At 54.4% G+C, this 69,835-nt stretch overlaps 2 protein-coding genes across 2 annotated transcripts; one reads left to right on the plus strand and one right to left on the minus strand.

The window, feature by feature from the left end:
• Positions 1-22,290: 22,290 nt before the first annotated feature.
• Positions 22,291-29,327, minus strand: LOC135888858 (C-signal-like). Its single transcript, XM_065416651.1, has 6 exons — positions 29,103-29,327; positions 28,575-28,626; positions 26,742-26,929; positions 23,611-23,769; positions 22,921-23,040; positions 22,291-22,404 (listed from the first exon to the last, which is right to left on the minus strand). Exons 1-6 carry the CDS (start codon positions 29,247-29,249, stop codon positions 22,291-22,293), a joined length of 780 nt encoding a protein of 259 aa, XP_065272723.1. The 5' UTR covers positions 29,250-29,327.
• A 9,053-nt stretch (positions 29,328-38,380) lies between these two features.
• On the plus strand, positions 38,381-57,957 carry LOC135888804 (C-signal-like). The gene is made up of 6 exons (XM_065416589.1): positions 38,381-38,527; positions 51,353-51,404; positions 53,047-53,234; positions 56,315-56,473; positions 56,822-56,932; positions 57,583-57,957. The coding sequence occupies exons 1-6, from the start codon at positions 38,381-38,383 to the stop codon at positions 57,694-57,696; spliced, it is 771 nt and encodes a 256-aa protein (XP_065272661.1). The 3' UTR covers positions 57,697-57,957.
• The last annotated feature ends 11,878 nt before the right edge of the window (positions 57,958-69,835 follow it).

Here is a 69,835-nt window from a genome sequence, read left to right on the forward strand (position 1 = left end):
GGAAAGGCTGAGGGAACTGGGATTGTTTAGTCTCCAGAAGAGAAGAATGAGGGGGGATTTGATAGCTGCTTTCAACTACCTGAAAGGGGATTCCAAAGAGGATGGATTTAGACTGTTCTCAGTGGTACCTGATGACAGAACAAGGAGTAATGGTCTCAAGTTGCAGTGGGGGAGGTCTAGGTTGGATATTAGGAAACACTATTTCACTAGGAGGGTGGTGAAGCACTGGAATGCGTTACCTAGGGAGGTGGTGGAGTCTCCTTCCTTGGAGGTTTTTAAGGCCCGGCTTGACAAAGCCCTGGCTGGGATGATTTAGTTGGGAATTGGTCCTGCTTTGAGCAGGGGGTGGGACTAGATGACCTTCTGAGGTCCCTTCCAACCCTGATATTCTATGATTCTATGACTCCCTTGGTACTGTCACTCAATGTGCTGAAACTACCTCTGAGCCTGTTTTCTTTGCCAGCTTGGGACTGGAACCCTGTCTTGTTGAGCCAGACACACTAACCTGCTGCAACACAGACCCAGGGTCTGAACCATGCCCCCAAAGCTGCAGACTAAACTGAAAACAACTCAGCAAGTAGTTCTGTCTCCAGCAGCCAGATACCCAGCTCCCAATGGGGTCCAAACCCCAAATAAATCTGATTTACTTTGTATAAAGCTTATACAGGGTAAACTCATAAATTGTCTGCCCTCTATAACACTGATAGAGAGATATGCACAGCTGTTTGCTCCCCCAGGTATTAATCATGTACTCTGGGTTTATCAATAAACAAAAGTGATTTTATTAAGTATAAAAAGTAGGATTTAAGTGGTTTCAGGTAATAACAGACAGAACAAAGTAAGTCACCAAGCAAAATAAAACAAAACACGCAAGTCTAAGCCTAATACATTAAGAAACTGTTTACAGGTAATATCTCACCCTCAGAGATGTTCCAGTAAGCTTCTTTCACAGACTAGACTCCTTCCTAGTCTAGGCCCAATCCTTTCCCGATACAGACCTTGTTTGTTCCAGCTCAGGTGGTAACTCGGGGATTTCTCGTGACTGCAGCCCCCTTTGTTCTGTTCCACCCCCTTTTATAGCTTTGGCACAAGGCGGGAATCTTTTGTCTTTCTGGGTCCCCACCCCTCCTTCTAAATGGAAAAGCACCAGATTTAAGATGGAGTCCAGTACCAGGTGTCCTGTGAGACCTCAAGCCGCACGTACCCCAGAAGGTTTGCAAGTAAACAGAGCCATTCACAGTTCATTGATTCGGAAGCACCCTTAATGCCTTCCACTTATCATGTTTACATCATTAATACAAGTTTATATCTTATTCTCCTAACTCCAAACATAGAAATAATATATACAAACAAATAGGATGAACACACTCAGTAGATCATAAGCTTTATAATGATACCTTATAAGAGACCGTTTGCATAAAGCATATTCCAGTTATATGCATCATATTCACACTTATAAACATATTTTTATAAAGCAAAGGAGTGCAACGTCACACTTGGATTGTCAGAAAACATCTCTTTGTACCTTGGCAACCCTAATAACACATTTGCCTTTTCAACTGGTGTTAGCTCACTGTAGATATCAATGCTTTCCAGTGTGGAGTTATCCTGGCATTTAGCCATCAAATCAATGAGGTGGCATGCCTCAGTTTCCCCTTCTACACAGCAGATCATGGTTACTATAGCTTCTCAGCTGTGATACTATCAAGTCTGTTTACATGTATTGTGAAACAGCATTACCCTGAGGTATCTCTACTACATCATCATTATCATCATCATCACTTGCATTGGTCGTTGGGGCACCATCAATGATGAGCAATCAACCAATTGTCTCCATCCCTAACAATTGTGTGTCAGTGCTTGAGTCTCCGCGAAGTCCATTCCTGTCCACTCTTTTATGTTGTCTCATAGACTCATAGACTTTAAGGTCAGAAGGGACCATTATGATCATCTAGTCTGACCTCCTACACAACGCAGGCCACAGAACCTCACCCACCCACTCCTGTAACAAACCCCTAATCTATGTCTGAGTTATTGCAGTCCTCAAATCATGGTTTAAAGACCTCAAGGTGCAGAGAATCCTCCAGCAAGTGACCCGTGCCCCACGCTGCAGAGGAAGGCAAAAAACGCCCAGGGCCTCTGCCAATCTGCCCTGGAGGAAAATTCCTTCCTGACCCCAAATATGGCGATCAGCTAAACCCTGAGCATGTGGGCAAGACTCACCAGCCATCACCCAGGAAAGAATTCTCTGTAGTAACTCAGATCCCACCCCATCTAACATCCCATCACAGACCATTGGGCATATTTACCTGCTAATAATCATAGATCAATTAATTGCCAAAATTAGGCTATCCCATCATACCATCCCCTCCATAAACTTATCAAGCTTAGTCTTGAATCCAGATATGTCTTTTGCCCCCACTGCTCCCCTTGGAAGGCTGTTCCAGAACTTCACTCCTCTAATGGTTAGAAACGTTCGTCTAATTTCAAGTCTAAACTTCCTGATAGCCAGTTTATATCCATTTGTTCTTGTGTCCACATTGGCACTAAGCTTAAATAATTCCTCTCCCTCCCTGGTATTTATTCCTCTGATATATTTGTAGAGAGCGATCATCTCTCCCCTCAGCCGCCTTTTGGTTAGGCTGAACAAGCCAAGCTCCTTGAGTCTCCTTTCATAAGACAGGTTTTCCATTCCTCGGATCATCCTAGTAGCCCTTCTCTGTACCCGTTCCAGTTTGAATTCATCCTTCTTAAACATGGGAGACCAGAACTGCACACAATATTCCAGATGAGGTCTCACCAGTGCCTTGTATAATGGTACTAACACCTCCTTATCTTTACTGGAAATACCTCGCCTGATGCATCCCAAGACCGCATTAGCTTTTTTAACTGCCATATCACATTGGCGGCTCATAGTCATCCTGTGATCAACCAATACTCCGAGGTCCTTCTCCTCCTCTGTTACTTCCAACTGATGTGTCCCCAATTTATAACCAAAATTCTTGTTATTAATCCCTAAATGCATGACCTAGACTCCTTCCTACTCTGGGCCCAATCCTTTCCCCTGGTACAGTCTTTTTTTAGTTCCAGCAGACATCTTAGGTGGAAACTAGGGGTGTTCTCATGACTGCAGCCCTCTTTGTTCTGTTCCACCCCCTTTTGTAGCTTTGGCACAAGGCGGGAATCCTTTGTCTCGCTGGGTCCCCACCCCTCCTTCTAAATGAAAAAGTACCAGATTTAAGATGGATTCCAGTATCATGTGACCTGGATTCTTCCTGGGCTGGCCTACACATACACAGGAAGGTTTGCAAGTAAACAGAGCCATTTACAGTCAGTTGTCCTAGTCAATGGGAGCCATCAAGATTCCAAACCACCATTAATGGCCCACACTTTGCATAATTACAAGAGGACCTCAGAGTTATATTTCATATTTCTAGTTTCAGATACACGAGTGATACATTTATACAAATAGGATGACAACACTCAGTAGATTATAAGCTTTGTAATGATACCTTACAAGAGACCTTTTGCATGAAGCATATTCCAGTTACATCATATTCACACTCAGACACATATTTCCATAAAACATTATGGAGTGCAACTGTCATTTTCCACAAGTACATCAAAACGGATGTCGTGGTGAATCCCACTGGGGATCAGTTGTGCTGAGCCCAGGAGGGTACAACAGGACCTATGCACTAGGGCCTGGAGTGGGAGCCCATCTGCCACCACTCCGTGTCCCCGAGGGGTTGGCTGTGTGATTGCTTTTGTCTGAAAGATCAGCTACACAGTTCACTCTCTGAGGCTGAGTTCCAGGCTGCTGGCCTGGGGGGCAGAGGGAGAGGCAGCCCCTCTGTTTGGAGCATCCACCCCCAAGTGACCAGCATGAGGACATTCCTGTGCTAACAACGTGACTTCCCCATTGTGCTGGCTGGGCACACCCACCTGCTGAGAGCTTTGGTTCTCTCCCACAGGAGCTTCCCTAGGCAATTTATCATCTTCTTGAAAAGGGCTTTCCCTGTTTTCCTTTCCTGGGCCCCCGCTAAGCACCTTTCCTGTGCTAACTCTGGCAGTGACCAATTGGAACAGCTTGTTCAGTGACAGGCACCACCTCGACCCCCTCTGGCTCTGAGGGCACTGGGCAGGCTGCCTTTTGCTGCGTGGCAGGAGTTCATCTCAGCACCTCCCTTTTCTGCTGGAGACACGCGGCTTCTCTCTGCTGCAGGGGTGTCAAACAGACTTTCTCTGTCTCCCAGTAGCTTCTGGGATTTCCCCCCTTCTCTCTGGGATCTGAGCACAAAGATGCCTTTTGCTGCGGGTGACCACATCCACAGCCTTAGCCACATAAACAAATAATTCCCAATAGGCATGTCAGTGGGGATGTCATCCACCACCCCCACTTGTAAATCACTTTGTAAACCATCATCTTCTCTATGCTTCATGGCTAAAGGTAAAAAACTCCTACATCGTCCTCTTAACACAAGCTCTGCCATTCAGCCAGGCAACAGGTCAGATTTTGGAATCTCACTCAATTTAAGCAGAGAATTTTGTGTCACTGTATTTTTCCATCCCATGCATACTCTGTCATTGATTTACCAGCCATAATAGGTGTAGCAAGATGAATTCCTGAAACATAAACCCTTATAAACCCTTAGGCCTGAACTAAAGTAATGGTCAAGACTTTGTTAACATAAAACAAAGTTAAACTGTGTGCCAGAGGCAGGCCCTGCTCACAGAAGCTGGCAAAAAAAGGGATGATGTTGCAAAAATACACAAACGTAAAGGACCAGAACACTCCGATACTTGCACATTCCACACAGATAACAAGGAACAGGCTGACCCATCCTAAAGATGGGCAAAAAGGTAATATGATGGATAGAGTTGTTTTGTTCGAACCAACATGTACAAGGTAAGAGGCGGCACCTTACTGCGTAGAGGGGTTGTACCTCGCTACGTTGAGGGGTTGCACCTCAATACGTCAGGAGTGATGTGTAACTTGTTTGTACCTGTGTATAAGAATGCACCCCTGGGGCAGTGCCTTTGTCCGGCCTAGCGGGCAGTGGAGAGTCTTGCCACTGACTGAGCCAGTCCATTGCCAGGGAGCACATATGTACTAGTAGAACTGTAGACATCTGATCCGGGGAGCTAGAGACTGTGTTTCGTTTGGCAATAAACCTGGCCAGATGCCTTCGTACCTTATCGGAGTCTGTGGTCATTGGGAGTTCTCTCGGGGTCTGCTGTGCCAGCGATCTGCAGAGCCGGGGCAGCACACAGGGGGAACACGCACGCAGCCGACTGTTATCAACATTGAATAGAGCAGAGCACCACACCAGTGACGTCTGACGACATTGGTGACCCCGACCACCGATCTGGTGAGTAAGCGAGCTGTCCGCTGTAGGAATCGTGATCTAACATGACAGAAAACCATGAGTTAGGGAACCCCCTTAACCCCTCCCTGCAAATCCCCACAGAGTTTAAAAAATATAATGGGGAAGAAACGTGTAATGTAATTTGTAAGGCTAGGGCAGAGACAGTAGCCTTGAAATGTAGACTATTGCAAACTATAACCATGGTTAAAACAGCACCTCACAAAATTGGCGGGGCAAGTAACAGTAACAAAGAAAGAGTTAAAAGAATCAAAAGAAGCTACACAGCCCAGGAATGCTCCCACCCCCCTTGCAGAGAGGCAAGCAGCCCAGAGACAACCAGCACAGGACCAGAATAAAACATTGAAAACAGCTGTAAGAAACCTACAAAAAAGAGATATGCCATCCCCTGTTATAGATAGTTGTGGTCAACAGAAGGCTTCAGGTAGCTCCCCTGTGCCTGAAGAATGGGGACAGAAATGGAAAAACGTGGCCAAATTAAAAGATGAAATGGGGTCCACTGCAGAGCAACCACCACCTTGTGATAAAAGCCAGGTTCTGGTAAAACCTAAACCGGGACCTAGACTGGTGCCTGTCAGAATGGGAGAAGTAAAACAGCGAGAACCAAAGTGAGGAGAGGTGAGGGAAAGGAAGGGTGAAGAGCAACCTAGGAAGGTAGGGAAACCTGAGCCAAGAGACATTAACTCTATCAAGGTATTTGAAAGTACGAGCAGTAGCAGCGAGTTTAGCAAACTGAGAAAGCATATAAAGGAAAAAACTTAACGGATATGTAAAAATATTTGAGAAAGAAGGTTATAGTTTCAGATATGAGCGGGATGTGGTTCCATTGGTAAAAGCAGTTGGGAAACAGCACACAATTCTCCCCCCACCTGCTTGCTATCCATTGTGACGCGTTGGATCACAGAAACCCTCTTGGGAACTGCCAACTGGTGTGCCAAGACTACTTCTGCCCCTGCTTTCCCTGCCAGCCTGGGAATCCAGCACCCTGTCTTGCTGAGCCAGACACGCCCGTCTGCTCCAACACAGACCCAGGGTCTGAATTACTTGCCCCAAAGCTGCAGACTTAACTGAAAGCAGCTTACAGAAGTGTTCTTGTCTTTAACACTCAGATGCCCAACTCCCAATGGGGTCTAAACCCAAATAAATCTGTTTTACCCTGTATAAAGCTTATACAGGGTAAACTCATGAACTGTTCGCCCTCTATAACATTGATAGAGAGATATGCACAGCTGTTTGTCCCTGCATGTATTAATACATACTCTGGGTTAATTACTAAGTAATAAGTGATTTTATTAAATACAAAAAGTAGGATTTAAGTTGTTCCAAGTAATAACAGACAGAACAAAGTAAGTCACTGTAGCGGGGTGATTACCCTGCTCCTGCCTGAGGGGTTTAAAACAGCCCTGGCAGAGGGCTGGGGAAAAGGGAAAAGCTACTGGGCTGATTGGGGAAGTAGCCACAGCTGGGCCACGCCCCAATCAGGCCCCAGCTGGCCCTATATAAGAGGCTTGGAGCCAGGAGCTCAGCAGTCTCCCTCTATGTGCAGAGAGAGAAGGGTCTGGCTGCAGGGAGCTTAACCAAGTACCCAGAGTGGAGCAGGGCTGGGGAAAGGCTGGGGAGCTCCAGCCTGGAAAGCCCCAGGCTGCGGCCTAGGAGAAGGCTAAGGGGTACTGGGGGTTGCAGAGGGCAGCCCAGGATTAGGCCGAGGCAGCAGGTCCAAACCCTCCTTGCCAGTGATGAGTGGCCTATACTGCAGTCTACCCCAGGGAATGGGGGCTAGTTGGAGACTGGCAGTGGCCTTATTCTGAGGGGAGGTAGGAATAGTGGGTGGGGGTTCCCCAGGGAGGGGAGACCCTAGTACTGAGGGTTGTACTGCCAGGGGGCAGCACCCCAGATACAAGGGCACTGGGGTCTGGGAGGGACATGGGGCCAGAGGACAGGCAGACCACTGGCCTGCAGAAGGTGCTCCAGGATGCTGGAAGAGCTAATTCCCAGAAGTGACCAGCAGGAGGTGCCGCAGGGGTGAGTCCGGACCTCTACAGTCACCAAGCAAAATAAAATAGAACACGCAAGTCTATGTCTAAGAAACTGAATACAGATTAAAAACTTTAAATTTAAATTAAATTAATGGAGATATCCCATCTCCTAGAACTGGAAGGGACCTTGAAAGGTCATTGAGTCCAGCCCCCTGCCTTCACTAGCAGGACCAAGTACTGATTTTGCCCCAGCTCCCTAAGTAGCCCCCCTCAAGGATTGAACTCACAACCCTGGGTTTAGCAGGCCAATGCTCAAACCACTGAGCTATCCCCCCCCCCGTAAGCTTCACCCAGTAAGCTTCCTTTTACAGACTAGTCTCCTTCTAGTCTGGGTCCAGCAATCACTCACACCCCCTGTAGGGACTGTCCTTTGTTCCAGTTCCTTTCAGGTATCCTTGGGGTGGAGAGGCTCTCTCTTTAGCCAGCTGAAGACCCAATGGAGGGGTCTCCCAGGGGGTTAAATAGACTTTCTCTTGTGGGTGGAGACCCCCTCCTCTTTCCTATGCAAAGTCTAGCTCCAAGATGGAGTTTTGGATCACATGAGCAAGCCACATGTCCATGCATGACTTAGAACTACAGGTAGCAGCCATGGTTCACATGCTACCTTGAACGTCCTCAAGTAGACTTCTTATGTGGATTGGAGCATTCCAAGATCCATTGTTCCTTCAGTTGCATCTGAAGAAGTGAGGTTCTTACCCACGAAAGCTTATGCTCCCAATACTTCTGTTAGACTTAAAGGTGCCACAGGACCCTCTGTTGCTTTTTACAGATTCAGACTAACACGGCTACCCCTCTGATAATTGTTCCTTAAGTGCTTCTTGATTGGGCACTTAACTTTGCAAATTCCTTTCTAAAGAAGCTGACCAAATGCTTTACTAAGGCCTTGGCTACACTTGCCGATGTACAGCGCTGTGAGTTAAACCTGACTTCGTGCAGCTGAGTAGGGAAAGCGCTGCACTCTGTCCACACTGACAGCTGCCCAGCGCACTGTCGTGGCCACATTTGCGGCAATTGCAGCGCTGTTGGGAGCGGTGCATTATGGGCAGCTATCCCACAGAGCACCGTTTCCCATTCTGGCGCCGTGGGTTGTGGGAAGGGGGCGTGGGTGCGGGGGATTCTGGGTCCTGTCCCAATGCCCCGTGATGCATCGCTTCGCATCCCAGAAATCCCTTTGTTTCCGTCCACCTTTGGCGCCATCTTTCAACGGTTTCAGAGTGCAGCGTGATCTGTCTGCGGGAAATGGAGTCCGAACTGCTGAGGCGTATGCTAACGAGTCTCGCCAGCACGTCACGTTTGGCTGTCGAACTATTCCTTAAGATCTAAAGTGAGAGTGAGGGTGAGGAGTCCGACGATGCTATCGAGCCGCGTAACGCGTACGATACGAAATTGCTTGTGGCATTCACGGACATGCTCAGCACCGTGGAACGCCGCTTTTGGGCTCGGGAAACAAGCACTGAGTGGTGGGATCACATCGTCATGGAAGTCTGGGATGACGAGCAGTGGCTGCAGAACTTTCGGATGAGAAAAGCCACTTTCATGGGACTGTGTGAGGAGCTCGCCCCCACCCTGCGGCGCAAGGACACGAGATTGAGAGCTGCCCTGCCAGTGGAGAAGCGGGTGGCTATTGCTATCTGGAAGCTGGCAACTCCAGACAGCTACCGGTCGGTCGCAAACCAGTTTGGAGTGGGAAAGTCGACCGTTGGAATCGTGTTGATGCAAGTTTGCAAGGCCATTAATCGCATCCTACTCAGAAGAACCGTGACTCTGGGTAACGTGCAGGAAATAGTGGATGGCTTTGCACAAATGGGGTTCCCTAACTGTGGAGGGGCGATAGATGGGACGCACATTCCTATTCTGGCACCACCCCACCTAGGATCCGAGTACGTTAATCGGAAGGGGTATTTCTCTATGGTTCTCCAGGCGCTTGTGGATCACCGTGGGCGTTTCATTGACATTAACACAGGCTGGCCCGGAAAGGTGCATGACGCTCGCATCTTTCGGAACACTTGGCTGTTCAGGAAGATGCAGGCCGGGACTTTTTTCCCAGAGCAGAAGATCATGTTAGGGGAAGTTGAAATGCCCATTGTGATCCTTGGAGATCCCGCTTACCCGTTAATGCCGTGGCTCATGAAACCCTACACAGGGAGACTTGACAGCAGCAAGGAACGGTTCAACTACAGGCTGAGCCGGTGCCGAATGACTGTGGAGTGTGCCTTTGGCCGTTTAAAGGGCCCCTGGCGATCTCTGTATGGGAAGCTGGACTTGGCTGAAAACAGCATTCCCGCGGTTATATCTGCGTGCTGTGCCCTCCATAATATTTGTGAAGAGAAGGGTGAAAGCTTCACTCAGGCATGGACCTCCGAGGTTCAACACCTGGAGGCTGAATTTGCACAGCCAGAGAGCAGGGCTATTACAGGGGGCCAGCGCGGGGCTGCAAGGATTAGGGATGCCTTGAGGGAGCAATTTGAGGCTGAAAACCAGCAGTGATATCTGGTGCCCTGCACAGGAGTGAAGTGCAGTAGTTCCAATCTTTAGGAATCAGTGTCTGCTTAGCAGACAAGCAGACTTGCAGTGCCTGTTTATTTCCTGGGCTAAGGAGTCTTTTACTTTATGCAATAATAAAGAATGTTTTCAAAGCCAAAGAATCCATTTATTGAAAAGAAAAAAAAATTATTTATTGAAAAGAAACAAGGGGGTGGAGTGGGGAACAGTACAATCACAGATTTGTATATGTCCTGTCTGGTGTGCTGTGCAGTGAGTGCTGCACTTCAGGATAGCTATACTGCATGGTGATGGGGGTTGAGTGCAGAGGGTAAGGGTCGTGGTTTTCAGGGCTGGGTGGTGAAGATACTGGTGTTGGAGGCAGCGGGTGGCGTGAAGAACACGGAAGTTGGGGAAAGTGGGTTGGAGGTGACAGTGGGGCACAACGGAAAGAGTTTTGGGACAAGGGCTGTAGGGGGGGGTGGCGTTTGCGGTACTGCTCCTCTTTCTGCATGGATACCAGCTCCTGGATAGCATCTGCTTGGCGCTCCAGGATGCTTATGAGCCTATCAGTGCTTTGCTGCCGGTGCGCGGTGCTTTGCCGCCGGTGCGCTGCATTTTCCTGGCGGATCCTGCTTTCTCTCTCCCTCCAGTCCTGTGCTTTCTCATTCTCTTTAATAGATTGCCGCATCACATAGACTCATAGACTTTAAGGTCAGAAGGGACCAATATGGTCATCTAGTCTGACCTCCCGCATGATGCAGGCCACAAAAGCTGACCCACCCACAACAGAATCTTCCAGCCTGCGACCCCTGCCCTATGCTGCGGAGGAAGGCGAAAAACCTCCAGGGCCTCTGCCAATCTACCCTGGAGGAAAATTCCTTCCCGACCCCAAATATGGCGATCAGCAGTACCCCGAGCATACAGGCAAGATTCTACAGCCGGACCCTCATTTTACCCGCGATGGCACGTTAATGCCTAATTGACTAAAATCACGTTATCCCTTCAAACCATTCCCTCCATAAACTTATCAAGCCTAATCTTGAAGCCAGAAAGGTCTTTCGCCCCCACCGTTTCCCTCGGAAGGCTGTTCCAAAATTTCACCCCTCTGACGGTTAGAAACCTTCTTCTAATTTCAAGCCTAAACTTCCCCACGGCCAGTTTATATCCATTCGTTCTCGTGTCCACATTACTACTGAGCTGAAATAATTCCTCTCCCTCCTTGGTATTAATCCCTTTGATATATTTAAAGAGAGCAATCATATCCCCCCTCAGCCTTCTTTTGGTTAGGCTAAACAAACCGAGCTCCTCGAGTCTCCTTTCATAGGAAAGGTTTTCCATTCCTCGGATCATCCTAGTGGCCCTTCTCTGTACCCGTTCCAGTTTGAGTTCATCCTTTTTAAACATAGGAGACCAGAACTGCACACAGTACTCCAAATGAGGTCTCACCAGCGCCTTGTATAACGGAAGCAGCACCTCCCTGTCCCTACTAGAAATACCTCGCCTAACGCATCCCAAAATCGCATTAGCTTTTTTCACAGCCACGTCACATTGCCGACTCATAGTCATCCTGAGATCAACCAGGACTCCGAGGTCCTTCTCCTCCTCCGTCACTTCCAACCTATGCGTCCCTAACTTATAACTAAAATTCTTATTAGTCATCCCTAAATGCATCACCTTACACTTCTCACTATTAAATCTCATCCTATTATTTTTACTCCAATTTACAAGGTCATCCAAGTCTCCCTGCAGAATATCCCGATCCTTCTCCGAATTGGCAATACCTCCCAACTTTGTGTCATCCGCAAACTTTATCAGCCCATTCCTACATTCGGTTCCGAGGTCAGTAACGAATAGATTGAATAAAATCGGACCCAACACCGAACCTTGAGGAACCCCACTGGTGACCTCCGTCCAACCCGACAGTTCACCTTTCAGTACTACCCGCTGCAGTCTCCCCTTTAACCAGTTCTTTATCCACCTCTGGAATTTCATATCGATCCCCATCTTTTCCAATTTAACCAATAATTCCTCGTGCGGCACAGTATCAAACGCTTTACTAAAATCGAGGTAAATTAGATCCACCGCATTTCCTTTATCTAGAAGGTCTGTTACTTTCTCAAAGAAGGAGATCAAGTTGGTTTGGCACGATCTGCCTTTCGTAAACCCATGTTGTAATTTGTCCCAATTGCCATTCACCTCAAGGTCCTTAACTACTTTTTCCTTCAAAATTTTTTCCAAGACCTTGCATACTACAGAAGTTAAACTAACAGGCCTGTAGTTACCCGGGTCACTTTTTTTCCCCTTCTTAAAAATAGGAACCACATTAGCTATTTTCCAGTCCATCACTTCTTGCAGCATGTCTTCTTTGCTTTTTCGCGGTCTCTTCCTGAGTCTTTGCAGTCTCTGAGCAGGCGATAAGAGGGACGGCTGAGGTCTCAAGGTTGATGCAGCTGTATAGGCAAAATGCAACATTTAACAGAGGCAGCATTGTTCATACCAGACAGAGTAATGATCCCCCCCACACTTAAGGAGTAGAAAACACACAGGGTCTACACAATAGCATAATTTTCCCGTCCGAAACAGAGCACACACATCCCACGGGAGCCTCACAATGGTGAGTAAGGGGGACTGATTGTTTCAGGGCTGCACTGTCCTCTGGGTTTCTGTGCCTTGGGGAGAGCCAACAGCTTCAGGGGGCACCTACACTGAACACTGTCCCAACATTTTCCACAGGAGTTCGTCCTGGATGATATCTCGCTGCTGAGGGTGACCTGGGAAGCAAGGGAGGGTATTCTACTGCAATGCGGCTTCCGCCCTGGCCCATATTCAGCTTGCCTGTGTGCAGCAATGGTCCCCCCTCCCCTCGCGGCACAGTGGCGCGGACATGTTAGCCTGGCTGGGACAAGGACCACGGCGGCTCTCCCGATAAACCTGCGCAAACGCATTGCACACGTTCTGGATGAGACATTCGAGGAGATTACCGAGGCTGATTACCGCGATGTGATAAACCACATCAATGCACTATTCCGCATCTAGGCATGCATGCCTAACCCTCCTCTCCCAAAGAGCCCGCACCGAAAAAATCCCTTCCCGAAAAAAAAAACTGCTTACCGGGATCCTGCTCTTCTGTTTGTCCTCCACCAAGTACCGGCCGCTGCGACTGGCTACCTTCCTCCTGGCTCGAGAAGAGCTCCTGGCTGCATGGCTGCAGGGATTCCGGGGTGTCTCCATCAGGCCCACCACCATCACTCCCGTTTTCCTCCTCCTCCTCCTCCTCTTCCTCCTCCCCCCCCCCCCCCCACCGGCTCTGAAGTGTCCATGGTGGTGCTCGGAGTGGAGGTGGGGTTAACCCCAAGTATCGCATCCAGCTCTTTGTAGAATCGGCAGGTCGCGGGGGGAGCACCCGAGCGGCCGTTTGCATCGTGGGCTTTGCGGTAGGCACTCCGCAGCTCCTTCACTTTAATCCTGCACTGCAGGGGGTCCCGGTCATGGCCCCTTTCCATCATGTCCTTTGATACCTTCCCGAAGGTATCGTAATTCCTACGGCTGGAGCACAGCTGGGACTGGACAGCTTCCTCCCCCCAAACACTGATGAGGTCCAGCAACTCGCCATTGCTCCATGCTGGGGCTCGCTTGGCGCGTGGAGGCATGGTCACCTGGAAAGATTCGCTGATAGTACTCCACACCACGCCGGGCTGAGCAAACAGGAAGGGGATTTTTAAAATTCCCGGGGAATGTAAAGGTTCGGTCACATGGTTGGTTACCTGAGGCCAGGGCAGTAGAGTTTGAACTGATGACCAGAGTGGCTAGAACAGGCATTGTGGGATACTGCCGAATAATTCTGGAGGCCATTCACAGCGCATTGGGCGGCCACACTGGCACCGCAGCGCTGCAGCGGCAGCACAATACTCGCTATTCCTCTTGGAGAGGTGGAGTACATGCAGCGCTGCAACCACGGAGATACAGCGCTGCAAATGCCTTGCCAGTGTGGACGGGGAGTGAGTTACAGCGCTGGGGGCGGCTTTACAGCGCTGCAACTCGCAAGTGTAGCCAAGGCCTTAGGCTGCTTAGAAATCAAGCAAGTACACAGCCAATATTCCTAACTCCAAGTACAAAAATGATACATGCATACAAATAGGAGGAATGTATTCAGTAGATCATAACCTTTACGTAGAGCTGTTACATGGCATATGTAGCTGTAACGATGCGGTTCTGGTGGGACCCAACTGAGAGTGCCAATTCAGGACAAATTGCTTAAACAGGGCAGTTACACCCCAAGTCTGGGGTTTTTCTACCTCTAAGGCAAACCAAACCAGCCAGACAGTGAAGACTTTGGTCTCACCCCACTGGCTAACCACAAGTCACACAAGCAATTCCCTTAGACACTCCAGTTTCCCAGTATCACCACCAGTGCCACTCGTTATGGGGACAAATGGTTATGAAAACCAATATCCCAGTAAAAGAAAAAAAAGGTTCTCTCGATCCCAAAGAATTAAGCCCCAGACCCAGGTCAATATACAAATCAGATCTTACCCACAAATCACGCTGTTGCCAATCCTTTAGAATCTAAAATCTAAAGGTTTATTCATAAAAGGAAAAAGATATAGATGATAGTTAGAATCGGTTAAATGGGATCAATTACATACAGTAATGGCAAAGTTCTTGGTTCAGGCTTGTAGCAGTGATAGAATAAACTGCAGGTTTAAATCAAGTCTCTGAAGTACATCCACAGCTGGGATGGGTCATTCAGTCCTTTGTTCAGAGCTTCAGTTTATAGCAAAGTCCCTCCAGAGGTATGAAGCAGGATTGAAGACAAGATGGAGATGAGGCATCAGCCTTTTATAGTCTTTTCCAGGTGTAAGGACACCTCTTTGTCCTTACTGTGGAAAATTACAGCAAAATGGAGTCTGGAGTCACATGGGCAAGTTCCTGCATACGTTGCTGAGTTACAAGGCGTATCTGCCTTCTCTCAATGGGTCAATTGTATAGCTGATGGTCCATCAAGCAGGCTAGGCAGAGCTAACACCAACTTGTCTGGAGTGTCACCCAGAAGCACAGCACAAGTTTGAAATACAGACAGTACAGAGCCAATATTCATAACTTCGACTACAAAAATGATACATATATATAGACAGCATAATCATAACCAGCAACACATAACCTGGTCTTAGACACCTCATTTGACCCCCTTTACACAAGATCTGGTGCCACTACAGGACTTTGGTTGCAACCATGTTCTATATGGTCCCAGATTATGTCAATAATGTCACAGTAGCATAAAATATATTCTAGTTATTCATAAGCATATTCCATAAAGCCTTATGGGGGGCACCATCAGACCCATTTCCTCTTGGATTAATTACCCTCATTAACTGTTTGTATCAGTGTAGTGCCGCCGAGCCCCAGTCCTGGCCCAGGGCCCGGCTCTGCTGGGCGCTGCACAGTCACCGAACAGAGAGACGCCCCAAAGAGCTTCCAGTCTCTCTGTGAGACAAGAGACAGTGGGCGGGGGGTACAGACAGACCAATGGGGGGGCGTACTATTAACAATGACTCGCTATTGGCCAGCGTGACAGGCCGGGCTCTCAGCTCACCAGCAGCCTGGCCCTTGTCAAGAGCCTGGCTGCATCGCAGCACAGGAGAGTTTGAAGGGGGGATTGGAAGGAGGGACCGGTGCAGATGTTTGCAGGGAGCTCTTCCCAAGCACGAGGGGCAGCATGAAGGTGAAAATTCACTAAGTGGGCCGGGAGGCTGACAGCACGGGCAGAGTAGAGGGGAGCGACCATAGGGCGGGTGGGGTCAGGCCATGACAGAGGGGCAGCCGTGGAGGGATGCAAAGAGAGGGGTGATGGGCTCAGAGTGCCGGGCTAGGAAAAGGATCTTTGCAGCAGATTCTGTCTGGATCTGAGCAGGGCGAGATTGCACTGGTCCCATTTCCGTCCGTTAAGCCAGGCCAAGGCCGAAACCCTTTCCTCCGTCACTTCTCCGCCTCGCTTTCCTCTGCTTGTCAGTTAATGACACTCCCATCGGTTGCTGTCACCGCTAGGAGCAGGGAGTATCTTTGACCTGCAGCTTTCTCTCTCCAGCCTGTGTCCCATGCGGCTGGACCTTGCAGCTCCCCTAAATATCCGATGTGGCTGCAAGTCACCGGCCCAGGAGCTTGTCACCCTGCCCCTCAGGTTCTGCAGTGCTCTGTCCACATCTCCCAGCAGACTCTCTCCAGCCGGCCAGGCTGGTCCCAGCCCATGAGCTTTGCTGTCCCTGCTTCACATCTCTTCACGTCCCAGCTCGCTCTGCATGGGCGCTCTCCCCTGTCTAACCATCTCCCCCCACCCACCATTTCCCAGTGGCCCTGCCCACCTGCCTTCTCCCTTTTATTTCTGCCCGTTTGTAAAGCAGGCCAATTGCAGCTTCCAGGCACAACTGTGCCCAGCGACTCGCTGAGGAAGGTGACCCGGTGCCAGCTAAAACAAAGTCCCCTCCCAGCTCCCTCCTGCCTTCCCAGTCCCCCTCCCTCCCCTCCTCTCTGGGCCTCAGCAGCTCCAAGTCACACCCTGGTCCTCTCAGGTCACACTCCCCGGCGCTCTCCCCTGCTCTTTCTGCAGCTCTATCAGCGGGGTGTGCCCCTGCCCCCCGAGACTCTCTCTCCTTCCCTTTTCCAAATGCTGGAGCCCTTTGGGGGCTCATCGTTTTCTCAGGCTCTAGCACAGCTCCAGGCCTCCCACCTGGCTCTCCGTGGGCAGCAGGCTGGCTTTGGTGGGTGGTTATTGGGGTGTCCCTCTTTGGGGCCCAGCCCCTCCCCCAGCCAGTCAGATGTAACTGCCGAAGAGCACCAGGCCAGCACACTCGGCGCGTCCGTCCTCCCCTTTCCCACCCGCCCCCCTGTTCAGCGTCTCGGTCTTGTGCCTGGTGCTGCTTTCAGCAGGACGAAGCCCATAAATTCTGCCCACAACAGTGGCCTCTCTAGCCCATCTAGTCATGTCTCTGTGGTTGCGAGGGAGGCTCGGTGCCCCCATGGCTGCGTGGGGCGTTGCTATGGTTACAGGTGGCTGTGGCGCTTTTCAGAGCTGGAGGTGGGGAGGAAGCTTGGGTTGAGTGCCCCTCCCCCAACAGGCCTTCCCAGTCTTCCCATTGCCCAGTGCTGCGTGGGGAGCCCCAGGCTGCGTCCCATGGGTTTGGGCCACGTGCTCGGTTCCACCTTCCTACCATTCCCCTGTACAGCGCCTCTGCCGCGGTGAGATAGCCACTGGGTGCCGGAGGTGTGGTGTCCCCGGGGGGGCGCTCTGCGGCCTTAGAAACACTTCCACTGGTTTGGGATTTGGCTCGAAGAGCTGAGCACGAGGGAGCCCGAGCTCCCCAAGGCCAGACGTCTGTGAAGGGTTCAGAGAGCAACCGCGATGGGGCAGGGTGCAGCCAGGCGCTGGCAGTGGGGAGCCCTGGAGCCGACCCAGCAGGCAGCATTTCTCCAGGGCACCAGGTTGGTCTGCCATGGGGAGAGAGTGTCCGGTCACTAAGTAAGTTATCCCACAGGCCACCTGCAATAAACCACTCTGGATAGGCCATGGGGCTGCCTAGGGGCAGGCTCAACATGCACCATGGCTTGAAAATGCACCATGTTATCACAGTGCAGGGCACCTGTATTCCCCCAGAGGGGACACCTCCACTAGCCTCCAGGCGCCTCGCTGTCACCGCTCTTGGTTGGGGCCACGTCTCTCTCCCCTCTGAGCGGGGTGTTTCCCGGCTGCACAGCTCCCTGCCTACATTTGCTATCCCCCAGCTAGGTAAATGCCCTGGTTAAGATACCCACAGATCTTCCTAAGCGAGCACATTTATCCTTCAGGTGAAGTGTCACAGAGAAAACAACACAAGATCCCACACGTGTGCTCACCAGAGACCACCCCAACTCCTACAAGGGCTGTGGTTGAAGATCTGTCCTCTCCCCACGTGTTCCCTAGGAACTCCCCCCAAAGTTCAGTCTGTCTGGTCTATTGTTTTAAAAGCGGCCTTGAAGCACATCCACTTCCCCGTGTTTGCATTCGTCCTGTTTCCTCAAAAGAAGATATGTCCCAGCCCATGATAATACAGAAGCATTTATATTTTTAACACGACAACATCCTAAGATACTTGAGCTTAATTCAGTAAGGATTGGCATATCTGTCACACCAACTTGCATACCGGCCAACAGAGAAGGGTGGGCTTCGCTTCCCATCTCCGGGACCCACCGGGGCACCACTAGACTCTTTGCGGGGGAAGTGAACTGAGGTGTGGAGCTGAGAGCCCACGACACGCAGGCAGGACAGAACGAGCCCCAGAGTTCACAAAGGGATGGAGGGTGTTTCCGCACTAGGGCTGGGACACGTTCCCGGTCCCTCAAGTGGCCATGCCCTCATGTTGGGGGAGGGGGAGGTGCTAAGGCGGCCACAAGTGTAGGCAGAACCTAGCCCCCCGCCCCCCTACATTATTTGTCTGGCTGGAGGGACAGAGAGGTGAGGGCTGGTGCATCTCACACCCACAGACCCTTCTGTGCAAGGGGAGCTGCAGATCTATGGGGAAGACGCCCTCCAGGAGAGACCACCAGCAGCAGCAGCAGCTCCTTCTTCTCACCCCACAAGAAAACACTGGGCCCTACCCATCCCAGTGCTTAGCCTGTGGCCTCGGGAGCCCTGGCTGGGGCCGCAGAGAGCTGCCTGGACTCCTGCTGCTGGCTCCGCTCCTTGCTGCCCGAGCTCGCATCGGCCGTATGCTTGGCCCAGCGGCATTTCCCCATCCCGCTGTCTGCCCGTCATGGGAGCATGTTTGAACACCGCATCGATCTGCCCCAAATGTCAGGTAATGTTCCAGACATCCATGGGCAGAGCCTCTTGTCCTGGGGCCAGTCGGCACATCGAGCGGGGGACACGGAGCTGCTGGCCTCCCTTGATGGCACCATTAAACCCTGCAGCATAAGGACAGCCCCTGCTCCCCCGCCCAGTGGAGGGTAGCCCTGGCACCCTGCATGAGGGAAGAGAAGTCAGTGCTCTCCCTGCTGGGAGCCCGAGGCCCGTAGGACCCGCCAGAGGAGAAAAGAGAGTCAAAAGGTTCATTCATCCCTGCCTCCTGCTTACATCCTGCACCCTCAAAGGTGGGGGGGAGAGAGGGCACCAGCCACCCACCCCCCCTTCAATGGAGGAGGGGAGGTACCTGGGGCAGAGGAGACCCCTAGACCTCCTGGCGTGATCAGGAGACTGGTGTATTGGGGGAATAGAGCCCCTGGCATGGCAGGGAGAAAGGGGACAGCAGGGATAGATGTACACAGAATCTCAGGTGTGTGGGGGGAGAAACGGTAGGATCCTGGTATAGGGAAAGGGAGGGTCACACGGAGCCCCTGCCATGGGAGGTCAGAGGGGGATGGAGGGAATGGTTATGGGGGTGCACACAGAACCCCTGCCATGGGGGTGGGGGAGAACAGGGGTCTCTGGTATGGGGGAGAATAGGAGGGAGCACACAGAGCCTCTGGCAGGGGGAGATTGGGGGAGTTCCAGGGAGTCCCTGAAATAGAGGGGATGGGAGGGGGCATCCAGAGAGCTTGTGGGTGGACTGACAGGGCACTAACTATCGTAACTTGGGCTTTCCTTGTTGGCCATATAAATGTCTGATGAAGTGGGTTATAGCCACGAAAGCTTATGCCCAAATAAATTTGTCAGTCAATAAGATGCCACAAGGACTCCTTGTTTTTTTTGCTCCCTCTTTGACTCCTGCTAACTCCCTGTTCCCGAGTCCTCATCCACAGCCGTGCAAAGCAGGGTGTTTGCTGCCTCCCAGAGGTGGGAGCCATGGACCCCTGCTCAGCCTGCACTCTGCACAGGTGGCAGTGACGGCACAAGGAGACAGGCTGGGGGGAAGCCCCGGCCACAAGCGGTTTGTCTGACCATCCCTGGGGCTGGAGCTGTTCCCCCCAGAGGGGAGGGCAGCGGCAGAGGGCTGGGTTTCTCCCTGCAAACAGGAAGCAAAGGGCAGAGGCTATAAATCTATGTTTTTACAAGAATGGAAGAATACAGCAGACAAGTACAAACCTGAAAGTCCCCAGCGTGGGCCAGGCCGTCAGTGATAAAGGTGCTGGAGGCCGATTAGAAAACTCAGTTCCTGGTGTGGGGTTCAGTAATCGCTCAGCCCAAGGTGCTGGAGAAATCCTCTGTATTCAGCCAGGCAGCTCCAACTCCCTCTGCCTCACAGGAGGAGGCTCGGCACCCCCTCCCCAGCCTGCTGGCCTGCGAGGCTAACCCAACCCACTGACAGGTACAGGTCCCCACCGCACCTGAGAGCTAAACTCAACTGCACGGGCAAACTGGAGCAACCCCCGCCCCTGGCTGGAGACACTGAGCCCCTCGCTCTGACACCACCTGCTAGAGCGCTCAGCAGGAGGGGAGGGTCCCAGCTTCCTACCAGCCCAAACTGAGCAGCAGAACATTGTCCCGATCAGCTGCTGGGAGCCAGTGACTCGTTCGCTTGGGCACTGGCATCCCCACGCCCTCAGCTGGCCCCAGAGCAGGGCTGGCTCCAGGCACCAGCCCACCAAGCTTGTGCTTGGGGCGGCACCTGGAGGGGGGCGGCGCGGCGCTTCGGCTCCGGCCGCCGGGGAGAGCGGAGCCGCAGCGGGCTCGCCGCCCTCCCCCGGCGCTCTGGCCGCCAGGGACAGCGGGGTCGCGACTGGGCTCGCCGCCCTCCCCGCAGCGCTCCGGCCACCGGGGAGAGCGGAGCCGCGGCGGGCTCGCCGCCCTCCCCCGGCGCTCTGGCCACCGGGGAGAGCGGAGCCGCGGCGGGCTCGCCGCCCTCCCCCCGGCACTCTGGCCGCCAGGGAGAGCGGGGCCGTGACTGGGCTCTCCGCCCTCCCCCGGCACTCTGGCCGCCGGGGAGAGCGGAGCCCTGGCCGGGCTCTCCGCCCTCCTCCCGGCTCTCTGGCTGCCGGGGAGAGCGGAGCCCCAGCCGGGCTCTCCGCCCTCCTCCCGGGGCTCCGGCCGGTTGGGAAGAGCGGCCCGCGGCCGGGCTCGGCGCCCTCCCCTGCCGCGCGGGCGGGAGGCTTTTTTGCCTGGGGCAGCAAAAAAGCCAGAGCCGGCCCTGCCCCAGAGTCAGGGTAAAACAGGTCCTGCAGAGCAGCTCATTTGAATCTCCTGTGAAGAGAGCCCTGCCAGCATGAGCCCTCTCGCCCTGCAGCTCCCTCCTGTCAGCCCTGGCCCGGCCCAGCGTGGAGCTCCCTCCCTCCCGTGCGCGTACATGGGTCAATGCATAGCTCCATGCATGGCTCCAGCGTGGCTGCTGTCAAGGGCTGTGCCGTTCCGTATGACCAAGGCTGCGCTGGCAGCTTTGTATTGTTCCAAGTCAGGCCCCTGGCCCGTGCAGCACCTTGTCTTTGGGAGATTGGCTAACGGCTATTGGAGCTTCACCCCCATCTCACTAATCCTGGGGACGAAGCTGCATGTGGTGCAGGAAGCTGGCCTGGCCCAACCCGGCCCGGCCCTGTGTGCTTTGTGTGTGTGGCTGAGAGAGGGCAGGGGAGAGTTTGCCGTGTTCTTTGGAGAGCCAGTGCCAGTGTCTAGTTCCCAGCCCAGAAGCCAGAGGGGCTGCACCGTGGTGCAGGGGTCGAGGACCCGCCTGGCATGGACGCTCCGCCTGGTGTCAGGGGTGAGGCGCTGGGCAGAGACGTTACAGGGGAGAGGTGCTCGATTATTGGCACAAGGTCCTTGGCAGCCAGCTGTAGCCAGGCAGAAAGCGGCTCTAACCCCACAGACTGCCGGGCAGGAGACGAGCTGCACTGGACAGAGAATGGTTCTCCCCAGCATTGCCAGCCCCTCCTTCGTGGGCAGGTCTCCAGAGAGCCCGTAGCTCCCGCTCTCACTCCAGCCCCCTGGCTCTGCCGTAGTACTGAGCCCGGGCTCTGGTCTCCATACGCTTAGGGCTGCCCCGGTGCCCCTACAGCAGCTGGCATCTCAGCTTGCTCTCTAGTGGCATCCCCGGCCCCACCCCTGCCATTCGCTGGCTCCCTGCAGCCCGCTTTGTCTCTCGGACTCTTTCAGCAGGAAGTTTGAAACCAGTTTCCTGACCACGTGGCTCCTGCTGCCCTCCGGGTGTGAGCTGCCCTGATCTCACTCGCCACGGTCCTGGCACCGGCTCAGCCCCGGCATTGGGAGTCCAGCCTTTCGGCTCTGCTGGGCATAGAGGGGTTAGTGCTTGCCCAGCTTTCAGGCTGGCTAAATGGTACAAAACCAGCCTGTGGAGGCCAGGCCAGGCAGGGTCCAGGCAGGGCTGTTGCGTTAGAACAGTGGGTTTATTGAGGACACCGGCACAGCTGATGGCACGGTCACTGGAATGACCTGGCCCAGGGCTCCTGTTGTGTGGCCGGGGGGCATCTTACCAGGGAAGAACTTTCCCTTCCCAGTTCACAAAGGCCCCGTTGTCCTTCTTGGAGAGTGTTGGAAGCACATTCAGGATCCCTCGGACACTCATGTCCACCGTCAGTGGAGCCTGCAGGGGGCAAAGGAGAGTGACGGGGAGAAGTCTGCCCTGGGGCTGGCCCAGGACACCAGGGGCCGGGCCAGGATCTGGGAAAGGATCTCAGTAATCCCATTCTGCCCTCGATGGCAGTGAACGGGTAGGCAGGTCCCAGGCCAGTGTTTACAATAGAAAGTGGGTGAAAAGGGCTGCACCCTGAGAGACACCTAAGCCCCAATGGAGACAGACGACCAGCTCCTGCCCCCTCCACCTCCCCAAGGCAGCAGCTCGGCAGGGTTTGCTGTGCAGTGCTGAGCGCTGAAGGAACCATGGCACCAGCAGCCCCGGGAAGCAACGCCCAGGACACAGCACTGAATCCCCAGGGAGCTGGGTCCTGACGACCGCCTCGCTGGGATGGGAGCCCCTGAGAAGTGTCATCAATATGGGGGGGGTGAGAAGGGAACACGCTCCAGCGTAACCATTGCCCCTACAATGAACATCTGCCCATGACATGTGGCTACGACTGGCCTCTCCCACTGAGGCACCTACCTGCTGGGAGGGTGAGCTCCCCATGTCAGTCTGCACCCAGCCAGGATGGACAGCGACGCTCAGGATCCCGTCTCCTCTATACCCCAAGGATTGGCACTTGGTGAGCATGTTCAGAGCAGCCTGTGGGCAAGACACCATGAGCAGAGACAGCAGCGTGTGAGGAGAGCAGGGACCCACCCCCAGGAGAATGGGGATAGCTCAGTGGTTTGAGCATTGGCCTGCTAAACCCAGGGTTATGAGTTCAATCTTTGAGGGGGCCATTTAGGGATCTGGGACAAAAAAATTTAGTTGGGAATTGGTCCTGCTTTGAGCGGACTAGATACCTCCTGAGGTCCCTTCCAACCCTGATATTCTATGAGAAAGGTGAGCAAGGGGGGCAGCTGATGCAAGCTGCAGTGTGTGATTCTCTCCTTGGGGATGAGTCGCCACCTCTCACTGCAATGGGCCCACGTGCACGACCCAGAGTCCTGCTCCAAGGCTCAGGCTCTGGGGTCAGGTGACCAAGCATCATGTGACCCGGAGGCCGTGCTTCCCATAAGAGGGAGCAGAGTGAGATTGGCCTGAACACTGGCCTGGCAGGTCAAATCTGGGGGATAAACCGGGGGGCAAGAAAGACTTTTCTTTCCCCTTTGCTGTAGCGGAACACAGGGGACGAGCATGAACTCGTGCCCTGCTGAGCGCACCCCCTACCTTGCTGCACCGATAAGAGACAACTTGCCCCAACTGCCAGGCAAAGAGATTCGTGATGGAGCCGCTCTCACTGGACATGTTGACAATGGCCGCCTTGCTGCAGCTCAGCCCCGGTTGGGGGCTTCCCTGGGCAGCCTTCTTCAGCAAGGGCAGGAACGCCTGGCAGGAGGGGAGAAAAGAGCACCCCTGGGGTCAGCTTAGGAGAAAGGACCCACATTCCTCTCTTCACCAGCGGACTCGGATTGGAATTGAAGTGGGTCCAGCTGTTGTGCAGCTGCAGTGCAGCACCGCCTGTGACACCGCTGGTGGGCCGGCCCCCTCAGCCTGCTGCTCCTGGGCCAGGCTCTCTCCCTGCCCTCCAACTTGTTCAGAGTCTCAGTCCTGTTTTCAAGGCGGATTTCTAGGAGTTGGGTAATCCCATTCTGCCCTCGCTGGAGGTGAACGGAGGAGCCCGGTCCCAGGCCAGTGTTTACAGTAGAAAGTGGGTGAAAAGGGCTGCACCCCTGAGAGACAACCTAAGCCCCAGTGGAGACAGTGCGAGGTCAACAGAAGAATTCTTCCGTTGCTCTAGCTACCACCTGTTGGAGCAGTGGATTTATTACAGTGACAGACGAACCCTTTCGGCACCGCTGTCGTGTTTCTAGAGTAGATACAGCCGATCATATGCTGTTTCCCTACTTTAGAGCCCTGCAGAGTATCTTACGGGATTGTAGACACCCTCTAGCTCCGGGGTTCTCAAACTGGGGGTCAGGACCCCTGAGGGGGTCACAAGGTTACTACATGGGGGGTCGTGAGCTGTCAGCCTCCACCCGAAGCCCCGCTTTACATCCAGCACTTATAATGGTGTTAAATATATAAAAAGTGTTTTTAATGTATAAGGGGGGTGGCACTCAGAGACTTGCTGTGTGAAGGGGTCACCAGTACAGAAGTTTGAGAACCGCTGCTCTAGATCTATGCTAGACAGAGGCCTCGACTCGCTGACATGGAAGTATTTCCTCTGTAATACACTGAGCTGTACTTACAGCACACTGCAGAAATCGGGTAGGATGGTCAAATACCAGCAGCTTTGGCCTAACTCTGCTTCCATCCGTGTCGATGGGAGTTTTAGCGCTGAGGTATTAAGAGCCCAGTTAGGCCAATACAATTTGCTTCTTCAAATCCTACACTCAGTATAAAAGTAACAGCAAAAACTTGTGGGCGTATACAGTATAAAATAGACCACCTATGATCAGAGCTAAGACAGCCTCATCATTAACTGCCTTGTCCAATACCTGGCCCTACAGAAGGCTGGACTGCTGGGGGAAGGGAAAGTACCTCATACCTAGATGTTAACAAATAGATGCAAACACACACTTCAGCGACAACTTATCACAGTGCAAGGTTGGGATTTAGGTGCCCAACTCTCATTCACTGTCAATGGGATTTGTGTGCCCAACTCCTTTAACCACCTTTGTGCACTAGGCGTGGGTTTTTCAGAGATAGAGCAGGCTAGTCCAACAATGGCATGAGTGTACAGATAAAGACATGGGAATGATGCCATGGGGAACTAAGGGTGCAGGAAAAGTTATAGTTATATTTATCTGCTGGAGCAATAATAAGTGACCGTATCACTGAAGAGCATCCTGTAAGGCATGTGTCCAGCGGGGCACAGTTAAGGTTGTATGGACAGCCTTAACCTCTGATGAATTGCTCTTGTCTGGAGTGTCTTTCCCAGTCTGGCTGGGGACGCTGATTGTCACGTTCTGATTGGCTGGGTCGCACCCATGCACCAGCTCCCAAGGCTGACCACTTGTGACCTCCTCCCTGAAACTCATTTCCACCCATCACTGGTTCCATGCTGTCCAGTGGGGTGTCCTGGGCTCAATGGGAGGATCAACAACAGCTGCATGGTGAAGGCAGGTGACAAGAGGCCACTGAGGGATGCGGGAAGGAGAGGGTGGGACTGGGGGAGAAAGGGAAAGAGATTTGAAGTGCCCCCTCCCCAAAGTGACTCCTGCCCTGCCAGCTGGTGCCTGGAGCCTTAAAGCCACTTTAGACCTAGTTTCTAAATGGTTCAATTTGCCACATCCAGTTCCTGACACAAAGTGCCTTGAAAGGGGCTGTGGGCCCCGCGGTGCAGCTGAAAGGGCAGCAGCTGGGGGATGAAGGGTCCAGAAAAGCGTAGACAGAAACAAGCAAGAGCCGCATGCGGCACTGGAAGGAACCCTGGTCTTACTATGTTTTCCAGCCATTCTATTGGGACTATTTGTCATAGAGCAGGGCCGGTGACCCCTTTCATATAACAAGCCTCTGAGTGCGACCCCCCACCTTATCAATTAAAAACACTTTTTAATGTATTTAACACCATTACAAATGCTGGAGGCAAAGCGGGGTTTGGGGTGGAGGCTGACAGCTCACGACCCCCCCATGTAATAACCTCGCAACCCCCTGAGGGGTCCGTCCCCTGCTGCTCCCCCTCCCCACAGCCTCAGTGTGCTGCGCCACCGGCACTCTGGCCCTCTGCTCCTGCCAGGCAGCACGGTGGCATGGCTGCTAGGTCCTGCTGCTCTGAGCAGCGTGGTAAGAGGGTGGGGGGAGGGTGTGGATAGGGGTCGAAGCAGTCAGGGGACAAGGAGCGGGGGGGGTTGGATGGGGGTGGGGTCCCGGGGGGGCGGTTGGGGTGGGGGGTCCCGGGAGTGGGTGGTCAGGGGACAAGGAGCAGGGGGGGTTGGATGGGTCAGGGGGTGGATAGGGAGTGGGGGCCAGGCTGTTTGGGGAGGTACAGCTTTCCCTACCCAGCCCTCCACAAAGTTTCGCAACCCCGATGTGGCCCTCGGGCCAAAAAGTTTGCCCACCCCTGCTCTAGGGAGATGGCCTCTACTGCAGGAGCTGAACTCTTGGCTCAGACCCCACCGGGGCAGCGCTAGGGCCTCTAGGTCCATTTCTTGGGTGGTTACAGTCCCATAATGCACCTGACACGTACACTGTGATGAACGCTGCGCCCCAGCCCCCAAACACACACACACACACACACACCCCAGGTTGGCTCATTGATCCAGGAACCAGAGCCCTGGGGGAAAGGGAAGAGTTCTGGCCTAAGCAAAGTCAAACCCCAGTGCAGCCAGCGACGTGCCCTCTGTCGGGGCCCTTACCTGGCTCACCAGCAGGGGCCCTGTCACGTTGGTTGCATACACCAGGGACATGTCCTCCGGTGTCTCAGACTCTAGTGTGTTCAGCCTCACTATCCCAGCGTTGTTTATCAACAGATTCAGCCCCGAGCCTTTCAGATGCTCCTCAACTCTGGCTGCTGCCGCCTTGATGCTGGCTGGGTTGGTAGCTTCTATAGAGACAGAGCAGGAGGTTCAGGGGCGTGGTTCCTCCGCCCTGTAGCTAACCCCTCTCCCGGAGACACGAAGCCCAGGCTGCTCTACAGAGCCATGCTAACTACTCGGGAGCTCGGGAGCTAGCCAGAACTGGGCAGTGCCATGGCAAGGGCAGACAGAGAGTGAAATCAGGGGGACCAGGGATCAGCTGGGCGAGTGTAAAGCAGTGTGGCAGTGAGAGTGTTAATGGGGCAGGGGGAAGGGCGTGTTGGAACAACAGGATCTTCCCACCGGTGAGCAGGGTTTGAAATCTGCCCTCAGAGCTCTAGCAGGCTCGCCCTCAGCCAGCTTTCATCATCCCCTGAGAACACCCTGCAGGGAAGAACGCCCCGATGGCACAGTTGTTTGGCAGCATTTGAAACACACCGATTTTTCCTTTTAAAAAGCGTTTGCAGCATTTTTTTTATCCGAACCATCAGCAGCATTTTTGGGTTACTGAAAAAGCTGGTTCAACAAAAGAGCTCGATAGTCATTTCGATAGGTCACCGAAAACATCAGACAAGCCAATCGATTTTCACTCTGAGTGCTGGCGTGACCCTCTGTGCGAAGTCACTATGCCACTCACTCAGATTTGGCCCCGCTTCCCCCAGCCTCGGTCATGTGAGCAGCACTCCAAGCATCAGCAGGATGAGCAGCTGGTCCCAGCAGATCCCAGGCATGGCCAGCCCAGCCATGGTGAGCGCACTTTATGGCTATTGACTGGGCCTGGGGTGCTCCCCCATGAATTCGGGCCCTGGCCATTGGCCTAGCTTGTTAATCTGGCCCTAGCGGGATCCCGAGGCTGGGATTGGTTCCCACTATCCCATCCTGTGAGAGGCATCCCTGAGGCTAGCAGAGCTGTACAAAGAGCAGCCCCTGTTCATGAAATTGATTCCTTGATTCCAAAGCTGCAACTACCTGAAGGGGGGTTCCGAAGAGGATGGAGCTCGGCTGCTCTCAGAGGTGGCAGATGACAGAACAAGGAGCAATGGTCTCAAGTTGCAGTGGGGGAGGTTTAGGTTGGATATTAGGAAACACTATTTCACTAGGAGGGTGGTGAAGCACTGGAATGGGTTACCTAGGGAGGTGGTGGAATCTCCATCCTTAGAGGTTTTTAAGGCCCGGCTTGACAAAGCCCTGGCTGGGATGATTTAGTTGGGGATTGGTCCTGCTTTGAGCAGGGGGTTGGGCTAGATGACCTCCTGAGGTCTCTTCCAACCTACTCTTCTATGATTCTATGAGTCTATGAAAGCAAATCTGTCTCCAACAGAGAGAGGCCTGTTCAGACCCAAACCAGCCAGGCTCATACATGGCACAGGCAGCCCCTGACTCAATCAAAATCATCCCTTCCCTGCCAGTCTGGCACGTGGGGCAATCTGCAGATACCAGGAACTTCCCGGGCCTCCTCCTGACCAAGCCCGCAGAGCCTGAGTGGGACGTGGGAGACCTGGGAGCTGCTCTGCTGAGATGGGTGGGTGCTAGGCACCCTCCCCTTCACTAACACCTAGGCAGGAATAACACTAACAGGAACAGGAACACGGAGACAGGGGGACAGGGAATGGGGAACAAAGGGACCCAGAACAAGGGAGCCTCAGCTCTCTGGGCCCAGGGCAGGGCACCCACCTAGCGCAATGATCGCCAGGTTTGGATGCCTGGATGCCAAGGTCTTTAATTCCTGAAAAAGAAGAAAGTCGATGATTATTGACAGAGCCCCCAGTCCGCAGGGACGGTCAGGCCGGGCACAGTTCAGCTCCCTGCTGCTACCCCGGACCCAGTAAATATCTCATTGCTTTGACCGCAAAGCTCCCATGCGCAGGGTCCAGCCCTGGCTGTCGGGGTCTGTATCCTGGGTGTTTAAAACGCCATCGTCTAGCTCAGTGCAGTCAAGTCAGGGACACGTTCCCCTGTTCCCTTTAGGAGACAGGCACAAAGCAATGCAGGCTGTGCTCTGCTAGCTTGGCATGTGAACTCGGCCCCAGCCAGCGTGGCTGCCTTATGCGCCAGGGAGTGTCAGCCTGGAGCAGAGTCTGAAATCCCCTCCTGCTTGGGCCTGTTGCTTTGGGCTCCAAGTGCTGGGAGGCTGGAAGCCCCTCACTTGGATTCCCCCACCTCAGATACAGCTAACTCCATCTCACCTCGCCCCGTTCTCACCTGCGCTCGCTGTCCCTCCGGGTCCCGGCAGCTCGCAAAGACCCACTCGGGTGGGTTTGATTTCCCCAGAAACTGCTTGACAAGGCCCAGGCCGATTCCCCGATTGGCCCCAGTCACCAGAACGCTGCGAACACTAAAGCCAGCCATGGTCCCTCGCCTGCCTCTGCCCCAGCTGGCAGTGCCTCTGCTCAGTGAGAGCTGGGCTAGTTCTAGCCCCCACTTCCCCTGCACCTGGGGTTACACAGCGTCTGACTCCTGGGTACCAGCTCCCTGATTCTACACCAAGGCCTGGAGCCTGCCCCGAGCAGAGTAAAACCAACCGAAGCTGAGCAGAGGCTCCCCCTGCAGGGGTATGGGAGTCACCATGGATTGGAGGAGCTCCCCAGAAGGGAGGAGCTGTGAAGTGCAGAAAAGGAGATGGGTGGGGGCAGGCTGATAGGAAGCTATGGGGATCGGATGGATTCGTGCAATTTCATGGGGTGACCTTTAAACTGGGCTGGGTTTGCAATCTCTCACTGAAGTGATAAGAATTTGGGCAAGTTAATATTCAACATGGTGAAACTCATTCTCCACTCCCCTGACTTGGTTGAGCTGCGTGGCACCTAGAAATTGCTTTCAGGGGCTGTGGAACGTAGTTTGACACAGAAATGATCTGTTATAACGTACCTGCAGGGCAAGAACCCGACATTTGATTGCCCCATGAAGACTGGGGGAAAAGCCCAGGCTGTGCAGCACACTCCACATATGTTATGGTCTCAATTTTACATTGTCCACAGTTAGTGCATCAACATTACGTGTAACATTAACTACACCCATGCACATACCGGGCTTCTGGTTTTAGGCTTTAACCTGTGAGCACCCCCAACACAAAAGAATTGAAATTGGTGATTAGCCAGTAAACACTGGAAAACACTGGAAGTGGTTCCTTGTATCTAAGGGCTGGTCGACACGGTGCAGTAATGTGAACTAAGACACTGCATTTTCTGAAGTGCACTGACATGCTGCACACTAATTCATCCGTGTAGAACCTGCTGATACACACTAACGGGCCTCGAGTGTGTTTAATGTAATGAAACAGTGTTAGTGTACAGCGCACTAGGGACTATTAGGGGGAGCTTAGTCATTCCCGTATGTCCTGCTGTACGTTACTCATTACAGTAGACACAAAGAGAAAGCCCCCCCCCCCCCCCCCGATTTTTGGATGTCTATGTCAAACTCAAAAATTGTTAAAAATAAAACCTGAAAATGAAATGAGTACAACCCCGCCCACCCCAAACAGAAGCTCTAGTCCTATGACCCAGCACGATAGACTAAGCTATATAGTTAATCAAAAAGAACAGGAGTACTTGTGGCACCTTAGAGACTAACGAATTTATTTGAGCATAAGCTTTCGTGGGCTACAGCCCACTTCATCGGATGCATAGAATGGAACACACAGAAAGAAGATATTTATACATACAGAGAACATGAAAAGGTGGGGGTAGCCATACCAACTGTAAGAGGCCAATCAATTGAGATGAGCTATCATCAGCAGGAGAGAGAAAAAAACCTTTGAAGTGATAATCGAGATGACCCATAGAAGGTGTGAGGATATTTTAACATATTTTAACATGAGGAAATAGATTCAATTATGCTCAAATAAATTTGTTAGTCTCTAAGGTGCCACAAGTACTCCTGTTCTTTTTGCGGATACAGACTAACACGGCTGCTACTCTGAAACCTGTCATAGTTAATCAAGAATCTCCTCCTATGATGCAATTTGCTGGAGCAGCCCCTATTTTGAGGATCTGAGCTATTGCCTAATTACCTCCTTGCCTCTGTAACTTTAATTCTCTGCCCTTTACTCTGCATAACCAGCTCTTTGCATTTAACTCCCTTGAAAGGAGAAAGAAAACAAATAGCCAATAATTACTCAAGAATTGGAGCATTTCAAGAGCCAGACAATTTAAGTGACAACGCCCACCAGTCCCTCCTCTGTGCCCACCCAGCTGCTCAGAGCTGTGTATCCTGTCAACTCAACCCCACTCCCTGCATGGCAGGCAAGAGTGATAAGGTGGTTACACATCTGGGCCTGGCTCTGTTCACTGTCCACCCCCAGACCCCCTAGAGTGCAGCAACCTCACCACAGCAATCAGTGAGAAGCTGTGAGGGAATGCACTCCTGTACTCCCACCCTACGCCCAGAGTGTGCCGTGTGAGGGGGTCACCGTGTCCCAGTGAGTCACAACTGAGAATACCAAATTCAGGACAAACTGCTGAGAAATAGGGCAGGACACCCCACCCCACCCCAACTGGTGGTTGGTTATTCTTCTATAAGATATACCCAACCAGCGACAAAAGTAAACTTGTGTCTCAGCACACTGGCTAACAAGAGGTCAGAAAAGCAGTCTCCTTAGTATCCCAGTCCCTGTAACACCACCAAAAACACTAGACTTAATGATGAGTGATTATTTAAATCCAATTTCATCAACCAAAGTATTTTTCTGATCCCAAAAGACTAGCTACATACCCAGATCAACATATAACTCAGATCTTACCCAATAATCATGCTGTTGCCAATCCTTTAGTATCTAATTTATAAAAAGAAAGAGGTGAGAGTTAAAATTGGTTAAAGGAATCAAATACAGACAATAATTGCAAGGTTCTTGGCTTAGGCTTGTAGCAGTGATGGAATAAACTGCTGGCTTATTAAGTCTCTGGTTGCTCCCAAAGCATTGGAAGGTCCCCAGTCCCTTGGTTAGAATGCCCCCATTAGTATAAGTATAGTATAAGTCAGGGCGGGCAAACCTTTTGGCCTGAGGGCCACATCAGATTTCCGAAATTGTATGGAGGGCCGGTTAGGGTAACCTGTGCCTCCCCAAACAGCCAGGCGTGGCCCAGCTCCCGCCCCCATCTGACCCCCCCTGCATCGCGCCCCCTGATGGCCCCCCTGGGACTCCTGCCCCATCCAACCCCCCCGTTCCCTATCCCCTGATGCCCCCCCCGGGACTCCTGCCCCATACACACACACCCCACTCCCTGTCTCCTGACCACCCCTGGACCCCCCGCACCTGACTGCCCCCCGCCGCCCCATCCAACCCCTCCTCTCATTCCTGACTGCCCCCCCTGGGATCCCTGCCCCATCCAACCACCCCTTCTCCCTGTCCCCTGACCGCCCCCGGAACCCCTGCCCCTGACTGTGCCCTGCCGCCCCATCCAGCCCCCCCTCCTTTCTGACTTCTCCCCGGGACCCCTGCCCCCATTCAACCCCCCTGTTCCCCACCCTCTGATCGCCCCGATCCCTATCCACACCCCCACACCCTGACCACCTCCCCAAACTCCCCTGCCCTCTATCCAACCCCCCCTGCTCCCTGCCCCCTTACCGCGCTGCCTAGAGCACCGAGGCAGGCAGCCGCGCTGCCCGGCTGGAGCCAGCCATGCCACCGCACAGCACATAGCACCAGATCAGGCCGGTCTCTGCAGCTGCGCTGCCCAGCAAGAGCTTGCAGCCCCGCCACCCAGAGCATTGCGCCAGCGGCGCAGTGAGCTGAGGCTGCGGGGAGGGGGAACAGTGGGGGAGGGGCTGGGGGCTAGCCTCCCGGGCCAGGAGCTCAGGGGCTGGGCAGGAGGGTCCCGCGGGCCAGATGTGGCCTGCGGGCCATAGTTTGCCCACCTCTGGTATAAGTCATATAACAGGCAAGTTGCCACTTCCAACAGATAAACTGCTATTCTCCACATTATACTGAGCTACTTTAAGCAAATCACTTTTACATTGGTTAAGTATACTTTCACAAGCTTTACTAGCCAACAATCCAACACTCACCAAGACGGTACCTCTTCCTTCCTCAGTTAGGGCTTTAACCTGATCACCAACTTTAATCTGCTCTAGAGAAACATTTCCCAGAGCCTTATCTAATGCCAGATTCACTTCTGAGATATTAGACATTCAGCAATTTCTCCCACATATGCACTGCTTCTTTGCACAGATAAACAGCTATCTTCCTCAGACAAACATTCGGAGAAATGCTCCATAGGCAAGTCCTTGCCCCAATAGACAAAGGGTTTAGGATTATTTTTTTTCTGTGATTGATTTATGATATCAACCTGACTGAACAATGCTTTAATATCATCCCCAATCAAAAGATCCTTAGGCAATAGCTTCCTTACACCAACTATAACTTCATGTTTAACACCATTCCATTCAAGATGGATTCTGGCTAAAGGCACACTTAGCCCTGGTCTACACTACAGGGTTAGGTTGATTTAAAAATGACTGCGTCCACACAACCAACCCCATTCCGTCGACCTAAAGGGCTCTTAAAATCGACTTCTGTACTCCTCCCCGACGAGGGGAGTAGCGCTAAAATCGACCTTGCTGGGTCAAATTTGGGGTAGTGTGGACGCAAATCAATGGTATTGGCCTCCGGGAGCTATCCCAGAGTGCTCCATTGTGACTGCTCTGAACAGCCCTTTGAACTCTGATGCACTAGCCAGGTACAAAGGAAAAGCCCCGGGAACTTCTGAATTTCATTTCTTGTTTGGTCAGCGTGGCAAGCTCAGCAGCACTCAGCAGCACAGGTGACCATGCAGTCCCCCCAGAATCGTAGAGCATAGAATGTTTCTATGCTCCCTCCATCATCTCCGTCCCTGAGGTTAACGCAGATTAGAAGGCGAAAAAAAACGCACTCGCGATGACATGTTTTCTGAGCTCATGCAGTCCTCCTGCACTGACAGGGCACAGCTTAATGCATGGAGGCGCATTCAGTGGCAGAGGCCAGGAAAGAATTAAGTGAAAGCGAAAAACGGAGGCAGGATGCGATGCTGAGGCTAATGGGGGAGCAAACGGACATGATGAAGCGTCTGTTGGGGGAGCAAACGGACATGATGAAGCGTCTGTTGGAGCTGCAGGAAAGCCAACAAGAGCACAGGCCACCGCTGCATCCACTGTATAACCGCCTACCCTCCTCCCCATGTTCCATAGCCTCCTCAGCCAGACACCCAAGAACGCGGGGGGGGGGGGAAGGCTCCGGGCACCAGCCACTCCACTCTAGAGGCTGGCCAAGCAACAGAAGGCTGTCATTCAAACAGTTTGATTTTTAGTGTGGCTACAATAAGCAATGTGGCTTTGTCCTTCCCTCCTCCCCCACCTGACCCGGGCTACCTTGTCCGTTATCTCTTTTTTTGTTTAATTAATAAAGAAAGAATGCATGGTTTCAAAACAATAGTTACTTTATTTTGAAGGGGGAGGGTGGTTGGTTTACAGGGAATTAAAATCAACAAAGGGGGCGGGTTTGCATCAAGGAGAAACACACACCACTGCCACACCGAAGCCTGGCCAGTCATGAAACTGGTTTTCAAAGCCTCTCTGATGCACAGCGCGCCTTGCTGTGCTCTTCTAATCGCCCTGGTGTCTGGCTGCTCAAAATCGGACACCAGGCGATTTGCTTCAACCTCCCACCCTGCCATAAACGTCTCCCCCTTACTCTCACAGATATCATGGAGCACACAGCAAGCAGCAATAACAATGGGAATGTTGGTTGCGCTGAGGTCTGACCAACAGCGCCAGCGGCCTTTTAAACGTCCAAAGGCACATTCTACCACCATTCTGCACTTGCTCAGCCTATAGTTTAACTGCTCCTTACTTCTGTCCAGGCTTCATGAGCCATGGGAGCAAGGGGTAGGCTGGGGTAGGTGCGACCGCGCGGTGCTGCCGTCTGGAAGAGCAGCCTGAGGCAGAAGACTCCAGCTCGCAACAGCAGCCGTGACGGTGAGCTGAGCAGGCTCCATGCTTGCCATGCTATGGCGTCTCCATGGGTAATCCAGGAAAAAAGGCGCGAAACGATTGTCTGCCGTTGCTTTCACAGAGGGAGGGGCGACTGACGACATGAACCCGAAAACACCCGCGACAATGTTTTTGCCCCATCAGGCATTGGGAGCTTAACCCGGAATTCCAAAGGGCAGCAGAGACTGCGGGAACTGTGGGATAGCTACCCACAGTGCACCGCTCTGTAAGTCGATGCTAGCCACGGTAGTGAGGACGCACTCCGCCAACTTAATGGGCTTAGTGTGGACATACACAATCGACTTTATAGAAGTCGATTTTTAGAAATCGATTTTATACAATCGACCTAATTTCGTAGTGTAGACATACCCTTACAGTAAACTCATAGAGGATTACAGTATTCACATTCTTATCTGGTGAATAATCTCCCTCTTTGAGAAGATCTGCTTTAACAAGGGTGATGGTAGAAGCTGTAATTTGCCCTAAACAGCTTTTACCATTGACTTTTACACTCTATGCACAAGTTATGGGATTACCTTCACCTGAGCTCACTGTAGAAGCATTTACATAAAAGGTGGCAGTGTTGGGGGGGTAAATTTGGTTACACACAGACAAACAGTTGCTTAGAGTCAAACAACATACCAACACTGTTACAAACTGGATAAATTCTATCCCCATCTTTGTTGTTGAGAGGAGCTGGCTTTTCAGGATGATACAGTTCTTGTTGTTCCTTTATTCTTTTGAGCTCGAGCTTAAGTCTGTCCACTTTTGCCTTAGCTTCTAGCTCCTGCAATCGAATATATGCCATTCTCTTTCCATATCAATTATTTTTTGCTTTTCCAGCAACTGAAGATATGCCATTCTTTGTTCAAACTGCTTCCTTATTGCTGGCAATTTGTCTTGGAAACTGGCCCAGAGTCCTCCCTTTGTGAGTGATGGGGGAAGTGGGGCAAGGGGTTCTTGAACTGAGCTGCTCCTGTTTGCTCATGCACACAAGTAGCTGAGTTTTGCACACACAAGTTCTCCAGGTAGCCAGCGCTCCGTGAGGACTTTGGGCCAGGTTGCCAAGAAAAAACAACTTCCCTCTCTCCAATATCAGCAGCTGAAGGCTCCATTTTGTTCTCACACAATGCAATATTTGCACTGAGTGTAGAGTTTGGGCTGCTTATGCGGGTGTTGAGAACCACACATCTCTCTCTCTGTTAGATATGCAGAGCAGGCGTGGGTTTGCGGTACTCTTACTGAGGCCTTCTCAGATTGTCTGGATTATGCACCTGTGAAAGCAGTAATAAATGGACTGATACTAGGCACCAAGGATATCGGGGGCCAGCCCTTTTATGGGCCCAGGCCTGCTAGACTGACCTTTCAGGGGGGAGGGATAGTTCAGTGGTTTGAGCATTGGCCTGTTAAACCCAGGGTTGTGAGTTCAATCCTTGAGGGGGCCATTTGGGGATTTAGTCGGGGATTGGTCCTGCTTTGAGCAGGGGGTTTGACTAGATGACCTCCTAGGGTCCCTTCCAACCCTAATATTCTATGATCTATGATTTGTGGGCCCTGGCCGGGCTCTATGTGGGCCTGCGCCGGGCCCGTCTGGGTGAGCCAGCACTCTGGGGGCCCAGGCTGGGCAGGTGGTTTGTGGGCCTGGGCCTGGCCTAGCTGGGTGGGCCAGCCCAGCCCTTTGGTCCTCTGCAGCCATCTTGGCTGCAGCCACTAGGGGAAATATTCAAAGGGTGAGTGGGAGGGAATTAGGGGAGGTTTCCTGAGCACATGCCTCATTCATGGGCATAGACATGCTATGCTTCTACTCGCCCTAAGTCAGTGGGAGCAGTTGGGTAGTACCTCACTATCCTACGGAGAACGCCACCAATGGCTCCCTAGCAGAGACCACAGACTAGTGTTCTGCGTGAGGCTATGGCATAGAAGGGGCCCCTCAAAGCGAGCTACATCGCAGGCTGTCAAGGCTGATTCCCCACTCTGGCACTCCGAGTGCAGAAGGTCGGGCCCTCAAGGATTCTAAAAATTAATACTGGCCACTCCAGGCTTGTATTAAACTCCCAAGGTTACAACTTCTCTCTGACCTTGGCTAGGTAAATGCTGCCACCACCCAAATGCAAAAATCCCCTGGAACCCAGGAAGGAGCACTTGGAAATTCCTCCCTGTGGGGTACCCTGAAGCCCTTTCACCCCTCTCCGGGGAAGAGCTGAGAAGAAAACAAAGGAAATTAGCTGTTGTCACCAACTAATCAAACAGCACAGGCACGAACCTCTCAGAACACAACACTCCAAATCCAGTTCTTTAAAAAGGTAAATTTTATTAAAAACAAAAAAGAAAGGAAATACATCTGGAATTTAGGCTTTTGCTAGATTTTAAAAGAGCAATTCCAAAAATTAAGCACCCAAAATAGCTTTCTTGGGGGTTCAGCTTAAAGGTTACAAGCAAACAAAAGCATCTGGGGTTAGCACAGAGGAGATCCACGAGCCAAAATAAAGAAATAACCTGATCGCATTTATCTAAACATTCCCTGCCCCAATGATTCCTTCTAAGTATGGAAGATAATTTTTCATACCTGGTTCAAACCTTACACCGCATTCCTGCTTATAGCATTGCTGCTCTGTGTCCCTGCAGCCCAGAGAGAACAACAGACAAAGGGAAAGTTTCTTTCCCAATTTTAAAAAGTTCTAGCCTTCCCATTGGCTCTTTTGTCAGGTGCCCACTTTTTTTTCTTACCTGGGGGACTTTTTAACCCTTTACAGGAAAAGCAAGTAGAGAACAGCTTTACATCTGATACTCCTTGATGAAACAGAGGAGCCAGAGGCGACAGTATGGGGGGGGCGATGAGGGTCACGTGCCGCCCCTGCGTCAGTGCCCCCCCCCCGGGCCCCTCTGCTTTTTTCCCAGCAGCTCCCGCGGGCTCCCCCATTTTTCTGGAGGTGCCCCCCCTGGCCCTGGTGTGCATGGGGTCTTCGCCCCTGCAACCCTTTTTTCTACTGGCGCCTTGGATAGGAGCCTTGTCTTATAACAGGCTTAATCAAAAGTGATACAAGATACAAAAGTGAGATCTTGGAAGAGTGTTTTCATAATGTAATAAAAATACTGTAATGATAAATAATTAATAAATAATGTGTAATAAGCATGTCATAAAAACAAATTTTATATTTCCAGATCACTGCTTTTATAATTAATGCTGAGGAAGGGAGAAAATCCCTGGAAATATTCATTTTTAGGAGGGGGTTTACGAGACGACAATTTAGTGAAAGGGGTTAACGTTTGGGAACCACTGAACTAGGAGAAACAGGAGTTGATTTGTCTGTCAGAGAAAACATGCCTTCCTCTAGCAACGTGTTTCCTCCTGTGCGGCTCTGGCCGGACTGAAAGATGCCAGGTAAATGCACAGGAAATCAGCACGGAAGAGTGCATTTTAGCTGCAGCCACTAGGGGAAATGCACCAGGGCGAGGGAACTAGGGGAAGTTTCCTGAGCACACGCCTACAGAGCAGGACCTGTGACAGCTGAGGGAGCATGGCGGGGCTCAACGTCCGCAGCGTTCTAGTGACCGGATCCAATCGGGGAATTGGGCTGGAGCTGGTGAAGCAGCTGCTGGGGAAATCAAACCCGCCGCAGTGGGTCTTTGCCACCTGCCGGGACCCAGAGGGAGCACGAGGACAGGTCAGGAATTACATAACATCTGGCTTTGTTATTGGCACTGCTCCAACACTGTGCACTTGCTGCTAAATAAGGAGAGCCAGTCTCATCTGAGAGCTGCCTTCGGGCTTGCAGTCGTGTTCATAAGGAAAGCTGGGGAGGGGCTGCTTATCTGGCCTACGTCCTTGGAATGAACGGCTGCTTTCTGGTAGTAAGTGTCCTTGCAGCCGTGTCTGGGGCAGCACAGAGCAATGCACCAATCTATGCTCAGGACAAACTCAGTCTCTGCCAGCCTGTGCTGAGCTACCGACCAGCTGGACAGCTGGGGCCACTGAGAGGGGCCTGAGCAAAAACCCTGCATCTAACCACTCCGGAAACTCACCCCGAAGGCAAGAGATTTGCCATTGGCCTCTAGCTACATAATGCACTGAGCCAGGCTGGCCTTTGCAGCTGTGCAAAGTGAGGGGCAAAGGCAACCAGGCTGCTTAGGGAGCCTTTGCACAGCTGTGAATGAGCACGCCCACCTGTGCAAGGCCATAGAGAAGCTGGCCCAGTGAGCTCTGGGCAGCAGCTGTGGCTAATTGTGTTGAAATCCAAGTGCTTCCAAGTTAGAAAGCACCAGAATGATGGTGCCCGTGCAGCCTTAACTTGCCCCCCTTGCACAGGCATTACGTACTGTGTTTACTTACATTAGTGCAGACTCCCTCTTTGCACGGGACCCCTCAGTGTTCAGGAGGGACCTGCTCTGGGGCTGGAGCAGGGCGATGTAGTACTGGGGCGGGTGGGGCTAGGCCTCCCCCCTTGAGTAAGGGGGAGGAACCACCCATCCCAGGCTACAATTGATTTCTGGGGACAAGAAAGGAAAAAAGAGCAGCGTGGTGAGGTCAGAGGTAAAGCATCAGGGATTCAGAGGTGGACACTGAGCAGAGAACACCGGATGGCACCCAATGCTCCTCAAAGGTGTCCAAGGAGTTAGTGGACACGGCCCAGAGGATCTCTGCCTGGAGACGGGAGCACAAGGGACTAGAAATGGTCCCCACAGTCACAAGGCCCCCCGTCCCCCATCCAGCTTCCTCCCCTGGGCCGCTGGCTGGCCGTCCTGCCCAGTGCCTCAAGGAGGCTGACAAGGCAGTCCTGAGACTTCGTGGGCCATGGGTGGGGGGTGCATAGATCAGGAGCTGGGGGGAGCCACAGCCTAAGTGAGAGGCTCTGGAGGAGCCGGAAGGGGGCTGCAACCTGACGCACCCTACGTGCACCAGGGCATGGGCAGCGGGTATAATAGGCAAGGCTGAGCCTTCCCTGGCACACCCGCTGCCGGACACCTGGGCTGTGGTGGCCCCGCCCCTTCTGCTCCCTGCTCCGTCCCTTCCCCAAGGACCCCACCCACCGCCTGCTGCTGCTGGCTGGTGAGTTCCTCCTCTCCTCCACTGCACCCCCCATCTCCGGAGGTGCTCACCGCATCCTGCCTCACCCCACCTCCCATGGGGGCAGGCGAGTGAGGAGGGATGTGGCAGAGGAAGGTCTGCGGGGAGGGGTGAGGAGGCGACTGGTGGGCAGCTGGGGGAGGGGTCTCGTGGTAGGTGGCGGGGGTCTGGCGTGGGAGTGAGGAGTCAGGCGAGGGGGTTGACGGGGGTGAGGAGCTGGGCAGGGGGTTCTGGAGAGGGTGAAGAGTCGGGCGGTGGGTTCTGAAGGGGGGTGAGGAGGCAAGTGGTGGGCAGGTGGCGGGGGTCTCGTGGTAGGTGGGGGTCTGGCGTGGGAGTGAGGAGTCAGGCGAGGGGGTTGACGGGGGTGAGGAGCTGGGCAGGGGGTTCTGGAGGGGGTGAAGAGTCGGGTGGTGGGTTCTGAAGGGGGGGTGAGGAGGCAAGTGGTGGGCAGCTGGGGGGGGTCTTGTGGTAGGTGGGGGGGTCTGGCGCGGGAGTGAGGAGTCAGGCGGGGGGGTTGACGGGGGTGAGGAGCTGGGCAGGGGGTTCTGGAGGGGATGAAGAGTCGGGCGGTGGGTTCTGAAGGGGGGTGAGGAGGCAAGTGGTGGGCAGGTGGTGGGGGTCTCGTGGTAGGTGGGGGTCTGGTGCGGGAGTGATGAGTCAGGTGGGGGGATTGACGGGGGTGAGGAGCTGGGCGGGGGGTTCTGGAGGGGAGTGAAGAGACAGGCGGTGGGTTCTGGTGGGGGGTTGAGGAGGCGAGTGATGGGCAGGTGGGGGGGGGTCTCATGGTGGGTCTGCCAGGGGCGTGAGGAGGTGAGCGGCGGGTGGGCAGGGGGGTGAGGAAGCGGCGGACGGACAAGCAGGGGGGTGAGGAAGGATGTGGCGGGCGGGGGGGGTGAGGAGGGACGTGGGGAGCAGGGGGGGGCTGACCTGGGAGGGGGTGAGGCCTGGGGTGGGGACAGAGTGTGGGCGGGTCCAGGGGTGAAGAGGCGGGACAGGGAGCTAGCCTCCCCCAGGGGAAGTTTCACCCGCCGGCCCTGCCCCGGGGTCCTTGCTGCAGAAGGGGCAGGTGTCAGGAATTCATGACCCATGGCAATCGTGTGCTCATGCCCCTGGCTCAGTGGAGGAGCTACCAGCTGGTATCCCCAGGGGGCCCTGGAGCCAGAGTGGAGTAGGGGCTTGCCCACCATTGTTCCTTGCCCCCCACAGCTGGCAGCAAACTGGAGAGAGTCCAGAGGAGAGCAACAGAAATGAGAAAAGGTTCAGAAAACCTGACCTGAGGAAGGGTTTAAAAGATCGGGGCATGTTTAGTCTGAGAAAAGCAGACTGAGGGGGGACCTGAGAACAGTTTTCAAATGTGTTAAGGGCTGGCACAAAGAGGATGGTGATCAATCTCCACTGAAGTGATGGTCTTAATCTGCAGCCAGGGAGATGTTGGTTAGATATTAGAAAAACTTTCTAACTCTCAGGGCAGTTAAGTTCTGGAACAGGCTTCCAAAGGAGACTGTGGAATCCCCGTCACTGGGGGGTTAAGAACAGGTTGGACAAACCCGTCAGGGCTGGTCTAGGTTTAACGGTCCTGCTTCAGCACAGCGGGCTGGACTAGATGATCTATTGAGGTCCCCTCCAGTTGGACACGTCTGGAATAAATTGCCTAGGGCGGTTGTGGAATCTCCATCTCTGGAGATATTTAAGAGTAGGTTAGATAAATGTCTATCCGGGATGGTCTAGACAGTATTTGGTCCTGCCATGAGGGCAGGGGACTGGACTCGATGACCTTTTGAGGTCCCTTACACTCCTAGAATCTATGAATCTATGATTTCATCCAGAGGTTCCTGGATGTTTTATTGGCATGATTTCTATACCAGCTGTATTTTAGAGCCTGTCCTCTCCAGTTAAGAGTCTGGGGCCAACCTCGGTGAAACCTTACCAATGATCTGGTGGTAGCGAGGATGCTTTAAAATCGTGCTGATCTCTCTTGCTCTGAGGAACCCGCTAAGAGCAGGCCTCCTTCCACTGGCTCAGCAGGAAGTCACAGGAAGTCACAAGGAAAGAGACATCCCAATATCCTGGAGGGAAAAGCGAGAGTGATGTTTCTTGGGAAGGAGAGTGTGGTTCTGCTCTGGCAAGTGACCGTGAGACTGATCATTTACCAGACCTGTATCCTGGGTACGGTTCTCTGGGCAACACAGGCTGGGCAGACTGGAGCTGTGCCAGCTCCCTGCGCAGGGGTCATTCAGAGCACCAGGTCTGCCTGACTCTAGCGACTCAGGGACACCCCCGGGGAAGCCAGCACAGCTCAGGGAGACGGGGGTGAGGAGGTGTATACCTCCGCAGGATTGCTCCCTACATTCCAATCACAGGGCCGCTTGGTTCCATCTGCGCTCGCACACTGCGCCACCACAGTGCGCTTGCACAGGGGCACGCCCAGGCAGAGCCTGCCCTGCAGGTATCTTTGTTTTACAGGCAATGATGCCAGAAAGGTAAATGATGGCTCGAGAGACCATAGCCCCCTTTGGAACAGCACATTAATTTGTCTTTGTAAGGCACCAGATGGCTACAGGACTGAGGGGTCTTTAAAAACAGGACAGTTGGGTGCTTGGGACTTGCTCCGAAATACCAGCCTGGGATGTGTGTCTGCCAGTACCCCAGAGAGCTGCACGCAGTACAGAGAAATCTATCGCTAGACAGATGGATCCCAGGGGAGGGGTCTGATTCTCCCCTTAGCCCAGGGTAGATCAGGAGTGACTCTGTGTAAGGTAGTGGAGTTACACTGGGGTAAAACTGGCTGCAGAGACAGTAGAATCTCAAGGTAGGCTTTTATAAAAATGTTATTAAGATGATGTTTAAAAGAAGTGAACGGTACAGAGTTTAAGTGTAGAAGTTTCTGGTTATCGGGGAATAACGTACAGATTATCAAGGGGTGCGAAGTTCAGTTTATGATCTTTTGGCGTAAGGAATACATAATCTGCAATATCCCCAATTGGGGGTAAAAGATTACCGGGCCAAAGTACAGACATTGAGAGAGGAGGGTATGTTGTTCATAGAATGGCTATGTTCGGGTGTGGAGTATAATGAGTGGATACGATGATGAGGATGGAGTGACCTTCATTTGGGGAGATTTAACGTTCAGTGGGTTTATGGTTCCAGTTCATATGGTCCAACGGAGAAAGTTTCTCGGTCCCTTTCTCATAGTCGATGCACAATGTCACTCCAGCTCACGCCTCCTGGTACTGTCGGTGGCCGGTGATGTGTTCAGTGTAGATGTCCCTGGACCATTGGCAGGGGCGGCTCTATGTATTTTGCCGCCCCAAGCACAGCAGTCAGGCAGCCTTCGGCGGCATGCCTGCGGGAGGTCCACTGGTAACGTGGATTTGGCAGCATGCCTGCAGGAGGTCCGCCGGTCCCGCGCCTTCGGCGTACCCGCCGCCAAATTGCCACTGAAGCCGCAGGACCGGCGGACCTCCCGCAGGCATACCGCCGAAGGCTACCTGACTGCTGCCCTCACGGCGACCGGCAGGCCGCCCCCCGCAGCTTGCCGCCCCAGGCACGCGCTTGGTGCGCTGGTGCCTGGAGCCGCCCCTGACCATCGGATGGTGTCTGAGACCATGAGGCGCCTCATGAGCCGTGCGTAGCGTCGACCGATCCTGCAAGTCCGCAGCACACGCTCGTTGCAGGGGTCCCAGGCACCCAGGGCTCCAACGATCAGGGTGTCCATGTGCCCCTCGAAGTCCTTCGCTCTCAGGGTGTCGGCCAGGGGAGCGTACTTTTCCAGCTTACGAAAGGCCGGGGTCCTGTTCTCAAAGGAGATTGTGATATTTACATGCCAGATGTGCTAAAGATTCATATGTCCCTTCATGCTTGAACCACCCATCCAGAGGACATGTTTCCATGCTGATGACACTCTTTAAAAAAAATAATGCATTAATTAAATTTGTGACTGAACTCCTTGGGGAGAATCGTAGGTCTCCTGCTCTGTTTTACTCGCATTCGGCTATATATTTCATGTTATGGGAGTCTCAGATGATGACCCAGCATGTTGTTCGTTTTAACAACAATTTCACTGCATATTTGACAAAACGCAAAGAAGGTACCAATATGAGATTTCTAAAAATAGCTACAGCACTCGACTCAAGGTTTAAGAATCTGAAGTGCCTTCAAAATCTGGAAGGGACGAGGTGTGGAGCTTTCAGATGTCTTAAAAGAGCAACACTCTGACGTGGAAACTACAGAACCTGAACCACCAAAAAAGAAAATCAACCTTCTGCTGGTGGCATCTGACTCAGATGATGAAAATGAACATGCGTCGGTCTGTACTGCTTTGGATCGTTATCGAGCAGAACCCGTCATCAGCATGGACGCATGTCCTCTGGAACGGTGGTTGAAGCATGAAGGGACATATGAATCTTAAATATCTTGTGACGCCGGCTACAACAGTGCCATGTGAATGCCTGTTCTCACTTTCAGGTGACATTGTAAACAAGAAGTGGGCAGCGTTATCTCCTGCAAATGTAAACAAACTTGTTTGTCTGAACGATTGGCTGAACAAGCAGTAGGACTGAGAGGACTTGTAGGCTCTAAAGTTTTACATTGTTTTATTTTTGAATGCAGTTATTTTTGTATATAATTCTACATTTGTAAGGTCAACTTTCATGATAAAGAGATTGCACTATAGTACTTGTATTAGGTGAATTGAAAAATACTATTTCTTTTGTTTTTTACAGTGCAAATATTTGTAATCATAAATAAATATAAAGTGAGCACTGTGCACTTTGTATTCTGTGTTGTAATTGAAATCAATATATTTGAAAATGTAGAAAACATCCACAAATATTTAAAAGAATGGTATTCTATTATTGTTTAACAGTGCAATTAATCGCACAATTATTCATGATTGATATTTTTTAATCGCATGATTAATTGCGATCATTTTTTTTAATAACTTGACAGCCATAATTTAAATTAAATACAGGTTCAATTTTTAAAAATAAACCTATTGTAAATTAAATTTGAAATTTAAGGCCTAAATTTATTATAATCTATTAAAATCATTTAAATTAAACAGAAAAAATAATATTCACCAGTTCTGCTTTGCTACCAAGCGTTAAAGCAAGTCAAACTGCTGAACTGGGGAAGTCACTGTCTAGGCACCTGGAACCAGAGTTTGCTGAAGTGGATCACTTGATCATTACCTGTTCTGTTCATTCCTTCTGGGGCACCTGGCATTGGCCACTGTTCGCAGACAGGATACTGGGCTGGATGGACCTTTGGTCTGACCCAGTCTGGCCGTTCTTATGTTTTTATGAAGTGCTAACCCGGCTTTTGACAGCAGTAGCCTCTTCAGCAGGTGCAAAGAATATCTTCCTCATATCAGTTTATTTAACTCCTTAAAGTTCAATGACTAGGGGTATGTCTACACTACGAGGGTAGTTCGATTTCACTTAAATCGAATATATGGAATCGATATTGCAAAGTCGAACGTGTGTGTCCACACTAAGGACAGTAATTCGACGTTGTGAGTCCACACTAACGGGGAAAGCGTCGACATTGGAAGCGGTGCACTGTGGGCAGCTATCCCACAGTTCCCGCAGTCCCCGCTGCCCATTGGAATTCTGGGTCAAGCCGCCAATGCCTTCTGGGTAAAAAAAATGTGTTGAGGGTGCTTTTGGGTAATTGTCGTCATCCGTCCATCACTACCGCCCTCCCTCCCTCCCTGAAAGCGCCGGCGGGAAATCAGTTCGCGCACTTTTCTGGTCAGTGACAGCGCGGACGCCACAGCACTGCGAGCATGGATCCCGCTGCGACCATCGCTGCAGTTGTGGCCGTTGTCAACGCCTCGCAGCTTATCATCCACCTTTACCAGAGGCAGATGCAGATAAACCAGGCGAGGAGGCTACGGCACCGCGGTGAGGGCCTGAAGTCTGAGAGTAGCACAGGCCAGTCAGAAAGCACGGGACCCAGCGCCGAGGACATCACGGTGACAATGGGTCATGTGGATGTTGTGGAACGGCGATTCTGGGCACGGGAAACAAGCATGGACTGGTGGGACCGCATAATGCTGCAGGTCTGGGATGAATCCCAGTGGCTGCGAAACTTTCGCATGCGGAAGGGGACTTTCCTTGAACTTTGTGAGTTGCTGTCCCCTGCCCTGAAGCGCAGTGACACCCGGATGCGAGCAGCCCTGACTGTCCAGAAGCGAGTGGCCATAGCCCTCTGGAAGCTTGCAACGCCAGACAGCTACCGGTCAGTCGCGAACCACTTTGGCGTGGGCAAATCTACCGTGGGGGTTGTTGTGATGCAAGTAGCCAACGCAATCGTTAAGGTACTGCTCTCAAAGGTAGTGACCCTGGGAAACGTGGAGGTCATCATAGATGGCTTCGCCGCGATGGGATTCCCAAACTGTGGTGGGGCTATAGATGGAACTCACATCCCTATCCTGGGACCGGAGCACCAGGCCAGCCAGTACATCAACCGAAAGGGCTACTTTTCAATGGTGCTGCAAGCACTGGTGGACCACAGGGGACGTTTTACCAACATCAACGTCGGATGGCTGGGCAAGGTTCATGACGCTCGCGTCTTCAGGAACTCTGGTCTGTTTAGACGGCTGCAGGAAGGTATTTACTTCCCGGACCACAAAATAACTCTTGGGGATGTGGAGATGCCTACAGTGATCCTCGGGGACCGAGCCTATCCGCTAATGCCCTGGCTCATGAAGCCCTATACTGGCGCCCTGGACACTGAAAAAGAACTGTTCAACTACCGGCTGAGCAAGTGCAGAATGGTGGTGGAGTGTGCTTTTGGCCGTCTCAAGGGGAGATGGAGAAGCTTACTGACTCGCTGTGATCTCAGTGAAACCAATATCCCCATTGTTATAGCAGCTTGCTGTGTGCTCCACAATCTCTGTGAGAGCAAGGGGGAGACCTTTATGGCGGGGTGGGAGGTTGAGGCAAATAGCCTGGCATCTGATTACGCCCAGCCAGACAGCCGGGCGATTAGAAGAGCCCAGCGGGACGCGCTGTGCATCCGGGAGGCTTTGAAAGCTAGGTTCCAGAGTGAGCACGGTTACCAGTGACTTTTCAGTTTGTGTACAGAGAAGCTGAACCTGCCCCCGTTTCTTTACCCAGTTAATGTTGACTATCCTCTCCAGTTACATACCCCCTTCACCCCCTTCCAAAAAAATAAAATCAGTTTTATTTTGTTAATGAACACCGTTGTCTTTATTACTGTTTTCGCGGGAATGTTTTAAACCTGGGACGCAGACTGTGGTGGGGAGCGGGTGTAGTGTACTGATGCTTCTAAACTCCAGGAATGACAGGATTCGCAGTGGTGGACTGGTGGTTTCAACGGAGCCTGCCAGCCCTCCTGAGCGGGACTGCGTGTATGTGGGGGCTATGTGACTTTATGGCGGGGGAGGAGGGTTACAGATCCCCTGCTGCGTGGCTCTGTGATCCAGGAAAAGGACCGCTGCATAAGATCTGTAACTGCCCTCCCCCGCCACAAAGTCACAGAGCAACCCCCACACACACACACAGAACATGAAAACCACCTCCCAGACTGACCAGGGTAACTAGTCACTGCACTGTGTATGTGCCCTGCTGCTGGACCTGCCCCCGCCTCTGTACCCTGCTAAAGGTGACTGTCCTGTCCAATTACCAAGCCCCTTCCCCCCCTTCAGACAGACTCTCCTCCAAAAGAACATGATGGAAACAGTAATGAACAGAAACGTATTTTTTATTAACAACCACACATGAAACTGGGGGGTGAAACTTGGACGGGGGCTTGGGTGAGGCGGGAAGGAAAGGACTTTTCAAATTTTGGGGAATGACAGCCTTCTGGTGCTTGAGCAGTCTGCAGGGGTGGAGTGAGAGTTTTCACGGACTCTGCCGCCCCTCCTTCTTTGGACTTTGGGCGAGGGGGGTATGGGACTTGGTGGCGGGGGAGGGCGGTTACTGATAGACTGCAGCGGGGCTCTGTCCTCCTGCCTCCGTTCCTGCAGAACATCAACAAGGCGCCGGAGCGTGTCCGTTTGCTCCCTCATAAGTCCAAGCAGCGTTTGAGTCGCCTGCTGGTCTTCCTGCCGCCACCTCTCCTCACGTTCCATGTGTGTCCGGTGCATTTGGGACAAATTCTCCCTCCACTGGTTCTGCTGTGCTGCCTGGGCTCGGGAGCAGCCCATTAGTTCAGAGAACATGTCCTCTCGCGTCTTCTTCTTCCTCCGCCTAATCTGCGCTAGCCTCTTGGAGTGTGATGCCAGGCTGGGTTGGGAGACAGTCACAGATGTGGCTGTGGGAATGAGAAAAAGGTAGTGAATTCCTCCGAAAGATAAATGTAGTTGTGAACAAAGAACATAGTCTTTCTCTGTGAACAAGACCATGCACTGCACCTATCACATGCGCAATCAGGACAAGGTCGAATTTTCGGACCTCGCCTTCAGTGCCTGGGGTCTTGCACTGCCGATCTGGGAAGCGGGGCAGGACACCGGAATTTCTGTAGCAGGCAGACATGGTAAGCCGTAGACTTATGGCTGCTTAAAACTTTAATAGTAGCACTGGCCTCCTTTCACACTGAAAGCAATGCCAGTCTCTGCTGCCAGCAATCGGCCAAGCATGAACTCTGCCCCTGTCCCACCCCCTCGCGGCTGTCCCAGGGAAAGATCCCTGTATGCTGCCCCTCTCCCGCCTCCACCGCGTGGCTGTAAACCGGCGGTTACAGTTCTGTAAAGGAACGGGCAAGCAGTCCCAATACTAACAGTCCCCTACCTAATTCAAAGCAGGTCATCATGAGCGACATCACAATCATGAGGATCTCAGACAGCGATAAAGAACGAATGCTTCGGGAAAGCCAGCAAAAACCAGGGCCGTATGCCGCCATGCTGTGCAAGGCTATGATCCCAGAGTACTTGAGGATCTCCTGGCGCGGAAACGTCTCCTACTTCGGAGGACCCAATAAGGCCGCTCTCCCCAGGAACCTGATGCACAGGCTTTCCAATTACCTCCAGGAGAGCTTCCTCGAGATGTCCCTGGAGGATTTCAGCTCTATCCCCGGACATATAGACCGCATTTTAATATAGCTGCACTGGCAGGGACTAAAGAGTGGAGCGGCTTGGGCAGCAGAATCATGCAAAACCGGACATTGTTAGATTTTTTTTAAATAGTTGGGACTGAATAGTTAAGCGCCTAGGGCAAACAAATCATGAAAAACACATTGTTGTTATTGTTAATATTCCAGTTCTGTTAAAAATAAATGTTTAGATGTTTAAAACACTTACTGCTTGATCCTTCCCCTGAATCTGTGTCCGGGTTAAATGCTGGGGACGGTTGGTAGGGGATCTCTGTAAGGGTGATGAAGAGATCCTGGCTGTCGGGGAAATCAGCTTGGTAAGCGCTGTCGACTGCCTCGTCCTCCTCATCTCCTTCCTCATCTTCCCCGTCCGCTAACATGTCCGAGGAACCGGCCGTGGACAATATCCCATCCTCAGAGTCCACGGTCAGTGGTGGGGTAGTGGTGGCGGCCGCACCTAGGATGGAATGCAGTGCCTCGTAGAAACGGGATGTGTGGGGCTGGGATCCGGATCGTCCGTTTGCCTCTTTGGTCTTCTGGTAGCCTTGTCTCAGCTCCTTGATTTTCACGCGGCACTGCGTTGCATCCCGGCTGTATCCTCTCTCTGCCATGGCTTTAGAGATCTTCTCGTAGATCTTTGCATTCCGTCTTTTCGATCGCAGCTCGGAAAGCACGGACTCATCGCCCCACACAGCGATCAGATCCAAGACTTCCCGATCAGTCCATGCTGGGGCCCTCTTTCTATTCTGGGATTGCACGGCCATCTCTGCTGGAGAGCTCTGCATCGTTGCCAGTGCTGCTGAGCTCGCCACGATGTCCAAACAGGAAATGAGATTCAAACTGCCCAGACAGGAAAAGGAATTCAAATTTCCCCGGGGCTTTTCCTGTGTGGCTGGTCAGAGCATCCGAGCTCGGACTGCTGTCCAGAGCGTCAACAGAGTGGTGCACTGTGGGATAGCTCCCGGAGCTATTAGCGTCTATTTCCATCCACACCAAGCCTAATTCGATATGGCCATGTCGAATTTAGCGCTACTCCCCTCGTTGGGGAGGAGTACAGAAGTCGAATTTAAGAGACCTCTATGTCGAACTAAATAGCCTCATGGTGTGGACGGGTGCAGGGTTAATTCGATGTAACGGCGCTAAATTCGACATAAACGCCTAGTGTAGACCAGGCCTAGTTCTTTCTAAGTTAAGAAGCAACTTGGGAGCTGGAAAAACAGAAAAGCTTGTTTTCCTCTTCCAGGTTTGAGAGTATGAGATCTGCTAGTCCTAAAATCTTGTGGAACATGGTACCAGAAACCATCAGCTCAGGTCACTAACTACAAATACTTCCTTTGTTTTAATAAATCAGTTTTAAATGTAAATATTTTTGATAAATGATTTTTCTTATGTATCCAGCACATTTAAAGTAGTTTTATTTTAACTAATACCAAAAAATGCTGGTTTTGCACATTTTACATTAATTTGAATTGCCATCCAAGTAGAGCTTGATACAAATCACAAGTAAAAACTTAACCATCTAGTAAGTAAAAAATGCATCACTCACCATTTTCTAACTGGGATGGTCCTCGACATGCCAGCGTGGCCTAACTTTGGAGTGCATGACTTTGCAGCCATAATGTTCTTTCAGCGTAGGGCTTTTTGTGTGTGACTGAATATGGGGGACTGTGGGAATCTCCCTGTTCTCCGGATCTGTCCCGGTGTCTAGGGGCCTGAGCCAACTCCCATTAAAGTCAACAGAGAGACTCCCATGGACTTCAGTGGGAGTTTGCTCGGGCTCAGTTTTGCGTGTTATTGTAAATATTGCTCCTGTGACCCACCCCTAACTCTGGGACTGATTCTCTGCCTTTCTCACCCAGCCTGTCCAAGCTGGTGGGACAATGAAGCAAATAGGGTAAGTAAGTGTGTTTGTGCACATGTGCGAGTACAGTCCCTCATGGACACAGACGTGCCACAGTGCAGTGGGGGAGGTCTAGGCTGGATATTAGGAAACACTATTTCACTAGGAGGGTGGTGAAGCACTGGAATGGGTTACCTAGGGAGGTGGTGGAATCTCCTTCCTTAGAGGTTTTTAAGGCCCGGCTTGACAAAGCCCTGGCTGGGATGATTTAGTTGGGGATTGGTCCTGCTTTGAGCAGGGGGTGGGACTAGATGACCTCCTGAGGTCCCTTCCAACCCTGATATTCTATGATTCTATGATACACTTATCGTCGGCCTGAAATCAGTGGGAGCAGTTGGGCAGTACTGCCATACTCTACGGAGACAGACTCTGGCCCTCAGTTCGTATGTGGCTTTGGGGCCGTAGCCCGGCCCTTACCTCTGCCTTCTGCTGCAGCTTTCCATTGTTCTCCATGTTTCTCTTTTTTAGGAGCTGCGGAATCTGGTTTCTAAACATCCAAACCTGGTGATGGTGAAGCTAGGTATGTGCTCTGCCGCCGAACGATTCCCTGCAAGTCTGGGCGCTCCAGCTGTGGGACTGGCTGTTCCCCTCCTGGGCCTGTGCACTAGACTCCCCGAAAGCACCTCTCACGTTCAGCTGCTAACCCCCAAAGCCACTCCTGTGTTTCTCAGCCCTCTGTGCACTGCTGCAAAGTCAGCTGTGCCAAGCTTCCTGAAACCCATCTGCCACTCGGGTCCGGGATCTCGTCAGCTGCCCCGGAATCTGCATGGGGCATATAAAAAGCTCAGGTTCTTTGGGAAGAGACACGAGATTTTCCCACGGGGTGGCTTGGGGTCTCAAGAGGGGAGGCATGGCATAGCTGGGGTTTCTCCAGGAAGGGTGGGGCTCCAGTCCTGGAGGGAGGGGTGCTCAGGGCTTCTCCAGGAGGGGGGCCTCAGGCAGAAGGAGTGAGGCCAGGGGGACTAGCCTCCCCGAAGGGGGGCTCCACCCACCACCCATGGCTGTGCCTCTGTGGCGGTTCAGTAAGGACGCTGCTGCACCGTGGGGAGAGCGTCTCCCGTCAGCGTGGTTACTCCACCTCCACGAGCGGCCCAAGCGGTGTCCGTGGAGACGCCCTCCTGCCCACATAGCGCTGTCCACACCAGAGGCTAGGCTGGTAGGACTGAGTCGCGCAGGGCGGTGGCTGAGCAGCGTGGTCACACCGATTGTGAGGTTATAGTGCAGACCTGGCCTGAGGCACCGTGCATTTACACCAGGAGGTACCCAGGGGGGTCCCAGATCCGGGTGTAGTGACTCCTGCACAGTGCTGCGTTGATGGCCTTCAGAGCGCTCATTGGTACCAGACAGGGGTGGTGCGCCAGCCTATGCGCTGCATTTATTTCTCCCAGCAGCAGAGCACCATCTGGTGCCTGCAAGGAGATGGCAAGGTTAGTGCGTCTGTGAGGTAGAGCCCAAGGTCACTGCCAGGTGACTGGGTTTATCTAGGACCCAGACTTGTTTCTTGGCATCCTTCCCCTCATCCTCTCCTTCTGCGCTCCTCCTTTGGCGTCCTGACAGCCTCCCCAGCCCGTTCACAGCAGGCTCAGTGCAGAAATGGTGACACGAAGGGCTGCTCGGGTGCTTTCCTAGCTGTGTTTGTCTAACCCTCCCGCTCCGTCCTGGCACCGCTGGGGATCTGCATGGATTGGAACTGCCCCGTGGCTATTTCTCCAGCACAGGGCCCCTGAGGGTAACTGCAGAGAGAAGGGACAGGGTCTCCCCCACCCCAAAGTGATGTGGAATCTGTGCTGCCCATGTCTAAGTTTCCAGCCCCCTTCCTCAGAGAGCCCCAGCTCTCATCTTCGCCGCGAATTCAGAGCACTGTCTGCACAGCTGGTTTGGGAACGCGGGCGCAAGACCCGCTAGCCCCAGTCTGTCGATCCAGGTGCGCTCCTGCAGGCTGCATGGACAGACGCTCAGGGTCTCTCCGGAGCTGCTTGTCTGAGCAGCCGTTGCTTGGGGACTGAAGTGCCTATGGTGAGGTGAACACTCTGGAGTGTGGCTCACCGAGTGGGCTCACTGCACTGGAGGGCTAGCCTGCACCCCCAGAGATCTCAGCGCCTGTAACTCAACAAAGGGCTCTCGGTACCCCTAACCTCACAGCCCCTCCACCCTCTTCACAGACGCCGTGAATCCAGCAAGCATTGAGGAAGCAACCCGGAGGGTTGAGGAGCAGCTGGACGGCTCGGGCCTGAACCTGGTAATAAATAACGCTGGCATTTTCTCCAACGTGTCTCTGGCAACAGTGGATTCCGAAGAGATGCTGGGTGCCTACAAGACTAACGTGGTTGGGCCAATGTTGGTGGGCCAGGTAAGGCTGCAGTGGCCAGGATGCTGCTGCACTTCCAGGGAGCGGGTGTAAGGAGGGAGACCTCTGGAAGAAGGGGAGGGCTGAGCTGAGCTTCCAGCTGGAGATATCAGCTGTGTCCATGGGACGGGGCGTACCCCCCGCACCAGCACCACCAGAGTTAGAGGAGCTGGAGAGGGGTGGTCACCTCCCCGAATGCACCTGGGGCCAGCCTGTGCTCAGGGGGCATTAACAGAGCAGAGGGCGGGCCCCTGGTGTAGGGAGAGAGCTGGGTGCTCATGCTCTCCACGAAGGCAGAGATGCAGGGAGTCGGCTCCTGAGGGGAGCCTGGAATTGGAGGGAGAATCAGGAGCTGCTGAGGGATGACGCCTGCCTGAGCCCTGGGAAGGCAGAGAACGTTGCCAACCCTAGACTGTGGAGGGAGTGAGGCCCAGGCACCTGAGGAAAGAGGGGAGGTTGCTGCATTCTAGCCAAGGCTCAGCTGCAAGGGAGGGGGGCAGCCAACTGAGCCCCATTTGGACAGAAGATTAAATTGTCTCTGGATTTCTGTTGCACTTGTTAAAGGACTCGGTGGCCCCGGAAGGGGTCAGACATTTGAATGTGGCTGGGCCAGAGGATCAGGTCACGTGTATGGCTGGAATGGGCCAAAGAACACAAGAGGGAAACTGAGGCGAAGTGGCTGCAGCATTCCATCGGGCCACCAGGGAGCGTGCTGGCGTGGCAACTGGCTACAGTCCGAGTTTTCTTTTTAGGATGCACAGCTATTAGTGCAATTACGCCCCTCCCAGCGCCAGCTGAGTGAGTGCAGCGCCCGGACGGACCGGACGGGGGCGGTGCTGGCAGAGCCGCTCGGTCTCTGCCTGGCGGAGCGGCGGGAGACCCAAGCACGCGCTGCTCGGGGGCAGCCCGGAGCTCGCCCGCAGAGCCCCCCGGCTCCGGGGAGACGATCGCGGCCGCCTCTGGCTGCTCCAGCGGGGCGGGGCATGGTGTGTGAGCGGCCCGGAGCCGGGCCCGGCCGGGAAATCACCCGGATCTGTGGTCGGGGCCCAGCGTGGGCCCCTCTCTGCGGCTGTGGGCACTGGGCGGTCCGGGGTCACGGCGGCGCTGGGCCCGTAACGACACCACGCGGCCCCACAGGCGTCCACCGGCCCTGGCCTCCGCCCGGCCCTGTGTCGCGGGGCGTGCTGGGAGTTGTAGTTCGCACGCCAGGGCGTTCCGCCTGGGCCCTTGGACTGCTCCGCCACCTGCACTACGAGTCCCACAATGCCCCGCGCCTGCTGCCAGCCGCCTCGGCTGCGGTGGGTGGGCTGGGAACGGACCGGACCGAAAAGGAAGCGGTGCAGGGGGAGTGTCCCATTGCCAGCCACGGGCCCGCCTGGGTCTGTGCCCCCGGGCCTGGCCCGTGCTGGCTGCCCGCGCCCCTGCCGGGGGGATGGCCGGACACCCCCTGCACTGCGCGGAGCGGAGGGGGCAGTTGTGGGGCGAGTCAGCGTGCGACGGGGGAGCTGGGGGCGGAGGGAGGGGAGAGTCTGGCTTGAAGGTGGGGGTGGGAGTAGAGGGAGGGAGGGAGGTTGAAGGTGGGGGTGGGGAGGGAGGGAGGGAGGGGAGAGTCTGGCTTGGAGGTGGGGGTGGGAGTAGAAGCAGGGAGGTTGAAGGTGGGGGTGGGAGTGGAGGGAGGTTGAAGGTGGGGAGGGAGGGGAGAGTCGGTTGAAGGTGGGGGTGGGGAGGGAGGGAGGCAGGGGAGAGTCTGGGTTGAAGGTGGGGGTGGGGGCAGAGAGAGGGAGGTTGAAGGTGGGGAGGGAGGGGAGGGAGGTTGAAGGTGGGGAGGGAGGGGAGAGTCTGGGTTGAAGGTGGGGGTGGGAGTAGAGGGAGGGAGGTTGAAGGTGGGGGTGGGGGGAGACTCTGGGTTGAAGGTGGGAGTCGGGGCAGAGGGAGGGAGGTTGAAGGCGGGGGTGGGCAGTAGCAGGGTAGGGGGAGACTGAGGAGAGCCCTTGTGTGAAGGTGGGGGTTATTTGTGTGTGGGGGGGTGGGGACAGTAGGATGGACTGGACGGGGGAGCCCAGGTGTGAAGGTTGGGGTAGGGGCTTGGCTTGAGGCTGGATTGTGGTAGCTTTGGTGGTAATGTCTGTCTCTCTCTCAGTGGCCCTTGCTCCCAGCAAAGTCATGAGCACCAGCAATTTTCCTCCCCACACTCCACCCCAGTAACTTTACTGGCTCACTTGCCTCACCACCCCTCATGACTACAAAGGGAGAAATAGGCTAAAAACTAACTTTTAAAAAAGTTTTGTAAACATTATTGCACCAAAGTAGAAAATCCAGTTTTCAGAAAATGTATTTATGAAATGTAACTTGGGTGGAGGTGGGGAGATGCAGGTGCAACTCCACTGATTGCTGCATCCAGGCTTAATGTGGCTCATAAATGTGCTAGTTAAGCACAAGCAGGCCCTGAGTGTTTAAACAAAAAAGACAAAACTAACAGACAACACCCCTCCCACACAAACAAACCAAATTCAAGAGTATTCTGGGTATATTGATGCTAGCCGAGTTTGTTTTCTATGGGCTGAGTGCAAATCTCAATCAACTCTTATTTTGTTTAAATAAAAGTTTTCATCCCCATCCCAGCAGTACCGAGTATACTATGGTGTCGTCGCACCAGGCCACACTTAGAAGGGGCCGGGGCCCACAAATATGTTTGGCGCCAGGCCCACAAAAGGTTAATCTGGCCCTGGTTGTCAAAAGTACTTTGTACAGGTGCCTGTGTTCCCGATGGGAAACTGAGGCACAAGAAGGCATATTGGATGTGCCCAGGGTCACATAAGTCAGTGGCAAAGCCAAGGATAGAGCCCAGAACTCTGCGTTTGGTCCTGTGCTTCCCCCTTCATGCGTCACCTAGCGCGGGGCTTGGGAGCGCGCTCGGGGGGGGGGGGGGGGGAAGAGCCCAGAAGTTTGAGGCTAATTGAAAACCCTCCTTTTCTGGTCTGTGCTTCCCCCTGGGCTACCTGGGACTGTGTTGGATGGAGCTAGCTCCGAGAGCGAAGGGGTACTACCTCCACACAGACCCCATGGGACCGTCTTCCCGCCAGGCGTTCCTGCCCTTGCTGAAGAAGGCTGCCCAGGGAAGTAGCCAGAAAGGGCTGAGCTGCAGCAAGGCAGCCATTGTCAACATCTCCTCTGTTCTGGGATCCATCGAGAGAGTCCCTGAGACGTTCTTCAAGCCAGTCATCTCCTACCGCTGCAGCAAGGTACGGCCCTGAGCCTGGATCCCAGGGGCAGTGGTATCCCCTGCTCATGTACGCTGCTGTTCCAGCTGGGCAGTGTCCAAAGGCAGTGCCGGTGGGCAGGACCTTGCAGGATGTAGCTGTGGGGCTCTTGGTTTTTACGTGCTGTGCCTTTAACATGCTCAGAGCTCTGGGTATGGCCTCACCGCAGCACTAAGCAGGCGTTTTGGCCTTAGTGTCGCTACTGCCTGTCACAGGAGCCGCACACACTATGCTCTCTCCTGAGACCGTGCAGCTGCTCCTGGGTGTGGAGGAACACAGCCAGTGTGAGCGCATGGTAATGCCCTCAGCTCACGAGCCCTTCCCCTGCAGGCTGCTCTCAACATGCTGACCCAGTGCCAGGCGCTGAGCTACGCAGAGGACGGGATTCTGTGCGCTGCAGTTCACCCCGGCTGGGTGCAGACAGACATGGGCACCCAAGAGGTGGGTGTTGGGTCCCTGGGAGCAGCAATTGCGGCACGGGGGAGGGGCTGGGGTTCGGGAACCTCCCAGCGTAGAGCAGCTGTCTGCAGCAGTACATGAACTGATCCCTGCCTCCGGTGATGCCTGGGTCTTTGAAGTAAGCCTGTGCAGGTCACGACCTCCAACCTCGTGTCCGACCTTCCAGCTTATCCAGTACACACTACCCACCATGGCCCAGAGCTGCAAGCCAGAACCACGTGTGCCTGATCTGCCCGCACAGCCGCTGTGTGTGTGTGTGGGGTACCTATACGTGTAACGGACCAGTCACCTGTGTGCACACCTGCCAACTGTGCACACACTCGTGGCTCTGCAGCTGGGCCATAGGAGCACGTACAGATAAACTCCCACGTCTGCGAGCGAGGGCGTATGCACGTGCAGGAAGTGTGCCCAGGCCTGACTGTATGGGGTGACTTGGCCCCAGAGAACCAAGTCCAGCTTCCATAGGTGCTGGAACTTCGGATGCTGGGGGGGCTGCCATACCTCCTGGCTTGAAGTGGTTTCCATCATATCCAGGGATTATAGTTTGGTTCAATGGCTCAGCCCCCCCACTGTACACTTTGTTCCAGCCCCCGGCCAGCCTGTTGACTTCTGAATTTCCTGGACTGTTGCAGGCCGACCTGCCCGTGGACGAAAGCGTGCGGGGGATTCTCACCGTGCTTCCTACCCTCTCCGAGAAACACAGCGGGAGCTTCTGGAGCTGGGCAGGGAAGACTATTCCCTGGTGAGAGAGCAGCACGGTACGTGGGCTGAGAGCAGAGGTGCCGGGTGCCAGAAGTCCTGCGGCCCGAGAGGGGAGGCCATGACCTCAGGCGGTTCCCGGCTGCACATGCTCCATGGAATCTGTTTAGGTGTTTGCAGAGCCGAGGTCACGGAATAGAAATCCCTTGTTTGTAAAGGCGCCGGTGGGTTCCACACAGTCAGTGTGATCCGCAGATGGGCCCATGAGCTCCCTGTAGCTGAGTCACTAATAAATACTCTGAGACACAGACAGTGCCAGTCCTCTCTTCTCCCAGCAAGCCCCAGGCTCCCCTGCAGATGGGGTGTCTGCCCTGGCCCCTCTCTGCCTGCTCTCCCAGGACTCCAGAGCCCAATTCACATCACCTGTGCCTGTCTGTGTGTGCACTTACCACTTGGCCAAACGGGGGAGCTGCACACGTGCGTGACTGGTCAGGTACGCAGCTGCTCAGGAACCTGGTGGGTGGAGAGTGCTGGCTGGGGGCTGGCAGAGGTGGAGACGCATTTCTCTGCCACAACCATCTAGGGTTAAAACTTGCCTTTTCTCTCCCCCTCTGACGTGGACCCAAAGAGCCTGTCCTCTGATGCGGCTGGGCTGCCCTGAGCTAGAGCCAACACACGGCTAGGATTGGCTGGGCTCAGAGCCCGAGGGGCAGCCTACAACTCACAGTCCAATGGCAGAGGTGGGGGGCAGCTAAGTTGACTGTAAGCCACCTGTGCGCCCCCTGATCCTGGGCTGCTCTGGGGCTGGAGAGGCCCCTGGTGGGAGTTAGACAACCTCTGGGTGCTGAGTTCCAGCAGCCTCCGTGGGCTGCTCCACAGGTTACATTGCTGCATCCCCTCCCCAGCACTCCCGTCTCCCCACCAGCCCTGCCTGCCGCCTGGCCTCTTTGCAAGGGATTCCATGGAGGAACTGCTGTGGATATAGGGTCCTTAGAGGGGCTAACGTGAGACTCCCAAAATAACCACGCCCCTGCCATCCGACCTAGAGCTGTTGCTTTTTCCACACAGGCACTTGCTGCCATGTGGGACTAGAGTTTGGGCCCATGACCTCTCTGGGACGGAGAAGGGGCAGGCTCTCGCATGCTGGCTCTGAGAGGGGCAGCATGCCGCTAAGTGTGAAAAATGCATTTGGAGCCCCAGCCGGCCCTGCAAAAAGCGTCGTTCTCCAAGCTTGGGTTTGTTGCAGCAGACAGATTCTGTGCATTGGGGTTATGACAAATGCCAGGTGAAACACGGGAGACTTCAGTGGATGTTCCAGGGAGATGGCTAGGAACATGCGCCGGCCTGAATCGCTGGCCCAGCTGGCCAGGGATTTTGTTACAGAGGCAAGTGAGAGCCAGGTTATGGCAAGCATGGAGCTCAGACTGGAAACCTTGCTGCCCCAGCTGGCCCCAATCCTGCAAAAATCTAGGGGGGGTGGCGTACGTAATTCCCCAAAGCACCTTTGAAAATCCCCGGCTAAGGCCTCTTCTCCGCCCCTGCTCTGCCGCAGGAGGTGCCTGAGGCGAGGACAGGACCGAATCCTGCCCCGGCCCCTGCACACGGGGCAGGGCCAGTCCAGCTGCTGTTGAAGAAGGGGGGGGGGGAGAACGGCTTGTGCCAGGGAGGTGCGAGGCCTGCGTGCAGCAATGTCCTGAGCACTGAGCCGGCAGGGGGCGGGGTTCATCCTTCATTGCTCTGAAGTGCATGGCATGGCCAGCTGCTGCCTGCTAACACCCTGGAAAGGAAATGGCTTCCTCGGGTTTTGGCCAGCCCCAGGGAACTGATGCTGAGTTTCCACAGCAGGGGAAGCTGGAGCTGAGCTCCCTTGCTTGCTTCCTGCCCCCGCTGTGAGAGGATTTAACCCTGCAATGGCTGAATTAAAAGGGACAAGGAGCTCGTGGCAGCAAACCAGGAATAACTTTCCTCAGTCAGACTAAGCAGCCAGGCCTTGGGCAAGCCCCGAGGACTCGGCTCGCTCCTCTGCTGCTAGCGTCTTTATTAGAGAAGGCTGCGAGTCTCCTTTCTAGCCCACAAGGGAGTGGTGCAAGGTCAATGCCGCAGGGCAGCCTAGCGGACAGAGCACTGCACCGGGACTCAGGGAGCTTGGCTCTGACCTGGGCAAGTCGTTTTCCCTGCTCTGTGCCCAGTTTCCCCTTCTGTGAAATGGGGAGGTGGCCAGGTGCCCGGTTTACAAGTCCGCTAGCAAAGGGGAACTTTTTCCAAAGTTCGGTAACTGCAGGTGAGGGGGAGGTGCCGGGTCATTGCCCAGGCCAGCCCCTCCTCAGCCTGGGTTGTCTCCTACTTGCACTAGGCGGCTGGAGCTCCCAGCCCCGGCTCTGCATCCACCCTGATTGAATTGGCTCTGTTAACACTGGTTCCCCACTTGTGAGGTAACTCCCTTCTCTTCATGTGTCAGTATATAACGCCTGCATCTGTCACTTTCACTCCATGCATCTGAAGAAGTGGGGTTTTTTACCCACGAAAGCTTATGCCCAAATAAATCTGTTAGTCTTTAAGGTGCCACCGGATTCTTTGTTGTTTTTGTGGATACAAACAAGCTACCCCCGATACCTGACAGATGGGCCTGGGGCTGTGCTGAGTGGGACTCAACGGTTCTCTCCTATTCACCGCGGTTGCTCTGAGGTTCACTCCTGTCTCAGTGAGAGGTGCCTCATTCCCAGCTAGACCGCAGCACGCGACGCTGCCAGCAGAGATCACTGGGAAGCGAGGGATAAACAAGGCAGAGAGGAACCCTCGGCCGCACAGATGCATCCAGTAAGTGCAACAAAGGGCTCAGCTTTTTCCTCTTGCCCTTAGCATCTGCCAAAACAAACGGGGCTGAGCCAGGGACTCGGGACACGCTGGTTTCCTTTCCTCTTCACCATTCCAAGGTCACAAAGCCCATGAGCCACCCAGCTTCCCAGCCCGGCCCAGCCCCTTTGGCCTTTGTGCACATTTGCTTTTTCTCTTTATCGGAGGCTGTTTTTCTGCCCGACGCCGGGGAGCTGGCTGCAGTAGACCCAAGGGACACGGCACCGTGCAGCTCACATGCGCATCCCCGAGGCCGGATGGACCCCCTTGGTGAGCTAATTACCATAGATAATACTAGCTTCACCCCTAAACACTATGTATCCCATACACACATACACTGAGATAGCACTAGCTGTCTATAGAGGTACATGGTGTTTAGGGATGGAGCAAGTGCTATTCTGTATATGTGTGATGGGGTACATAGCACTAGCTCCGCCCACTAATTACTATCTCTAGGGCGGATATCTGGTGATTGGGGCGGAGCTGGAGCTCTGTGCGGCGGGTAGATGGCGAGTGGGGCGGAGCCGGAGCTCTGTCAGGTGGGTAGATGGCGAGTGGGGCGGAGCCGGAGCTCTGTGCGGCGGGTAGATGGCGAGTGGGGCGGAGCCGGAGCTCTGTGCGGCGGGTAGATGGCGAGTGGGGCGGAGCCGGAGCTCTGTCTGGCGGGTAGATGGCGAGTGGGGCGGAGCCGGAGCTCTGTGCGGCGGGTAGATGGCGAGTGGGGCGGAGCCGGAGCTCTGTGCGGCGGGTAGATGGCGAGAGGGGCGGAGCCGGAGCTCTGTGCGGCGGGTAGATGGCGAGTGGGGCGGAGCCGGAGCTCTGTGCGGCGGGTAGATGGCGAGTGGGGCGGAGCCGGAGCTCTGTCTGGCGGGTAGATGGCGAGAGGGGCGGAGCCGGAGCTCTGTACGGCGGGTAGATGGCGAGTGGGGCGGAGCCGGAGCTCTGTGCGGCGGGTAGATGGCGAGTGGGGCGGAGCCGGAGCTCTGTCTGGCGGGTAGATGGCGAGAGGGGCGGAGCCGGAGCTCTGTACGGCGGGTAGATGGCGAGTGGGGCGGAGCCGGAGCTCTGTGCGGCGGGTAGATGGCGAGTGGGGCGGAGCCGGAGCTCTGTCTGGCGGGTAGATGGCGAGAGGGGCGGAGCCGGAGCTCTGTACGGCGGGTAGATGGCGAGTGGGGCGGAGCCGGAGCTCTGTCTGGCGGGTAGATGGCGAGAGGGGCGGAGCCGGAGCTCTGTGCGGCGGGTAGATGGCGAGTGGGGCGGAGCCGGAGCTCTGTGCGGCGGGTAGATGGCGAGTGGGGCGGAGCCGGAGCTCTGTGCGGCGGGTAGATGGCGAGTGGGGCGGAGCCGGAGCTCTGTGCGGCGGGTAGATGGCGAGAGGGGCGGAGCCGGAGCTCTGTGCGGCGGGTAGATGGCGAGAGGAGCGGAGCCGGAGCTCTGTGCGGCGGGTAGATGGCGAGTGGGGCGGAGCCGGAGCTCTGTGCGGCGGGTAGATGGCGAGTGGGGCGGAGCCGGAGCTCTGTGCGGCGGGTAGATGGCGAGTGGGGCGGAGCCGGAGCTCTGTGCGGCGGGTAGATGGCGAGAGGGGCGGAGCCGGAGCTCTGTCTGGCGGGTAGATGGCGAGAGGGGCGGAGCCGGAGCTCTGTACGGCGGGTAGATGGCGAGTGGGGCGGAGCCGGAGCTCTGTCTGGCGGGTAGATGGCGAGAGGGGCGGAGCCGGAGCTCTGTGCGGCGGGTAGATGGCGAGTGGGGCGGAGCCGGAGCTCTGTGCGGCGGGTAGATGGCGAGTGGGGCGGAGCCGGAGCTCTGTGCGGCGGGTAGATGGCGAGAGGGGCGGAGCCGGAGCTCTGTACGGCGGGTAGATGGCGAGTGGGGCGGAGCCGGAGCTCTGTCTGGCGGGTAGATGGCGAGAGGGGCGGAGCCGGAGCTCTGTGCGGCGGGTAGATGGCGAGAGGGGCGGAGCCGGAGCTCTGTGCGGCGGGTAGATGGCGAGTGGGGCGGAGCCGGAGCTCTGTGCGGCGGGTAGATGGCGAGAGGAGCGGAGCCGGAGCTCTGTGCGGCGGGTAGATGGCGAGTGGGGCGGAGCCGGAGCTCTGTGCGGCGGGTAGATGGCGAGTGGGGCGGAGCCGGAGCTCTGTGCGGCGGGTAGATGGCGAGTGGGGCGGAGCCGGAGCTCTGTCTGGCGGGTAGATGGCGAGAGGGGCGGAGCCGGAGCTCTGTCTGGCGGGTAGATGGCGAGAGGGGCGGAGCCGGAGCTCTGTACGGCGGGTAGATGGCGAGTGGGGCGGAGCCGGAGCTCTGTCTGGCGGGTAGATGGCGAGAGGGGCGGAGCCGGAGCTCTGTGCGGCGGGTAGATGGCGAGTGGGGCGGAGCCGGAGCTCTGTGCGGCGGGTAGATGGCGAGAGGGGCGGAGCCGGAGCTCTGTCTGGCGGGTAGATGGCGAGAGGGGCGGAGCCGGAGCTCTGTCTGGCGGGTAGATGGCGAGAGGGGCGGAGCCGGAGCTCTGTACGGCGGGTAGATGGCGAGTGGGGCGGAGCCGGAGCTCTGTCTGGCGGGTAGATGGCGAGAGGGGCGGAGCCGGAGCTCTGTGCGGCGGGTAGATGGCGAGTGGGGCGGAGCCGGAGCTCTGTGCGGCGGGTAGATGGCGAGAGGGGCGGAGCCGGAGCTCTGTGCAGCGGGTAGATGGCGAGAGGGGCGGAGCCGGAGCTCTGTGCGGCGGGTAGATGGCGAGAGGGGCGGAGCCGGAGCTCTGTCTGGCGGGTAGATGGCGAGAGGGGCGGAGCCGGAGCTCTGTCTGGCGGGTAGATGGCGAGAGGGGCGGAGCCGGAGCTCTGTACGGCGGGTAGATGGCGAGTGGGGCGGAGCCGGAGCTCTGTCTGGCGGGTAGATGGCGAGAGGGGCGGAGCCGGAGCTCTGTACGGCGGGTAGATGGCGAGTGGGGCGGAGCCGGAGCTCTGTGCGGCGGGTAGATGGCGAGTGGGGCGGAGCCGGAGCTCTGTGCGGCGGGTAGATGGCGAGAGGAGCGGAGCCGGAGCTCTGTGCGGCGGGTAGATGGCGAGTGGGGCGGAGCCGGAGCTCTGTCTGGCGGGTAGATGGCGAGAGGGGCGGAGCCGGAGCTCTGTGCGGCGGGTAGATGGCGAGTGGGGCGGAGCCGGAGCTCTGTGCGGCGGGTAGATGGCGAGTGGGGCGGAGCCGGAGCTCTGTCTGGCGGGTAGATGGCGAGAGGGGCGGAGCCGGAGCTCTGTGCGGCGGGTAGATGGCGAGAGGAGCGGAGCCGGAGCTCTGTGCGGCGGGTAGATGGCGAGAGGGGCGGAGCCGGAGCTCTGTGCGGCGGGTAGATGGCGAGAGGAGCGGAGCCGGAGCTCTGTGCGGCGGGTAGATGGCGAGTGGGGCGGAGCCGGAGCTCTGTCTGGCGGGTAGATGGCGAGAGGGGCGGAGCCGGAGCTCTGTGCGGCGGGTAGATGGCGAGTGGGGCGGAGCCGGAGCTCTGTGCGGCGGGTAGATGGCGAGAGGGGCGGAGCCGGAGCTCTGTGCGGCGGGTAGATGGCGAGAGGAGCGGAGCCGGAGCTCTGTGCGGCGGGTAGATGGCGAGTGGGGCGGAGCCGGAGCTCTGTGCGGCGGGTAGATGGCGAGTGGGGCGGAGCCGGAGCTCTGTCTGGCGGGTAGATGGCGAGAGGGGCGGAGCCGGAGCTCTGTGCGGCGGGTAGATGGCGAGTGGGGCGGAGCCGGAGCTCTGTCTGGCGGGTAGATGGCGAGAGGGGCGGAGCCGGAGCTCTGTCTGGCGGGTAGATGGCGAGAGGGGCGGAGCCGGAGCTCTGTCTGGCGGGTAGATGGCGAGAGGGGCGGAGCCGGAGCTCTGTGCGGCGGGTAGATGGCGAGAGGGGCGGAGCCGGAGCTCTGTCTGGCAGGTAGATGGCGAGTGGGGCGGAGCCGGAGCTCTGTCTGGCAGGTAGATGGCGAGTGGGGCGGAGCCGGAGCTCTGTGCGGCGGGTAGATGGCGAGAGGGGCGGAGCCGGAGCTCTGTACGGCGGGTAGATGGCGAGTGGGGCGGAGCCGGAGCTCTGTCTGGCGGGTAGATGGCGAGAGGGGCGGAGCCGGAGCTCTGTGCGGCGGGTAGATGGCGAGTGGGGCGGAGCCGGAGCTCTGTGCGGCGGGTAGATGGCGAGAGGGGCGGAGCCGGAGCTCTGTGCGGCGGGTAGATGGCGAGAGGAGCGGAGCCGGAGCTCTGTGCGGCGGGTAGATGGCGAGTGGGGCGGAGCCGGAGCTCTGTGCGGCGGGTAGATGGCGAGTGGGGCGGAGCCGGAGCTCTGTCTGGCGGGTAGATGGCGAGAGGGGCGGAGCCGGAGCTCTGTGCGGCGGGTAGATGGCGAGTGGGGCGGAGCCGGAGCTCTGTCTGGCGGGTAGATGGCGAGAGGGGCGGAGCCGGAGCTCTGTCTGGCGGGTAGATGGCGAGAGGGGCGGAGCCGGAGCTCTGTCTGGCGGGTAGATGGCGAGAGGGGCGGAGCCGGAGCTCTGTGCGGCGGGTAGATGGCGAGAGGGGCGGAGCCGGAGCTCTGTCTGGCAGGTAGATGGCGAGTGGGGCGGAGCCGGAGCTCTGTCTGGCAGGTAGATGGCGAGTGGGGCGGAGCCGGAGCTCTGTGCGGCGGGTAGATGGCGAGTGGGGCGGAACCGGAGCTCTGTGCGGCGGGTAGATGGCGAGTGGGGCGGAACCGGAGCTCTGTGCGGCGGGTAGATGGCGAGTGGGGCGGAACCGGAGCTCTGTCTGGCGGGTAGATGGCGAGAGGGGCGGAGCCGGAGCTCTGTGCGGCGGGTAGATGGCGAGAGGGGCGGAGCCGGAGCTCTGTCTGTATACATGTTACGGGGATACATCACAACATGGGGTGACATAAAGACTTCCACCTGTATGAGTGCGGGCTGGCTGCATTAATCACACATGGCAAAACTGTCAGAGAGTTACTCAGGTCATTCCATGGGAGCTGAAATCTCTTCCAGCCCCTCTGCATGGGATCTGGAATTCCCTGCATGCAACAGACACACTCATGGAGGCATGTTTTGGGGTCTCTGGGAGTAGTTCTTGTACATCTCTGCCTGCAAAGTCCAGTGCCTTGGTTTCCAGGCGTCCAACTGCACAGGGCTCAGAAGGAGCCAGGCAAACGTACGTCCACACTGCAAAACCCCATGGCAAGGAGTCACAGAGCCCAAGTCTACAGCCTGGGGCTTGCGCAACGGTGCTAATGGCTCTGCTCCGTATCCATTCCCAGTCGGGCGCTGGAAGCTAGGGAGGCGGGTGGGTTTCAGAGCCCAGGCTCCAGCCCCAGCAGCAACAGCTGCACGGGTATTTTTAGCACCGTAGACCTGGGTTCTGACACTTGCTGCTACAGGACTTGGTTGGCTGTGTAGACATACTCTTAGAGGTTTTCTGTGCACAGAAATGCCCACAGTGTAAGGTCTGACGTCTCAGCCATCTCCAGGGCTAGGCCCCACTCCTGAGTATCCTTGAGGGTCTGAGCACAGTACACTACCCCACTGCAAACGCACCAGGCCCAGCTGCAGAGGGTGAACTGCCCTGGGGTGATCACTGGTGGGATCTGGAAAGCCAGGGCACCGTTTGCTTGGGAGGGGGCTTTGGCAGGAACAAGACACGGGGCTATAGCTTTTGCTGCGTGGAGGGAGCCTTCCGAAAGGGTTCGTTCTGCCTCCCTGTACTGATGATGGCACACCTTTCACAGCAGGGGAGGCTCAATGTCCCTGGCTCTCCAACACGTTCACCAGACAGCCCCTTTCCACAGTCAGGGGCCAGCCGCATCCCCCAACAGGCTAGCACTTGGCCACGGTATCTGCTTTTCCCCTTACTCATCTTCCGTGCGTTTGTTCTGATTATCTCTTTCTTTCCTCCTCGGCCTGCTGTTTCCTGTGGTGCTTACTTGCATCCTTCCAATGTGTGTGTTTGTCTTATCTCCTCCGCCCTGGCTGGGCTCTGGGTTGGTTCACAGCATAGCAGTGTTTTCCCCAGGAACTGAAATTACAGGGGGGTGTTCGAATTTATAGGGTGGTGGTCTGGGCTGATGGGGGTGAGACCGTGAGGATGAGGGGGGGCTGTATGGCACCATAGTAAAAACTGAAAAAGTGTTTCATGACCATTTTATGAGATTTAACACATTATAAAATCATCACACAAATTAAAGTTGGCTACTCAAGCCTTCCATGGAGCACTACGTCTACATCCATTTTGGTTTCTTGTTATAATTTTGCACAACTCTGTTAATGAACTTCTTGAATGCAGTGCGTTCATCTTTGCTGTCTTCTCGTGTGGGTCCAGTACTTCCATTCCTTCAATTGATATGCTCATTAGTTCATTCACATGATCAGGCAAAAGGCGACTTCTTTCAGAACACAAAATCCTATTCAATGAGGAAAAAGAACGCTCAACTGTAGCTGTTGTAACTGGGAGTTGAAAGAGATGAATTCCTACTTCTTTCATCCCAGGAAACGTAGCACAAAGATCAGGTTGAGCCAATAGTGATGATAAAAAATAAGTTGAAGTCAAATCTTCATTCATTCGTTGTATGATATTCCACTCTGTGTTCAAATTCTCTGTTCTGTCCTGATCACATGGCCAGGGCCGGCTTTAAGCCGATTCCCCGGAATGGGGCCCCGCGCCTAAGAGGGCCCCACAACGTCCGGGGCTGCCGGCGGAGCAGAAAAAAAAAAAAAAAAAAAAAAACGCGTCCTGCTTCTCCCCCCTCCCTCCAGCACTTGCGCCACCATACAGCTGATCAGCGCAAGCCTGGGAGGGAGGGGTGAGGAGGAGGAATGCGGTGTGCTTGGGGAAGACGTGGGGCCAGGGCGGGGATTTGGGGAGGGACCAATGGGGCAGGGAGGGGGCGGAGTTGGGGCGGGGGGGCGCGAGACAATTCGCGTCCCGGCGTGGGGCCCCGCACCTGCTAAAGCCGGCCCTGCACATGGCAGCCCCATTGCTGGTAGTGCTGCTCTCCACTCAACTGTCGGTGTTTTGACAGGGATCTGTAAAAGCTAGTTAGAGGTTGAGTAGAACCTAGAACTTGCTGTTGTAGATTTGTAAGAATCAAGTCTGTGTACTTTTTCAGCTGGCTTAATAAACACTTCTTGTCCTCTTCACTTAAGGAATCAATATAAATGCCTTCATTAGTCAACTTCTGGACTGAAGTCTTTGCTTCTTCCAGTACATTTTCAGAGGATAGCTCTCTGATCCAAATGTAGCTTCTATTGCTGGACAAAGATCTACTACTGTTGTAGCAGATGCCTGGATGACATTGTTTAATAACCCAAGTGGTTTCAACAGTAGACTTACAAGAGAGGGAATGGCAATAGTCTTCTCTGAACGCAGTAGCAAAAGTAATCCACCAGCCTCTTTACTTAGATCCATCCCATCTTGGTAGATACTTTCCAAAGCCAGTAATAACGGCTGGAGTAATTTTAAGACAACAGCCAAGGATCGCTCATGAGAAAGCCAGCAGGTTTTCCCAGGCTGGACTAATATGAACTTCAGTCCCAGTGTATCTTCTATATTTTCCAAGATATTCAGTCTTTTTGGACTCTTGCTGAAAAAAGAATATAATGAAGACATTACATTTATAGCTTTTGTGACAGACCCAGACCAGTGGGGTACAGGAGTCTGGTAGAGGGCAAATACACCGGTCACTGGATGAGTAGTTTTCTGTTCCCTGAGTGACCAGAGCAGGGGCTGCACTAGAGTAATCAGGAACCTGCTAGAACCAGTTAAGGCAGGCAGGCTAATTAGGACACCTGGAGCCAATTAAGAAGAAGCTGCTAGAATCAATTAAGGCAGGCTAATCAGGGCACCTGGGTTTTAAAAGGAGCTCACTTCAGTTTGTGGGGCGAGTGTGAGGAGCTGGGAGCAAGAGGCGCAAGGAGCTGAGAGGGAGAGGATGAGGATGTGCTGCTGGAGGACTGAGGAGCACAAGCGTTATCAGACACCAGGAGGAAGGTCCTGTGGTGAGAATAAGGAAGGTGTTTGGAGGAGGCCATGGGGAAGTAGCCCAGGGAGTTGTAGCTGTCATGCAGCTGTTACAGGAGGCACTATAGACAGCTGCAGTCCTCAGGGCCCTGGGCTGGAACCCGGAGTAGAGGGCAGGCCCGGGTTCCCCCCAAACCTCCCAATTGACCTGGACTGTGGGTTCTTCCAGAGGGGAAGGTCTCTGGGCCAGGGCCGGCTCTGGCTTTTTTGCCGCCTGAGGCAAAAAAGCCTCCCGCCGCCCCCCCCCCCTTCCCCCCAGTGGGGAGCGCGGTAGGGGAGGGCGGCGAGCCCGGCCGGGGCCCCGCTCTCCCCGGGTGAGCGCCACCCCCCTCCAGGTGCCGCCCCAAGCACATGCTTGGAGGGCTGGTGCCTGGAGCCGGCCCTGCTCTGGGCTGTTCCCCAACCCACATGGTGAATCTCTGCAGCAAGAAAATCCGCCAATAAGCGCAGGACCCACCAAGATAGAGGAGGAACTTTGTCACACTTAAAATTTCTTTTGAAGATTCTGCAGCTCGTACTAGCACTAGCTGGAGTAGATGGCCTCTGTACTGTGTATAGGAGAGATTAGGGTTACACATTTATCTGAGCAAAACTTGTACTCCACCAGGTCTTCTAGAGAAGTTTTCAGTTCCATCAAATGCACAAGCAGCCATCTGTTTGGGGTCCAATTGACAAGCATTTAACTCTTCTGAGATGTGGGTTGTCACAGATGCAGCCGATGTGTCTTCTATAACTTGAACCTTTAGAAATGCATCTACTGGCCCACCATGGACATCAAGATAACATACACAATGTCTTAATATTTGATGCTCATTTGTATCGGTGCATTCATCAGCCATGTATGCAAATTTTTTGAATGTGGTGAGAGAGTTCTTCACTTTTTCAACTGCTGAGTCTTTCACTGTTGCACCACATGCTTCTAACCAGTCAGCTGAGTTTCTTGCAGAAAGATAGTGAGCATTTGCCAGTCCACAAGTGTTCAACTTCAGGATGAACAAATTACAATGCACTTAACATTGGCCTCAAGTTTGTAGTGTGTGGTTTCTCTTGCTTAAATAGAAAGTACAATGCCACAGCCATGTTTGTTCACATGAACTGTGTTGTATCTCCAGCATTCTTACCAGCCTCATTGAGTACTTCTAAAATTGGCTTTGAAAGTGGGCTTATAAGGCTTTCTGCATGTTGATGCACTCCAGAGACATGGTGTTTTGCAGCCTTTTCACTTAGTTTGTCAGCATTGGCTTTGCTAATCGGTCTGGCAAACCAAGCTCCTCCACTTTTACCAATTATAGCATTGGGAAGCTTTCCTTCTTCGTAAG

This window comes from Emys orbicularis, chromosome 14 (genome assembly GCF_028017835.1).
Source record: "Emys orbicularis isolate rEmyOrb1 chromosome 14, rEmyOrb1.hap1, whole genome shotgun sequence".
In the NCBI taxonomy this organism is placed as follows: domain Eukaryota; kingdom Metazoa; phylum Chordata; order Testudines; family Emydidae; genus Emys; species Emys orbicularis.

What these genes read in the sequence shown, in the direction of transcription:
- LOC135888858 (XM_065416651.1), bottom strand. Translation starts at nt 29,249, where the DNA reads ATGGCTGGCTTTAGTGTTCGCAGCGTTCTGGTGACTGGGGCCAATCGG. An exon ending in GGCCCCTGCTGGTGAGCCAG is followed by an intron (nt 23,770 to 26,741) that starts GTAAGGGCCCCG and finishes CCCTCCTGCCAG; the next exon opens with GCGTTCCTGCCCTTGCTGAA. An exon ending in TCTCTTATCGGTGCAGCAAG is followed by an intron (nt 23,041 to 23,610) that starts GTAGGGGGTGCG and finishes TCTTGCCCACAG; the next exon opens with GCTGCTCTGAACATGCTCAC.
- LOC135888804 (XM_065416589.1), top strand. Translation starts at nt 38,381, where the DNA reads ATGGCGGGGCTCAACGTCCGCAGCGTTCTAGTGACCGGATCCAATCGG. An exon ending in CCTGGTGATGGTGAAGCTAG is followed by an intron (nt 51,405 to 53,046) that starts GTATGTGCTCTG and finishes CCCTCTTCACAG; the next exon opens with ACGCCGTGAATCCAGCAAGC. An exon ending in GGCCAATGTTGGTGGGCCAG is followed by an intron (nt 53,235 to 56,314) that starts GTAAGGCTGCAG and finishes TCTTCCCGCCAG; the next exon opens with GCGTTCCTGCCCTTGCTGAA.